This window comes from Corylus avellana, chromosome 5, assembly GCF_965113065.1.
Source record: "Corylus avellana chromosome 5, dhCorAvel1.hap1.2, whole genome shotgun sequence".
In the NCBI taxonomy this organism is placed as follows: domain Eukaryota; kingdom Viridiplantae; phylum Streptophyta; class Magnoliopsida; order Fagales; family Betulaceae; genus Corylus; species Corylus avellana.
In genome coordinates, this window is record NC_142494.1 from 11506069 (window position 1) to 11578157 (window position 72089).

The 72089-nt window shown below is 39.6% G+C and overlaps 1 protein-coding gene across 1 annotated transcript; it reads left to right on the forward strand.

The window, feature by feature from the left end:
• The first annotated feature begins 9779 nt into the window (after positions 1–9779).
• LOC132180455 (26S proteasome non-ATPase regulatory subunit 2 homolog A) lies at positions 9780–28120 on the forward strand. The gene is made up of 25 exons (XM_059593284.2): positions 9780–10152; positions 10423–10523; positions 11719–11839; positions 11917–11976; positions 12290–12357; positions 12548–12590; positions 13025–13090; positions 13181–13219; positions 13344–13426; positions 13990–14104; positions 15139–15213; positions 15811–15969; positions 23883–23990; positions 24066–24170; positions 24252–24392; positions 24479–24583; positions 24885–25106; positions 25343–25456; positions 25566–25781; positions 26326–26385; positions 26498–26611; positions 26697–26782; positions 26936–27044; positions 27172–27350; positions 27655–28120. Exons 1-25 carry the CDS (start codon positions 10063–10065, stop codon positions 27728–27730), a joined length of 2655 nt encoding a protein of 884 aa, XP_059449267.1. The 5' UTR covers positions 9780–10062; the 3' UTR covers positions 27731–28120.
• Positions 28121–72089: the final 43969 nt, after the last annotated feature.

Genomic DNA, 72089 nt, shown 5'->3' on the forward strand with positions numbered 1-72089 from the left:
GTGCTAATGTGCTTGTGTGATCAGATCAAACATGTGATTTTTCAACTGTCCTCAACAAGTAACCAAACTAACAGATTTACTCATCAGATCATGTGTTCAAAATGCTAAGCTCACTGATGAATTCAAGACACCATTCTTTTAGATCAACTTAAAATTTTCGAGCAAACATGAACATGCATAAACTTTTTTTTTTCTTCTTTTATTTTTTTTTTTATTTTTAATTTTAATGAACAAACAAACACACAAACAAATAACTTGAAATTGAGACAAAGTGTATGAACAATCATGTGTGCCCATACCCCCAAACTTCAATGACACATTTTCCCCAATGTGTCTAAGTAAAGGAAAGAATGTACCCGGGAGATGGTCGATATGATCTTGGAAAGCATGGCTCATAGTACACCCCCAAACTTGAAATGAAGCACACTTGTCCCTACAAAATAAGAAGACACACAAACAAGTAAAAAGAACAAAATTTAAAGATAAATAAAAAGATTAACTAAAAACATATTTAAACAAAACAAAATAAAAGGATAAACTATGGGGTGCCTCCCCTGAGCGCTAAGTTTAACGTCTTCAGCCAGACTGTGGTCCCTGCTTATTGTTGTCCAGAAGTAGATGCTCCAGATGGTGGTGCAGCATTTTGGACGGATTGGAGTGCCAAATCTTCATCTCTTGGTACTAACTTGACTTCAAAATATGGCTTGACTCTGTGCCCATTGACTTTGAATGACTGGTCGGTCTTGGGGTTGTGAACTTCCAAGGCTCCATGAGGAAATACTTGTGTAACAATGCAGGGCCCAGACCATCCTGACTTAAGCTTTCCAGGGAAGAGTTTCAATCTTGAACTATAGACCAAAACCTTCTGTCCTACTTGAAACTCCTTCCCGACTAGTTGTTTGTCATGGTATGCTTTGGTTCTGTCCTTGTAGAGCTTGGCATTCTCTTATGTATCACGCCTCAGTTCCTCCAATTCATTTAGTTGGAGCTTCCTCTTGTCACCAGCTTGCTTCATATCGAAGTTAAACTTCTTGATGGCCTAATACGCTTTGTGTTCCAATTCCACTAGTAGATGACATGCTTTCCCAAAAACCAAACGATATGGAGACATACTGATAGGTGTCTTGTAAGCAGTCCTATAAGCCCATAGTGCATCATTTAAGCGTAGTGACCAATCCTTCCTATTGGGGTTCACTGTCATTTCAAGGATACCTTTGATTTCTCTGTTGCTGATCTCCACTTGGCGACTGGTTTGGGGATGATATGGAGTGCCAACCTTATGAGTGATGACATACTTCTTCATCACAGAGGTAAAGACATAGTTGTTAAAGTGGCTCCCCCCATCACTAATGATTGCCCTAAGTGTTCCAAATCTAGCAAAGATGTTTTCCTGCAAAAACTTCACAACCACTTTGTGATCATTAGTCCTTGAGGGGACAGCCTCGACCCATTTAGACACATAATCCACACCCACAAGAATATATAAATAACCAAATGAATTAGGAAATGGTCCCATGAAGTCAATACCCCAAACATCGAAGAGCTCTACAACTTGAATATTTCGCAGTGGCATTTGATTTTTGGATGAGATGTTACCTGTCCTTTGGCATCTATCACAAGAGCTGCAAAACAAGAAAGCATCTTTAAACATATTAGGCCAATAAAACCCATATTGTAATACCTTAAGCGCTGTTCTCTTGTCCCCAAAGTGTCCACCACAAGCAAACTGATGACAGTGCTGCAAAATACTTAAGTGCTCATCGTCTGGGACACACCTTCTAATGATTTGATCAAGGCAGAATTTGAACAAATAGGGGTCATCCCAATGGTATTGTCTAGATATAGATATTAACCTCTTCCTTTCTTGGCTAGACATACTTGGAGGAAACACCTTGGCAGTGATATAATTCACTATATCTGCATACCATGGGAGTTGGATATCAACTGCAAACAACTGCTCATCTGAAAAATTTTCATTCAATGGGAGCTCATCTCCTTCCTCCTTGTGGAGTAGTCTGGATAAGTGATCCGCCACCACATTCTCACTGCCCTTCTTGTCTCTAATCTCAAGGTCAAACTCTTGTAGTAATAATACCCATCTGATCAATCTGGGTTTGGCATCTTTCTTGGCAAACAAATATCTCAACGCAACATGATTAGTGAATACAATAACCTTAGAACCAATTAGGTGCGACCTAAACTTCTCCAAAGCGAATATGATAGCTAATAATTCTTTCTCAGTAGTGGAATAATTTAGCTGGGCATCATTCAATATTCTAGAAGCATAATTAATGGTATGAGGTACTTTCTTGATTCTTTGACCCAAGACAGCTCCCACAGCGAAGTCACTGGCATCACACATGAGCTCAAAGGGTAGACTCCAATCAGGTGCCTGCATTATTGGTGCAGATGTGAGTAGCATTTTCAGTGTGTTGAAGGCAGTTATGTTTTCTTTAGTCCATTCAAACTTGGCCTCCTTCCCTAGAAATGCACAGAGGGGTTTAGAGATCTTGAAAAAAATCCTTGATGAACCTTCTATAGAATCCGGCATGTCCAAGAAAACTCCTCACCCCCTTTACTGTCAGAGGTGGGGGAAGTTTGGAGATGATATCTATCTTGGCCTTATCCACCTCAATGCCCTTGCATGAAATAGCATGACCCAATATAATGCCTTGCTGAACCATGAAATGACATTTTTCCCAATTGAGCACTAGGTTGCATTCTTCACACCTCTTGAGCATGTTCTTCAAATGGTGGAGGCATTCATCAAAACTAGACACAAAAACACTAAAGTCATCCATAAACACCTCAATGGTTTTCTCCACCATGTCTAAAAAAATGCTCATCATGCATCTCTGGAATGTGGCTGGGGCATTGCATAAGCCAAATGGCATCCTTCTGTAGGCAAATGTGCCAAAAGGACATGTGAAGGTGATCTTCTCCTGATCCTCTCGTGCTATTGCAATCTGATTATAGCCACTGTACCCATCCAAGAAACAATAGTGGCTATGGCCAGCTAACCTCTCTAGCATTTGGTCAATGAAGGGTAATGGAAAATGATATTTTCTGGTTACCTTGTTCAGTCTTTTGTAATCGACGCATACCCTCCACCCAGTGGTTACTCTTGTGGGTATCAGCTCATCATCTTCATTCTTCACCACTATGATCCCACTATTTTTTGGCACTACTTGGACTGGATTGACCCATTTGCTGTCTGAGATGGGATAGATGATGCCCACATCCAGTAGTTTTAATACCTCTGCCACTAACTTCTTCATGTGTGGGTTAAGTCTTCTTTATGCATCCCTAGTTGGCTTGGCTTCATCTTCAAGAAAGATTTGATGCATACATTTGGCTGGACTTATTCCCTTGATGTCAGCAATGGTCCACCCCAAAGTAGTTTTATGCTCTCTAAGCACTCTCAACAGCTTTTCTTCTTCGTCACAACTCAGATTTGCTGCAATTATGACTGGTAGTGTCTTGTTTGCTCCTAAGTAGGCATATGTCAGGTGGTCTGGCAATTGCTTCAATTCCAGCTTGGGTGCCTGGACAATAGAAGGAACAATAAAGGTATTAGTAGGCTCAAGCATCTCGAAGGGAGGAGTATACTTACGTGAGTATTTTGGAGAGGCCTCAAGGTGATGCACTGTTTCAATGATGTCATTGGTAACATCTTCAGGGTTTGGCTTAATGTCCTGCCTTGTGAAACTATGGGTGAGGGTGGCCTCCAATGGATCTTTATGTTAGCCCTGCAAAACTGGCTCACTAACACCTTGGATCATCTAAACATCAAAATATTCTAAATCTCCTTGAGGTAATTTCAATGCATCGAATATTTTGAACTCTATTGTCTCACCATTTACCTTTATGCTCACAATACCCTTTTTCACACCTATTGTAGTATCAACAGTTCTCATAAAGGGTTTTCCTAAGATAATAGGTAAAGGTGATAGCATAGGAGATTCTTCTACATTCAATACAATGAAATCAGCAGGTAGAATAAATGTACCTACCTTTACTAAAACATCCTCAAGTATACCTCTTGGTCTTTTGATGCTTATGTCTGTCAATTGCAAGGTGATAGAGGTTGGTTGAAGCTCCCCCAATCCCAACTTTTCATATACAATGTAAGGCATCAAATTCACCCCTGCTCCTTGATATAGTAGTGCCTTTTCAAAAGAATGGTCTCCTATCCTACAAGGAATGGTAAAACTACTTGGATCTGTTAGCTTTGGTGGTAATTTTCTTAACAAGATTGCACTTACCTCTTCTGTTAAGGCCACTGTCACATACTCCTGAAACTTCCTTTTGTTAGTGCAACAATCCTTTAAGAATTTAACATATGAAGGAGTCTATTTAATTGCATCTAATAAAGGAATGTTGATTTCTACTTTCCTCAAGGTCTCAACGATATCCGTGAGATTATTTCACCAAATGGGAAGAGGTTGAAGCCTTAGTAAATATTACAGCTAAGGCAGTAGAACGGTTTTTATAGAAGAACGTCATATGCCGGTATGGCATTCCCCATGCATTCATCACGGATAATGGCAAGCAGTTCGATTGCGACTCATTCCGAGACTGGTGTGCCCAGCTTTGGGTAAGGAACTATTACTCATCTCCAGGGCATCCTCAGGCTAATGGGCAAGTAGAGGCCACCAACAAAACGATTTTTAAAATCCTGAAGACAAAACTTGATGATCGCAAAGGAGATTGGCCGGAAGATCTTCCAAAAGTTTTGTGGGCATACCGGACAACCAAAAGAACTCCAACCGAGGAGACACCATTTGCCTTGGCATTCGGAACCGAGGCAGTCATTCCAGCCGAAGTAGGCTCGGGCAGCTATCGTGTAGAAACCTTCTAGCCCGAGACCAACAACAAGGGTTGACAGCTACACCTGTACTTGTTACAAGAGAAGCGGGATCCAGCCCAAGTGACTATGTCAGCATACCAGGCAAGAGTGACTCAGTATTTTAACAGGAAGGTCAAACCTCGAAGTTTCAAAGTTGGGGATATGGTCTAACGTAGAATCACACTGGCAACCAAGGACCTAGCTGAGGGAAAACTGGCTCCTAATTGGGAAGGACCCTATAGGGTAATTGAGTGCAAAAGGGCAGGAGCGTACCATTTGGAGGATTCCAGAGGTAAGGCTCTTCCGAGACCTTGGAATGTTGAGCACCTCAAAAAGTACTATGTCTAAAATGCTGTAATATGTGGTTCCTTTTTCATCTCAATATTTTCATTTCAATGAATAAAGTATCTCGGAGTTAAACATTATACAAAGTTCATAAGTACAATTAAAAGGTTTTATGAGTCTCAGAAAATACAGCTGAAAAGGCTTTCCTGAGCCCTAAAGAGATGCAACCGAAAGAAGCTCTCTCTTAACTTAACATAGCCCAGAGATCAAAAAACCTAAGGAACTCCCCGAGACCTAACTCGGGGTAGCATAACTATGGTTAAGTCTGAGGTTAAGTTAGAAAACTTAAGAAATTCCCCGAGACCTAACTCGAAGAAGCATAACTATGGTTAAGTCTAAAACCTAAAAGCCTTCCCGAGACCGAACTTGGAGAAACATAATTGTGGGTTCTTTCAAACTACCTTAACCAACAAGCAAACGTCAGAAGGTTATTATTCCGAGACCTGATGTTAGACTTATGTTATTCTTCCAAAATGTTAAACGCAAAAAATATACACAGAAACTCATTTCATTAAGAGAATTGAGATATACACAAAAAAAATCCTTAAAAGGTTTTACATCATCCTTCTTTGGAGGCAAAAGTAGGAGCAACATCAGGGGCCTTGGCAAATGTGGACTCAGCAGTATCAGCCTCGACAGATTGTACATTATCAGGGGCAGTCTCGGTACTATGGCGTTGTTGATCTGAGAAGGGGTCATAGAAAAATTCTTTTATCCCTGCTGCATCAGGCATTTATTCTTGGCCCAGGTTAACCAGCTGCGCCATAGCTGCATCTGAACAAGGGATGTCCTCGATCTTCACCTTGTCAAGATCTATTATTCGTGTCGAATCCTTAGCCCATGCTCGAAAGGTTTCGAAGCCCAGAATAAGCACGTCGGCCCAGGCAGAGTTTCGAACCCATGAAGCAAAGGATAACTGACGGAGATAATTGGCAGCTTGGGTTCTTGCTTGCTTCAACTGAGCCCTCACCTGGACGTGCTTGCCTTTGAAGAATTTGAGTTTCTCCTCGGCAACCACCTTGGCTTCATTCGCCTTCACCACTAAGGCTTTCTGATCCAAGATCTCATCCTAAGCCGATTTCAGCTGATCCGAGACCCCCGTTTGCATTTCTTCTAGCTAGTTCAGGTCTTCTTTTATGATAGAATTGTCCTCCTGAAGTCAGTTTACTTAAGTTCGAAGACCTTCAATCTCAGCCAACAGCTCTGTGACCTTAGACTTAGCCCTTGCCAGAGCCGTAGCAGCCTCAGAAGTCTCGGCTTGCATTATTGACTGTTGTTGACCCGAGAGCAGCAGCTCTTCATCTTGCTTAGCCACTATCTCTTTTAGCCTGGCATTTTCAACTTCCAGGTTAGTAACCTTGTCTTTGAGACTACTTGTCTTAGTGGCCGAGTCCTTGGCCACCTTTCGGAAGTAGTAGTACAAGATAAGCGACTTCATGATGCTCTGCAACAAGAATTTCATCAGCATGTATATATAAAGATAGAAGAGGAGAAATATATTATACTTACAAAAAGTTGGAAGAAAATCATCTACTCAGTCATGCTTTGAGCAGATGTGTCACATTCCATTGTAAGGCTCTCATGTGGAATCAAATCCACCAATGCTAGGAAAGGGTTGCCCTTCAGATCGCCGCTGAACTTTGCAAGGGGCCTGCCGACAGTCTAATCCACCCAATGAGGCCTTATTGGTGAGACGGAAGAAGACGAGCTCTCGGTAGCAGACGCTTTCTCGGCAGCCGAGGTCCTCTTGGCAGCAGCAGCCTTCTTGGCACGTGTGGGTGTCGGCGGCCGAGCCTTAGCAGGTTTTGAAGCACGGGCTTCCAGTTCCTCCTCAACAATAGGGGATAGAGGTCGAGCTTCCTTGGCAGCTACAGTACGCCCCTTGGTCCTTTCACGCACCATCCCTACGGAACTATCTGAGTGTTCTTCTAACTCTATCTCATCCAAGATGTGTTGGATATTTGAGCCTAAGGGTTGGAGTGATATAGACTCGATGGGGATTGTAGTCCCGGCCACAGCTCCAGCCGAGGCCAAGGGAGTAGCATTTAACAGCCGCACTGGGACGGGCTCGTTTGCAAGGAAGGCCTCAACCTCAACCACGGGTTTCACCACAGGTTCAGGACCAATCTTTCACCTAGCAGCCAAGAAGCTGGCATATTGATCCTGCAACTTTCCTTCTGCCACTTTTATCAGTTTCCTCTTTTTCAGTTGAGGGGTTTCAGGCTCGTCGGGCTCATCTACCAAGTGCAAAGCCTTGGCTGCCCAAGGAGGAGTGTTGAGTTTTTTAGCCCTAACATCCATTTTTCGAGGCCTCGTAGTTTGGAATTGTGGAACAGCAGGTTGGACCGCTCCCCCACTTATCTTTAGAGCCCCACCTATACGAAGTGGGAGATTCTTCTGTTTAGGCGGCTCGACTATTTTACCCTTTCCTTTATCGAGCCTGGACTTCCGGGGGTAGCTCCTCGAGTGTTAGCTGCTAGGGGGTCTGAAGCGACAAACCTCGAGTGTTAGCTGCTAGGGGGTCTGAAGCGACAAACTTGAGGTCCCAAACGATCATAGAAGCAAGCCTCTTTTTTGCTCCACCGGCACCTCCTTCTTGAGTGTCGAGGCCTCTCCCTTCCGAGGCCATACTAATTAATCTGGAATAGTTCAGTAGACTTTCGTGTTTCTGAGTCCACGCTAAAACATCGTTGACACAGCGCTGCTCATCCTCTGTGAGGATTGGCTCTTTAGACGCATTCCCTGCAGGAACGCATGTTTCCTGAGGCACTCTCGAACCTTTGGCAACTTTAGTAGGATGGAACTCCCACTGACCTGTAGCGAAAAAGTATTTACTTTTCCACGCGTGGTTGCTGGAATACTTGCTGTCTATATGGATGAATTTCCCCCATCGTGACTGGAAGTTGTATAAGCCTTCACACTTCGGGTTCTTTTAGTTCTGATATACCCATAAAAATTCTCAGGTAGAGAGATAATGCCCCGGTCCGAGCGCCATAGGCCAAAGCAACATGCAGGCGTAGATGAGCCTCCATGCGTTGGGCACAACTTGATGCGGGGCCAGGTTCACATGACTCAGCAATTCTCGCGAAACATAGTCTCGTACAGACAAACTTCATGCGCATTAGAACGCACTATAGCGCCCACTTGTTCATTTTCAAACCGAAGCTTCACCGACTTGGGAATAAAACACTCCTCCAGGATTCTGGCTTCATCAGCCCTAGTTAACTCCGGTCGCCAGCAGGTTGGATAAGTGTTGTTGCCGAGGCCATCGGAGCGTGATCCCTCGTCGCCAGACATGATGATGTAAGAAAAAGAGGAAAGGGAGAAAATTCTTGGAGAACGGAGGAAAAATAGAAAGCTCAAGCTTTGACCACGAGATAGAGAGAGTAAAGGGAAAAAGGGAAGTCACTGCCTTTTAAAGACTCGCCTCGGCAATACGCGCATTAAATGCACCGAGAGGAGCACGCCTTTGCAGATGACATGTGGAGGTACTCGAGTACCTGGCTCAATGAACCGACGGGGTCTCAAGAATACCAACAGACTCCACTTCAAATTTGAAATTCAATTTTCCCGCCAAAATTTGAAAATTGAACTGCCCAAAATTTGAAATTCAAATTTCAAAAATTTCCCCGCCTCAGTCATCTGAGACGGGACCCAGAAGATAATATGTCATCTCGGATGTTTCCATATAGGGGACAGCCTCGGAAGATAGACCTATTCCTTCAGACATGAAATTTCCTTAGTTCTAAAAACATGGAAATTGGGGGTAACTGTTGGGTCATAGATCAACCCATTAAATACCCAGTAATCCTCGGGTCCAGTCTAATCATGGAAAGGCCCAAGCCTTGTAAGGATTCGGGCAACCACGTCCGAGACCTACATATTCGAGACCCTTATGACCGATACCCCTGGGATCCGAGACCCTTAAGTCGAGACCCATGGGATCCGAGACCGTTAAGTCCGAGACTAACTCAAGACACACAGGTCTCGGCAACAAGGATAACTTGGATATCTTGAAAGATACATCCATTAATAGATAAGTGATCTTGTTTATTCAAAAGCTGCCATATCTATCTAAAATGCAAATCATATATCGCAACCACCAAATCCTATGATCTTAATCCCCTAAGATCTCGATGATGATGATCACCCAAATCCCTTATCAGTAACTGCATCGCAGAAACTCAGGGAAAAGTGGTTCATTGGTGAAGGGACTTCCACTACTTCACGACGCCTATAAAAGACAAATGATCTCATCATATGGGGGTAAATGCAATTTTGGCATTTACGTCTTCCTTTGTTACTTATACTATTTTTCATTCTGACTTAGGCATCAGAGTGTCCCCGCCGGCTTACCCCGGTCTCTTCGATACTTCTCTTCTTCTTTGTTGTGCAGTCAAACCATTTGCATGCTGGTCAACTCAGACTCGGCAGGCATGCCATGTCACCGGTAGGAAAACTGTGCTTCAACACCTTTAAAGAGAATAGCTTATCCGAGAACGAGAATAGGAACTCCCACGAATAGTGCAACCAAACGGCACTTTTCTTCCGCTAAAAGAAAACCGAACTCCCACGAATAGTGCAACCAAACAGCACTTTTCTTCCGCTAAAAGAAAACCCAACATACAAGTCACCAATTCACAACCCAAACAAGCTGCCAAGCTCCTTATTTAGCCGCCGTCAGCTGGAGCTTCACCGCACGCCGTTCAGTCCGTCACCCGCACTCTCCTGGAGCAATACTGCAGCACCGCACCACTCAACCACCGAAGTAGCGTCGATCTCCACCGCAGAAGGAAGAAAGAACCCCTTGCTAAACACACAATCACCTACTTGCGCGCTCTCTTACGGTGGGCTTTGTTGTAGTAAACATGGCGCCGGATCCAAATGCAAGTAGTAGCGGCACGGTTCCGTCCAAGGACCCCAAGAAGAAGAAGGACGAGAAAAAGGAAGAAGATCTGGTGGGTTTGGTTTTGTGGATTCAGCTATTTTGTGCTTCCTAGGGTTTCTGTGCAATATTTGGAGAAAAAGCGAAATAGAAACTTTAGCTATGCGCGAGGCTTGGTTTTGTTTGAAAGTTATAGTTGTCTTGTGCTCTCTTTTGGGGTCTTTGATTTTCTAGAGCATCAAAGATTTTATTTTATTTTTTTCTGGATATTTTGACCCTTTTTTGCTTAGTAACTGAAGAAATGGATAAAAAATGAATTGGTGGGTCAATTTGTGTATTGCAGTCGGATGAGGATTTGGCGTTGAAGCAGCAGTTGGAGTTGTATGTGGAAAGGGTTCAGGATCCTGATCCTGGGCTGCAGAAGGTTGCGCTTGAGAGCATGAGGTAGTTCCTCTTATCCTTCACTTTCTGGTTATTTATTGGATCATTCCTCTTTCCTGGTTAGGATTAACTTTCTGTAACTTTACTCGGTTAGGGTTAAAATTATTGATTTTTTTTTGTACCCGGTTTGTTGTAATTGTGTCATGTTTATTCTCTTTCTGTTTCTATGACTCATGCTTGGTAGTGTGTTTGATTTTGTTGATATTTCATCACTTGTTTTGGTTCTTGAAAGGAGTTCACCTTTTGGGCTTTTATGTATACTCAAAATGCTGATAGGAGAATAATAGTTCGTTGTATGAGAGCATGTTAAATGAAGGTAGGTTGATTAAGTTGGTTATTTTTTGGATGTGAGAAATGTAATTCTCGATGGTAGAAGTGTTGACATAGCTTTTGTTCTGTGGTGAAAAATCATTAAGGGTCAAATGTCGTTTCAAATTTTATACAACATTTTAATTATGAAAGCAGAGAATATAATGAGATAAACGATTAAAAAAAATGAGGGACTTGGTGAATTACCTTTATTTAAGCTAAAAATATATTTTTTTGATAAGTAATAACTAGTCTTATTAAAAGCGTAAGGCGCCCCCAAGGTACACAGGAAGTATACAAAAGAACTGTGGCATTTGTATCTTTGGACTGTGGCATTTAAGCTAAAAATATAAAAGCATAAGAACGCCGGATATCTAATTTCAGGAGGATATAAGAATTTAAAGGCTAATATTCCCTCACATGTGGAAGACAAGAACCAAAATTGAGCCTTTCCACCTTATGATTCTATGTATTTTTGGTAAATATGCAATGACAAATAGAATTGTATCTGTGTATTTTTGGTAAATATGCAATGACAAATAGAATTGTATCTGTGAGGTCCTTGTCTTCCAAGAAGGCTACAGAGAGAATTGCAGTCGACTATGAGTATGAAACTGTAGGTAGAATGTAGCCCTCTTTTGACAATTTTAGGGAATTTTTCTTCTATCCTAAAAAAGAAAATTCGTGCATGTAACTGGTAGATCAAGAAGGCCCTCTTCAGATGGATATGGTCTAAGTATCAGTGAGATTTTTTTAGTTGTTTCCCTTGTTAGCAGCCCTCTGGATACTAGATGCTTCTGACAGGATATATGGAATTTGTAAGTAGCAATGATTGCATGAAACAATGTCTTATAGTGTGGCTTAACAGAATGTAAATTTTATCTTGTAGGCAGGAAATTCGAACCTCTACTAGCTCTATGACCTCGGTCCCAAAGCCATTGAAGTTTCTTCGTCCACACTATGGAACTTTGAAAGCATATTATGAAACAATGCAGGATTCAGATTTGAAGGTATCACTTGTTTGGTTGGACACTATCCATAAAGTATCATTTTGTAGCTTTTCTAATTAACTTTCTTGCAAATGCAGAAGTACTTAGCAGATATACTGTCAGTTTTGGCGCTCACTATGTCTGCGGAGGGTGAACGGGTATGCATAGTTGTTTTAGGGGTTAAGTTTAATATATTATTTTTGGTGATTGATTCAGTTGATTGTGCATGGATTCCTTCATTTGTGTTGCATCTTCCTTGTGGTTACATATTTTTTGTGATATTCAAAATATGTGCTGATTCATGTATCTTGTGTATACATCCGCATGCATAAAACATTGGAGTAGCAAGTATACTAGATATTTGGTGGTCAATTTTTCCCTGAGATTTCTGTGCATAAATAAGTTAATCTAAGTTCCTTTATGTCATTTATAGTAACATATCTATTTTTTATTTTTCTCCAACTCTTTCAGGAGAGCCTAAAGTACAGATTGTTGGGTTCAGAGGGTGATATTGGCTCATGGGGCCATGAATATGTGAGGTGAGCATAATCTGATTAAAAAAGTATGGTCAGCATAGGGTTTTTCGGTGGAAAGTAGTAAAGTTTTAGTTGGATCTGGTCAGTTTTTCAGTTAAGGTTTAGGTTCTAGAAGTTTTTCTAAGTAGTGATTGAAGTTCAATATATGTAATTAAATGTTATCCTTACTAGCAATGGATTTGCTCATAATCAGGAACTTAGCTGGAGAAATTGCACAGGAGTATGCAAAGCGACAGGTTAGAAATCAATCTTATTGAATGCTATGATAATTTTCTCCTCGAAAAACTGGTTTGGGTACTGGAATGGTTCTATAAATCTTCTCTTATAATTAATAAGGGCTTCATGTGCATTTGGAGCTTAAAGCATTAAAACTAGGTTTCATATGCACCTGGAAAAACAGATTAGAGTGATTGATCTTTCTTGTATAGTATCATGTACTGCAATATGCATGTTTCCAAGACTTCAATGGTATGTATAATGCTGTAGGGTGTTATTACATCTTTGATGGTCATTGTACTTATTTTTTCCCCAGTATCTGTTATTAGTAGTGGGGCATGCATCGATAAATAATGTTCTTAAGAATTTTATGTCCTATGGGGTTCCATAGTTGGTTTCTTAAGTTTTATCTCATGTATAATTACATTTTATATCTTTCCATATGCTGCAACAGAGCGAAGAAGCTCCAATTGATGATCTTATGGAGCTTGTTCAACAAATAGTTGCTTTTCATATGAAGGTATGATTCATTAACAAGTTACAGCATTTCTGTAGGAAACATGTGCTAGGATTGTTTTCAGTTTCTAATCAGTTTTTATTTGCATTGCAGCACAATGCTGAACCTGAAGCTGTTGATCTTTTAATGGAGGTACTAAGCAGTATTGCTCTTCTTAACTTCTTCCTTAGTTGTGCCTAAATCCACTCCCTTTTTCTTAACAACTATTTTTGGTGTAAAGCCAAGCTTGAAATATGTAATATCTGATGAATGCCAGGTTGAGGACCTTGATCTTTTAATTGAGCATGTGGACAGTACGAATTTCAAAAGGACGTGTCTCTACCTGACCAGTTCAGCAAGGTAAGTTGGATTACTAGAATTTTCTGGAGATCGTGCTCCTATGGATTCATCATTTAACGCTACAGAAGCACAAATTGAAAAAGGAAAGGATTGAGAGTTGTTTTTCCTTGCCCCATTAGAACGGGGTGGAGGATGTGGTTGTGGGTAAACCACATCACATGCCTGTATAAGTTATCAATCATATTGCATATTGCCCCATTTGTAGTCAACATACAAGGAAATTTATTTATTTATTTTTAGTAATAGGTGTAGGATATGATCTTACTACCTAAACAATTGACATTCAGCATGTGCTTGCTCTTGTTCAAGAACTTGGAACATCCTACTTTGTAAAATTTTTGAACTTTTTGCTGCTCATTAAAGATCGAGAATGAACAAGTTTTAATTAGTTACTAAAGAGGACTTATCATTAATTTTCTATTATACATCAACCGGTGCATCAACACTCTAATAGATAATCATGTATGCTCAATAAATGATAACCTTTTGCCTCAGTGGTTGTTTTTATTGATCTCTCTCTCTCTCTCTGCCATGGTGATATTTCAAATTGTGACACTATGCAGATACCTCCCTGGCCCTGATGATATGTTGGTCCTGGATATTGCCTACATGATTTATTTAAAATTTGAGGAGTATCCAAATGCGCTTCAGATCGCCCTATTTCTGGATAACATGCAGGTTTGTACCTTGTTAAGAATCCAATGTGCTTCTTTTAATACATCCTTTCCTGACTATGCAATTGTAAACTATGTTTCTACGTGTGAGTGCCTTGGGAGAATTAGGTTTCATTGTGGATTGGAATTTCACAGCTCCACATTACTAGCAATTGCTATTACATACTTGCAATATTGGATTAGCTTTGCAATCGAGTCGAGTATTGAATGTTCAAGTTTGGTTTGTTTAATTTTGTATTTATTTTATTTACGGCATATGTGGTACGATGATATAGCTTTTTGACACACGTGACACGATTTCTTTGGTCTTAGTTGTGTAATATGCATACCTGTGTCACGAGGCCAAAACTTGAAGGGGTATGGGACAATGTCCTTTAAAATCATATCACCAACCTTATATTGTAATACACTTTTTTTTTTCTTCGTGAAACAAACTATTTATATTATATTTTATAACCTTATTTAGAATCTTAAACAATCCAGTATCAAGTCTATATGTATGTTTTATATTATATATACATTCACTATACATGCACGCATACTTATACACAATCATAAAAAATACACACATTCACACATACATACATATCTATATATGAAAACTGACAATCATAAAAATTTAAGCTATATTTATCTCATTATCACATTAGCAAGAGAATTCTCTTTTGTCCTTTTAGATACTTGAGATATCCTCAATACAAATTTTAAAGAATTATTACAAAAAATAATAAAAATGAAGTTATATGAGGATAAAAATGAAGTTATATGAGTTTATCCTCAATACCGTCGAGTTGAGTTTATATGAGTTCAACTCCTTTAATAAATGAGCCTTAATTATGCTTTTAATGATATTTCAGTTACTTATTAAAAAAAAAGCCTAAACAAAATTTATTAAATGTACTAAACTCAAGTCAAGTTCATACAAGTCGATCTCGAATTGTTTTTGAACAGCTTGGTTCATTTATAGCCCTAATAAATGATGAGATCCTTAGAATAATTATATAGTTTGTTCTAATAATTCAAAGTATCTGTTGGCAGTACGTGAAGCAGGTATTTACATCGTGTGATGATCTGCTACGAAAGAAGCAATTTTGTTACATCCTTGCTCGACATGTAAGTCTTGAATTTTTCCAATTTTGACACTTTTTAGTTTACACTGTTGACAAAAGTGTTTTTCTGAATGAGCTTATCTGTTAGAGTTTGTGTTGCATTTAGTATTCTTTATGAAACAAGCTATATAGTTTGATCTTTTACTGTTGCTAAGTTTATATAGGAGGGAATTTCCAATGTGTTTCAGGCAATGGTGTCCATGTTGTTGGTTTTGAGTAATTTTCTGTTAAAACAAAATTTGGCCTGAATGTCACGAGATATTATCATAAAATAATAGAACTAATGTTTTTTGTGTAGAGTCAAGACTATTGGTCCTTCATCAACACTTTCAGTTGGTGTGTTTTCTGATTTTTGTTTGGGCGTTTGGTGGGGAGTATGGTAATGTCTTGTAGTTCAACATTATTTTAGATATGGAAAGGATTTAACTCTAGGTAGACAATTAAATGAGAGGGAAAGTGGTAAGAAACCCATGAGCAAGACATGGGATTAGATGCTTAGCATGTCCTCAATTTGTTTGAAAGACATCACAGGAGTTACTATTCATATATGCGGCTTTTTGATACTTGGTACTTGTTATCTAAGTGTTGTTCTTTGATGCAGGGTATTACATTTGAGCTGGATGATGAGATGGCTGCAGATGATGATGACAGAGAGGCATTGCAGGAGATAATAAACAACAGCAGGTTAAGTGAAGGTTATCTTACACTTGCTCGAGATATTGAGGTCATGGAACCCAAATCTCCTGAAGATATCTATAAGGTTTGAACTTTTGTTCTGGATAATCTATAATGCTCGATAAGATATGACCCTTAATGTCTGCAAAGCTTTTAGTTCTGTTATTTGGCCTTGGTATGTTTACTAATTTTGTAGGCAACTGCTCTCACAATGTTTATTATTTGTATTGTTCTAAGGAGGAATTTGATCAAGTGAGATCATTAAGCTTTTCTACTCGCATGTGATTTCCACTTTTTATTTATGGTTTTTCTTTGTGACTTCTGCTAAAGTGCTCGTGACTTGCTAAGAGATCTTGTGGAAAGTTGGAAACTATTGCTGAAAATTCTGTCTCTAGTTGCCGTTGTTCTAATTGAAGTTTTGCCATAAATGGTGCTAATTAATTAAAGAAATTGTATATTGTGACGGCTGCTAATCTATGGACCTTACAGGTCTTCTATTTTATTGGTTTAGCGTGGAGTACCTCTTATATGCTGTAGAGACAACCATATCTCTGCTTCTGGGGTATGAAGGAAGTTAGTGGGTAGCCACTATGATTTCTGTGTTAGGAGACCTTGGTGAAAAAGCAGTGTCATTGACTAGTTTTTCTATGTATGCAGTGATTTATTTCTGCCAATTATGACTGTTGAATGCATTATGGCACAGTCTAGGTGTCACAGCCGTGACATGGCTGTCATGGTGGCAGCTTGGGTTTGCCAAACACCCTTGCTGACCACCATGCCCTGGCATGAGGGAGGCATGCTTTGGGCTAAGATGAAGGTTGGATTTGTTCCAGCCCTGCTGATTGTTTGGTTGGGCGATGGCCCATGCATTGTCAAGGTGCTTGGGCATGCTACTGATGGCCCAAGAGCTGCTGTGGGGCGCATGGGTGCTGGGATGGCTTGTGTGAGTGGGCTGGGCGTGGCCCAGGCCCTTTGTATGCTTGTCTGCCTGACCATGGTGCTGTATGCTGCTGAGAGGGGCCACATGGCGCCCAAGATGTCCTTGAGAAATGCTGGAGAAGTGCCTGCAGGCAGTGGCCACGTGGTGGCACTGCCCTGTCCAAGTTATGGTGCTGTTTGACTAAGGCATGGTGTGGCTTGCTGCACCAGCCACATGGCGCCCCTGCCTTGCCTTGCTGGAGAGAACCTGCTATGCCATGGTTCAATGATGGCCTTGCAGTGGAGCTGGGATGCTAGAACAAGCTTGAGTGTGGCAGTGGGTTTGTGTGGGGCGCTGGCCAAGCCCATTGCCTGATGATGGCCTGCTACAGTGGGCAGCATGGTGTTCTACCATGCTTGCAAGTGTGCCTGCAAGGGCTGCCTTGGGGCAGCAAGCAAAGCAAGGGCAGTGGGCGAATTCAAATGGACCAGGGAGCACGATCCAGGTGGCAGGTTGCTGCTGGAAGTGACCTTGTTGCACCATGCTGTGGGCTGCAGCCAGGTGGCAGCCCACAGCAGCAAAGCTCTCCCTCCTGGTGGCTATAAGAGGGCTGCTGGGGCTCTCATTCTAGGGAGCTGGAAGCTACATTGTGAAGGAGTCTTGTGAGGGAGCTGCTGTGAGGAAACATGAGTGCATGTGATTTCCTATTGTAAGCCTTGGTGGCTGAGTTCATATTGTGGCTAAGGGTTCCATTGTGTTGTAAGGGCCCTGGTCATTGTCTTTGTACATTCGGTTTGGTTGAGTGTGAAAGTTGGGAGGTGTTGCTCCTGTAAAATTCTGTTGTGTTGTGATTACCCTTCCCTAACCTCTGTTGGTGTGTTGGCTGCCTTGGCACTGCTTGGTGCTTTGCTAAGGGCCATCACGTGGCTTGTTTGGTGCGAAAAATTTGCCCCGTGACAATTGGTATCAGAGCACGGTTGGGGTCATGGCAGGTGGCTCTACACAAGACTTGCGGGAAAGAGTAGCCAGGCTGGAAGCCTTGCTAGGGGTTCCTGCGGAGGAGTCCTCCTCCACTACTATTATGGAGCAGTTGGCTGCTGCTCAGAAGTCTATCTCAGACTTGCAGTCGTCCCTTGATGCCCATAGTGCAAATGCCTTGCAACGGTTGGAAGAAAGAGCTGAGGAGCAAGCTGACCTTGCAGCTCACCGGTTTGAAGGTATGGGTGAAGAGATCGAGTCCATGCAAGATGATATCAAAGGGTTTTCAGCCCGCTTTGATGCTGAGTTAGACATTCTCAAAAGGGCTATCCGTGGCTTACCTACTGGTGGGGAGGCCACGGCCAAGCTGAAGGTTCCAGAACCTAAGCCCTTTGGGGGTGCCAGAAGTGCTAAGGAGTTGGAAAACTTCCTATGGGATATGGAGCAGTATTTTCGGGCTGCTCGTATTCCAGAAACAGAACGTGTCACCATCACCACCATGTATTTGGATGGCGATGCCAAGCTATGGTGGCGTACCAGGGAAGATGATGATTCTGGTAGGCCAAAGATCACAAACTGGGAAGCACTTCGAAAGGAGCTGAGAGATCAGTTTCTTCCTTGCAACACTGCATGGGTTGCAAGGGACTCCCTCAAGAAGTTGAAGCACACAACCTCAGTAAGGGAGTACGTGAAACAGTTTAGTTCTTTGATGCTGGATATCAAAGACATGTCGGAGGCCGACAAACTATACAATTTCACATCAGGATTACAAGTGTGGGCTCAACTTGAGCTAAGAAGGCAGGGGGTGCGTGACCTCCCATCTGCCATGGCTGCTGCCGATGCCTTGGTTGATTTTCGACAGAGCAAAGAAGATGGGGAGAAACCTAGACCTAAGTCGAAAGACAAGGGTAAGAAGAAGGTGGGCAATGAGAAGCCCAAGTTCAAGGGGAAAACCGACAAGAGCAAGGGCAGGGTTGTTGACAAACCGCAGCCCAACAAGAACAATCTTGGTTGCTTTATATGCAATGGTCCCCATAGGGCAAGGGATTGCCCAAAGAAGGAGAAGCTGAATGCTCTAGTCACAGAGGAAGGTCCAGAAGCTGGGGGTGGGGAATTTCAAGCTCGAATGAACCCCCTCCAGATGCGGTTGAATGCTCTAAAGGCAGAACCATCTACTGTGCTAATGTATGTTCCTGTGGAGGCCAACTCCTCAAAGTCCACGGCCATGCTAGACACAGGGGCTACACACAACTTCGTGGCAGCACGCATGATAACTAGGTTGGGGCTAAAGCTGAGCAAGTGCCCAAGCAAGCTGAAGGCAGTGAACTCAGAAGCCCAGCCAGTGGTGGGTATTGCTCATACAGTCTCCTTGAAGGTTGGAGAGTGGACAGGAGAGGTAAACTTTCTTGTGGTTCCCTTGGATGATTTTGATATTATTCTTGGAAATGAGTTCTTTGTGCTGGCTGAGGCAGCACCCATGCCCTTTTTGAGGGGAATGTTGATCATGGACAAGGCACACCCTTGCTATGTGAGGGCCATTAAGGAGGCACCACCTCCCCATGGCAGTAGTAAGGATGGTGCCCTCTCAGCCATGCAACTCAAACATGGCCTGAGAAGAGGAGATGTTACTTACTTGGCTGCTTTGAGAGAAGTCAAGGAGGAGTCGTGTGTGGATGCACCAGAACAGGTGCTGAGTTTGTTGGAAGAGTTTGAGGATGTCATGCCTCCTGAGTTGCCCAAAACTCTTCCTCCTAGACGAAATGTTGACCATAGAATTGAGTTGCTGCCTGGTTCAACACCACCTGCTCGTGCACCATACAGAATGTCGCCAAAAGAGTTGGCAGAATTGCAGAGGCAGCTTACTGAGTTGCTGGAAACAGGTTTCATCCAGCCCTCCAAAGCTCCCTATGGTGCCCCAGTGCTCTTCCAAAAGAAGAAGGATGGATCGCTTCGAATGTGTGTGGATTATAGGGCTTTGAACAAGGTTACAGTGAAGAACAAATACCCTGTGCCCCTTATCCAAGACCTCTTCGATCGATTGAGCAGGGCATCCTACTACACCAAGCTGGACTTGCGTTCTGGTTATTGGCAAGTGAGAATCGCAGAGGGGGATGAGCTCAAGACAACCTGTGTAACTCGGTATGGCTCTTTTGAATTTCTTGTGATGCCTTTTGGCCTCACCAATGCCCCTGCTACCTTTTGCAACCTTATGAATGATGTCTTTTATGATTACATAGATAAATTTGTGGTTGTCTATCTTGATGACATTGTGGTATACAGTGAGTCTTTTGTTAATCATTTAAGCCATCTAAGGTTGGTTCTAACTCGGTTGAGGGAGAACTCTCTTTATGTAAAGAAAGAGAAGTGTGAGTTTGCTCGCAGGGAGATTCTGTTCCTAGGCCACAAAATCAGTGCAGGGAAGATATTAATGGATGAAGGCAAGGTGAAGGCCATCCAAGACTGGTCACCACCCAAGACAGTGTCGGGATTGCGCTCGTTCCTTGGGCTGGCCAACTATTACAGAAAGTTCATTGCTGCCTATTCAAAGAAGGCAGCTCCCCTCACTGACCTGCTGAAGAAAGATAGGCAGTGGCGTTGGACAGATCAATGCCAGGCCGCCTTCGACAAGTTGAAAGCTGCTGTTGCAAGTGAACCTGTCCTGCACCTGCCTGACTTTGAACTACCATTCGAAGTACACACTGATGCCTCAGATAGAGCCATTGGGGGTGTGTTGGTGCAAGAAGGGCATCCAGTTGCCTATGAGAGCAGAAAGTTGAAGGAGGCTGAGCAGAGGTATTCTGCCCATGAGAAAGAAATGCTGGCTGTTGTTCATTGTTTGCTAGTATGGAGAGTATACTTGCTGGGAACCAAGTTTGTGGTTCGCACCGACAATGCTGCCAACACCTTCTTTCAAACTCAAAAGAAGTTGTCAGCAAAGCAGGCTCGATGGCAGGAGTTTTTACAAGAGTATGACTTTGTGTGGGTACACAAACCTGGCAAACACAACCAGGTTGCTGATGCATTGAGCCGCAAGCATGCTGATGAGGTAGTTGCTGCTTTATCCAGAGTTGAGTCCAACTTCTTGGACAGAATCAAGGAGGCAGCAAAGACTGATAATGCTTATCTGAAGCTAGCAGAATCAGTCAAGCAAGGTATCGTTCGTCGGTATTGGCTGGAAGATGGCTTGTTGTATGCCAAAGGCCATCGATTATATGTCCCTGCTGGTGCCATACGACGTGAGCTATTGAGGGAGTCTCATGACTCCAAATGGGCTGGACATCCTGGGAGGGAAAGGATGTTTGCTCTTCTGTCCAGAGCTTATTACTGGCCTCGCCTAGGGGAAGAAGTGGAGCTGTATGTGAAGACTTGTCTGGTGTGCCAACAGGACAAGGGGGAGCAGAGGAGGGAAGCTGGCCTGCTGCAACCTCTCCCTGTTCCAGACAGGCCTTGGGCCTCAGTTTCCATGGATTTCGTTGGGGGTTTCCCTGCTGTGGAAGGGATGAATGCTGTGATGGTGGTTGTGGACAGATTCTCAAAGTATGCAGTCTTTATTGCAGTGCCAGGAAGTTGCCCTGCTGAGTTGGCTGCCAAGCTATTCTTTGCCCAAGTAGTGAAGATCTTTGGGCTGCCTGAAGACATTGTGAGTGATAGAGATCCCAGGTTTACTGGGCGGTTTTGGACTGCCTTGTTCAACATGATGGGGTCAGAATTGAAGTTCTCTACTGGCTATCACCCTCAAACAGATGGGCAGACAGAAAGGGTCAATGCTTTGCTTGAAGACTACTTGAGGCATTATGCTTCAACAAACCAGAAAAATTGGTTGGAATTGTTGGAAGTTGCCCAGTTTGCATACAACTTGAACAAGTCCTCTGCAACTGGGATGAGTCCATCTGAGCTGGTTTTTGGCCATCAACCCTTGGCCCCTCATGAAGTTGCAGCACAGAAAACAGGAGGAAGATGTCCTGCTGCCTTCAGATTTGTTAGAGAAAGGCAAGAGTTGCTGGAACATGCCAAGGACAGTTTGGCCAAAGCTCAGAAACGTATGAAGAAGTTTGCCGATGAGAAGCGGCGACACTTGGAGTTTTCTGTTGGGGACAAGGTGATGCTGAAGCTACCCCACAAAATTCTGAGGAAATTTCGAAGGGGAGTGATCCACAAGGGGCTGATGCCCAAGTATGATGGTCCCTTTGAAGTGGTAAAAAGAGTAGGCAATGTTGCCTATCGATTGAAGCTGCCTGAAAGATTGAAGGTGCATCCCACCTTCCATGTGAGTCTCCTCAAGCCATACCATGAAGATGTTGAGGAGCCAAGCCGTGGTAAACCAAGAAGAGCACCACCCAATGTTCAGAAGGAGTTTGAACAGAAAGTGGAGAAAATTTTGGACCACAAGAGGGAGGGCCAACACAAGAAGAATTGGAGAACATTTTATCTGGTTCAGTGGAGAGGCTCACCCATCTCAGAGGCAACATGGGAAAGGGACACCACCCTATGGCAGTTTGAGGACAAGGTCCTGGAGTATCTAGCCACCCAGTCGACGAGGGCGTCGACTTCATCTGGTGGGGGTGGTTTGTCACAGCCGTGACATGGCTGTCATGGTGGCAGCTTGGGTTTGCCAAACACCCTTGCTGACCACCATGCCCTGGCATGAGGGAGGCATGCTTTGGGCTAAGATGAAGGTTGGATTTGTTCCAGCCCTGCTGATTGTTTGGTTGGGCGATGGCCCATGCATTGTCAAGGTGCTTGGGCATGCTACTGATGGCCCAAGAGCTGCTGTGGGGCGCATGGGTGCTGGGATGGCTTGTGTGAGTGGGCTGGGCGTGGCCCAGGCCCTTTGTATGCTTGTCTGCCTGACCATGGTGCTGTATGCTGCTGAGAGGGGCCACATGGCGCCCAAGATGTCCTTGAGAAATGCTGGAGAAGTGCCTGCAGGCAGTGGCCACGTGGTGGCACTGCCCTGTCCAAGTTATGGTGCTGTTTGACTAAGGCATGGTGTGGCTTGCTGCACCAGCCACATGGCGCCCCTGCCTTGCCTTGCTGGAGAGAACCTGCTATGCCATGGTTCAATGATGGCCTTGCAGTGGAGCTGGGATGCTAGAACAAGCTTGAGTGTGGCAGTGGGTTTGTGTGGGGCGCTGGCCAAGCCCATTGCCTGATGATGGCCTGCTACAGTGGGCAGCATGGTGTTCTACCATGCTTGCAAGTGTGCCTGCAAGGGCTGCCTTGGGGCAGCAAGCAAAGCAAGGGCAGTGGGCGAATTCAAATGGACCAGGGAGCACGATCCAGGTGGCAGGTTGCTGCTGGAAGTGACCTTGTTGCACCATGCTGTGGGCTGCAGCCAGGTGGCAGCCCACAGCAGCAAAGCTCTCCCTCCTGGTGGCTATAAGAGGGCTGCTGGGGCTCTCATTCTAGGGAGCTGGAAGCTACATTGTGAAGGAGTCTTGTGAGGGAGCTGCTGTGAGGAAACATGAGTGCATGTGATTTCCTATTGTAAGCCTTGGTGGCTGAGTTCATATTGTGGCTAAGGGTTCCATTGTGTTGTAAGGGCCCTGGTCATTGTCTTTGTACATTCGGTTTGGTTGAGTGTGAAAGTTGGGAGGTGTTGCTCCTGTAAAATTCTGTTGTGTTGTGATTACCCTTCCCTAACCTCTGTTGGTGTGTTGGCTGCCTTGGCACTGCTTGGTGCTTTGCTAAGGGCCATCACGTGGCTTGTTTGGTGCGAAAAATTTGCCCCGTGACACTAGGACTGGTTGCTGCAAATGTATTGATTGTTATGTTAGTCTTGTTCATTTTTGTGCATGGCATATGTATTTTATATTTTAATAATTCATTTCATATTGGTATATGTTTATGTCTGTGTTGATGCATTATGGCTGTGTTGATGTCATGGGAGTGCTGGTAGTGTATAGGACTAATTAGGTTAAAGTCATGAGCATTTGCACTGTTTGGTCAACATGCATGAGATTTTATGAATTAAAGTTTCTATTTCAGGTGCAGAAGTTACCCAAAAGAAAAGAGAGAAAAATGTTATAGGTGCTCCTTTATGTTTAAAAGTGAATGTATGTATCAATTTGACTAGTTTGCATTTTCTTGTGTTTTGTTAGGCACACTTGCTTGATGGCCGGGCTAGTGCTGGTGCAAGTGTTGACTCAGCTAGACAAAACCTCGCTGCCACCTTTGTTAATGCCTTTGTAAATGCTGGCTTTGGTCAGGTAATATTTGCTCTATGAGTGAGAAATAGTGTATTGCTGTGAGTTTTCTTGATATGAATTCTTATATTGCTGCAGGATAAGTTGATGACAGTCCCATCAGACAATACCAGTGGTGGTTCTTCTTCTAATTGGCTTTTCAAAAATAAAGAACACGGGAAGACTAGTGCTGCAGCAAGTCTTGTATGCATGCATTTACTGCCTGGTTTCTCTCTTATTTATTGAACCTGTATGTTGGATTCTCATTGCCTTTTGTCATAACAGAGTATGATTTTACTGTGGGATGTTGATGCTGGGCTTGCCCAAATTGACAAATACTTCCACCTAAGTGACAGCCATATCATTGCTGGTGCATTATTAGGAGTTGGGATTGTGAATTGTGGTATCAAGAATGATTGTGACCCTGTGAGTTTGATTAACTATTCTTCTTTGCATGGAACAGCATATGAGCTTGAATTGTATCTCGATTCTTACTTGACTTCCTTTCTTAGGCACTAGCACTTCTGGGTGATTATGTAGATAAAGATGATTCATCCATCAGAATTGGTGCAATAATGGGCCTTGGAATTTCTTATGCTGGTTCCCAAAACGAGCAGGTGAAGTAGCTTGCTTTATGTCAATAGTTCTTTTTGGACGCAGCAATCATGCTTTGGTAATGGATGTTTGGATACCTCCTTTATTGTCCTTCACCCAATAGTCACACCTGTGAAATCTTTTACTGATCCAACAAGATGTGTGCTCTATATCTCTTGTGGTTACTGAAAGGTTGACAACTTGAGATAATCTATATTTGGTTGGAAGCTGTTTGTAAATTGTGAAGTTTGGGCCAGAAAGTGTTGTTTTTATTTGATTTTTAATGTCTTTCAAATGAAAGCTAACTTATTTATACTTTGTTAGATACGAAGTAAATTGGCTCCTATACTGAATGAGGCTAAAGCTCCCCTTGACGTAATTGCATTCACTGCAATCTCTTTGGGCTTGGTATATGTGGGTTCCTGCAATGAAGAGGTTGCTCAGGCAATTATATTTGCATTGATGGATCGAAGTGAGTCAGAGTTAGGGGAGCCCCTTACTCGCCTTTTGCCTCTTGGCCTTGGTCTTCTATACCTCGGAAAGCAGGTAAATTGATACTCAATTGAGACTTTTATTAGTTCATTCTTAGTATTCTAGTTTATCGAAGACCGATGGTTTCTCCTTTCACCTCCATATATTTTATCAATATCTTTTTTAATTGCATGGTAGATATCTGGCCTGGCTTTACTAAGTTGGCCAAAGATGCCATACAATGTGAGGATATTTACCATTACAGTTCTATCATTGTGATCATTTTTCAATCTGTCTTTGGTGTTCAACAGGAAAGTGTGGAGGCAACGGCTGAAGTCTCTAAGACCTTCAATGAAAAAATTAGAAAATACTGTGACATGACATTACTCTCTTGTGCCTATGCTGGAACAGGGAATGTTCTCAAGGTATTCTGTCAAGGCTAAATAATCACACCATTTATAAACTTTTCCGTAAATAATTATATAATATATAACTTCTTTTGCATGCACAAAGTAGCTGATCTTTTTTCCACAGGTTCAAAACCTTCTGGGTCACTGTTCACAACATCTTGACAAGGGTGAAACCCACCAGGGTCCTGCTGTACTTGGAATTGCTATGGTGGCAATGGCTGAAGAATTGGGGCTTGAGATGGCAATTCGTTCATTAGAGCATCTTTTACAGTATGGCGAACAGAACATTCGTCAAGCCGTTCCTTTGGCTCTTGCTCTCCTTTGCATATCAAACCCCAAGGTATTTATCCTTTTAGCTCTGGCTGATCCTTTGGTTAGGTCGATTCAATCCTTCTATAAAGCTGAGGTTTTTCCTTTTTGCTTTGGAAAGGAGTGACTTGAAAAGGCTCTTGTATACTTCATGTGTACTTGGTTTGTGCCCCTTTGTGTTTTATTGAAATTTGATTACTTTATTAAGAAAAGAGAGAGCTTGCTCATCAGCCTTACTTAGCTGGGCTGACTTTAAATGGCTATTTGGAATGCTTCTAAGGGTTGGATAAGTAATTTAATAGAACACATTCAGTCAAATTGTAAATCACTTGACTCATAGATTTCCTTTAAAGCAAATCTTTTATCTTCATTTCTTTTTGCTTTTTGGTTGTAAGCTGTCTCTTCATCAACTTGAAGGAAATTATATAACTTTGATCTGTGCTAATAAGTTGTTTAAATCTCTTTCAAATGCTTACGTTAAGTCTAATTAGTTATGAGTCAAGTTGGTGCTGAGGATAGTCTTTTTCTATAAGTTTGCTTTGCTTACCAGTTTGTTGATTGGCTCTTCTGGTCAGGTAAATGTTATGGACACATTAAGCAGGCTTAGCCATGATACAGATTCAGAAGTAGCAATGGTAAGATATTAGAATTAGTTAAGAAAATAGTTGAAAGAATTTCATCTCAGTTGGTTTCATTCTTTCTTCTTCTGATACCATTTAAGGCTAAAATGTATATTGGATGCTACAGGCTGCTGTTATTTCCTTAGGTTTGATTGGTGCGGGTACCAACAATGCTCGAATAGCTGGCATGCTTCGCAATCTTTCAAGCTATTACTACAAAGATGCCAGCCTTCTTTTCTGTGTAATGTTTCTAATGAATTTGGTTTGCTCTTCTGTACTGTATTGATGGAATTGAGAATGACCGAGTTTCTTTGTCACTTTTGCAGGTTCGAATTGCTCAAGGTCTTGTACATTTGGGGAAGGGCTTATTAACTCTTAATCCGTATCATTCTGAACGGTTCTTGCTATCCCCGTAAGTAATCCTTCTGCAGGGAAACCTTGCAACCTCACCTCATTCCTTTAAAACACATTATCTTTACTGCTTCTAGAGGCAGCTGAAGAGTGGCTTTCTGAGTATAGCCTTTTGTTCTATTTCGTGTCTAAACAATTTCTTCTCATCTGACAGGACAGCACTTGCTGGATTAGTAACCATGCTGCATGCATGCCTTGACATGAAAGCCATAATCTTGGGGAAATACCATTATATTCTCTACTTCCTTGTTTTGGCGATGCAGGTTGGTTCTAGTTTGGTTCTCTTTTTTGACCTCTTCAATTTGTTTGGTAGCCTTTATTTTTTTGTTGCCCTTTCAGGTAATTTTATTAACTTTTCTGATGGTCGATTATTTGGCAATGTTATGACAGCCTAGAATGTTGTTGACTGTGGATGAGAATCTCAAACCCCTTTCTGTACCTGTTCGGGTGGGTCAAGCAGTCGATGTCGTTGGCCAGGCTGGTCGTCCCAAGACCATCACTGGTTTCCAGACACACTCGACCCCTGTTCTTTTGGCTGCTGGTGATAGGGCAGAACTGGCTACTGAGAAGTAAGTACTCCCTTCAAAGTGGCCTTCCGATTTCCACATGTAGAAGAAATAGGGTAAAGATATTCACCACGCCTGGCGTGCATCAACAGTGATGCACGCCAGGCACAAAATTTTTTTTTTTATTATTTTTTTATTATTTTATTATTTTAATTTTTTTGAAAAAAAAAAAAAAAAAATTTTGTGCCTGGCGTGCTTCACTGTTGAAGCACGCCAGGCGTGCTCCCAATCACGACTCGAAGAAATAAGGTGGTTCAATAACCTCTGCTATTTAAATTGTATGCTAACAGTTACGCTTTTTATGTAGATACATTCCTCTGTCTCCCATTCTTGAAGGCTTTGTCATCTTGAAAGAGAACCCAGAGTACAGAGAAGAACATTAGAGCTGTATTAGAAGTGCACGAGAACTGAGATGACAATCGGTTGACGTGCGAGGGACTTGGAACCAGATCATCCGAAAAAACTGATGATGATTTGCTAGCATTTGTTGAATTGCATCCTATGTTCTACTCATAGAAAACTAGTCTTCTAGAACTAGCAAATTCATATTTATACATAAAATTATTATTTTACCGATATTTTGGAACATTGTTTTTTTTTCCAGAATCAAGTTTTTTTCAGAATGGTTATGGGCATGATGCTGTCTTCAATCTAATGCCATCATGAAAGCTTCTCATTATGATCTGTTTCTGTAAGCTCTTTTTATTTTCAGATCATTTAATTGTAAAAACTATTGTACTATGTTTCATGAAGTAGTGGAGTTGACCTGTTTAGTTCTGTCTCCTTCGGTTGAGGTTGAAACTCACTCATTTGGAAACAAGAGAAAACTAGTGTTTCTACAGATGAAAGACAGAGAGTACCCATGTATCAAATTTGCACAGATTTATTCAGCAGCAGGGGGCAAGAGCTCAAACGAGAATTGTTGCCAGACTATACATAGGGGTCAATTTAATGGCAATTTTAATCCGGTGCTATTCTGTTGGGACCAACCCATTTGGGTAATATTAAAATGCTCTTTCGAGACTAGGGGTGAAAATTTGTGTTTGTGTGTTGGGTTTGTATCATGTTGAGGGATTGGTATAACATTATACAGGTTAACTTTAATTTGACTTATTTAATTAAAATGATCATACTTTTTAACCCTACTTTGCTAATTTTGTGTTGGGTTGTGTTAAAGTTGTTTGTCTTAAATGTCGATTGTTGGGTTGAGCAAAAATATAAGATTATATAGGTCAATTTTAACCCTATTCATTTAATTAAACAAATGAGATGTATTTCTAAACCCTAATTCACTAGTTTCATGTTGGTTATTAAAGATAATACTTATCATGAGACTACATCAGCTAGTAAAGACCAAAGTAAAAGGTCATAAACCCTAATTTTACTCATTTTGTAAACTGGTCGAACGTTAGAGGCTTTTGGCCAAACGCTCGGTCAGTATGCAGGGAATGTTCGACCAGTGCACATAATGAGTAAAATTAGGGATTATGACCCTTTTTAGCTAGGTTGCTTCTCGAATAGGACCTTATGTGTTTATAATAGGTTTTCTACTACAGCGTATAGAGATAAGCTACGTCTCGTTATAGTAGGGGTTCGAAATGTCTGAAAAATCGAGCAAGCGTATGAGGTAAGTAAATACTTACGACTATTTTTTTTAAAAATGTGTGATATGCCAGGTGACTAAGCACACGTATGTTATGAACATATTTACTTTTTACGCAATTTGGTAATTGCCTTAATAACTGATTAATGAGATGCATTGTATGACATGGTACACCGGTACGTGCAGTATAATGGTCGTCGGCTTACTATGTATAATTGATTCTATGGCCAAATGTGTGTTATATGAGGTATGGATTCAATGATTGTTTCGTGATTGGTATAGCCATGTTTTACTGATGGGTCACATTATTAGTAGTGTGGGCCACTTGATGTCAAACTCGGTCGGGCTACTAGTTATAGATGGTAGCATACAATAAAAGGGGCATCGGTATTATATCACAGTTCCCTCGGGATAGTGCCAACTGTGCTAAGAAGGGGCAATATCTCGGGTAGATAATACATGATAGTTATGACCTATTAAAACATTAGTTTTCTGCATTAAAACTTATAGGCGATTGTCGCTGGGATTACACTTACACAACTTAGAAAACAAAACTATATTTTGTTGTGTACTATAGAAGCAACACCTCATTTGCTTGCTACAACGAAATACATGTTTATTTATGCCTATAACAAGAGCTCATATCATACCCAACTATGAAATTTACTTACTAAGCCTTAGACTTACGCAGTGCTTGTGGCTTGTCAGGTTATCTATTTTAAGAGGACTTCTAGAGAAAGGAAGCCTGGAGACCTTTATGCTTATACCATGTTTGATTAGAATAACTGTACTTTTGGTAGTAACTCTCTGCTTGTGATTGTTGATAAAATATGCATGCCTGGTGACTTAGTTTAGATAACTTGGATATGTCATTTTCACCTTCTGTTACAACTACTCCGAGTGTACTCGATGGGCAACACCTTCAGACAATATCCAGTTCACTGAAATGGAGGGATTGCCAATAACCCTAAAAAAATTGGCCAATACTAGTTTTGGGGGTGTTACATGTCCAAACAGGTAGATGTGATCTTTTTGTTTCAAAAAAATATTAATAATAAAAATAACAACTCGCAATAGAACGAATCTTTGTGGGATAGGGTTATATAGAGGGTGTCGAACCTCAAGGACTACATGGGTGTTGTTATCAAGCCTTTCAAGATTAAATATAAATCCATTTAAAAGATGATTGATTTGTTTTGTTTTTAAACTAAATAGACAAAAGTAAAAGTAAAGATAAATAGTATTAGGTAGGGGGTTGATTTCACCACTAACCGCATAACAATGGTCACATAAATTAATAAGGAAAATTCATATTATGCATGATATATGGCTCGTCTCACTCGAGTAGTCAAGAAATTACCATCATTAAGAAATAAGTATAATCCATCTTCGGTTGGCATAGACTGTCCACCTAAGCACTAAGATGCGTTACGATCCGTCTTCTCTAGGTATGGATTATCTAATTCCTTAATAGGCTAGACACAATCAATGAATAAGCATGACTCATATTCGGTTAGCACAAACTGTCTACCTAAATTATACTAAACTAGGGTGTAGTACAATTCGTCTTCCCAAGGCATGGCCTATCAAATTCTATTGATCATATGTCAATTAAAATCATTGTATAAGAATCATTCATATAATCACAGAAAATATAAATGATTGAATTCAATCAATATAAAAAGCTTTCTAATACAAGAGATGAAATTCATAGTGATTGAATATAAACATTAAAGATCAATTCTCACAGTTATACAATCATCATGCATATAGAAAACCCAAATTAAAATACAATTAAACCATTGTTACTTGGAAATGGCTACATCTACACCCTATTACGAATCAGTTTCTCATCCTGGTGTTGGGATGGCCTCCTGTCATGTTCCTCTTCTCTTCAACTCTCCAAGCCTCCAAGAAGATAATTTTTGTTTAAAACTAAGCACACCTCTCTTCAAGGCTCAGAGGCCTATTTATAGAGTGTAAAACAAACCCTAGAAGCCCTAAGAATCCCAGAAAAACCGTAATTCAATCTCCTAGTCGGATTTGGAGACCTAAAAAAGCTTTCCTTATCAATTTCAGCATCTTCTGGACTTTTCAGCACGAGTACACTGGAGCCTACTTGTGGTGCTGTAACATCCTGATATTTCTCTACTTCAATCTTGTAAATAAATTCGAGTGTTACGCTGAAATAATCTCATACAGCGGAAAAACTGTAATTATGAATACAAGACAATACCATTAAAATATTTTTCTTTATACAAAAATACCCAAAGCTATGCCATACAAGGCATTTATACAAATCTATTCGACAGTCTAAACTCTAGACAAAACTTAACCAACTTGGAATCTCTGTACATCTCAATATGAATCTCTAATCACAACTGTATAATTACCTTGATTTTTCATTCCTGCAAGCACTACAAAAACTGTGAAGTAATGAGTCAATTGATTTCCAACAACATAAATAATTGTTGAATCATATATATCAAAAAGCCAAACAAGTTACAAAACCACAAGAATCCGTATTATTGGATATCAATATCACACTCAGTAAGTAAGAATACTTACAGTGGGTTGCAGGAATGAATCATCAAAGGTAATTATTTGTCGAAACTCATTGTCTCTCTCTCTCCCAAACTCTCTTTCTCACCTTCTCTCTCAATCTCCTTTCTCTGATTTTATCTCAATCTCTCTATGTGGTTATAAAGGAAAATAAAGATAAAAAAAATATTTAAAGTGGGTAGGGAGATGTACGTGTGTGAGAGGAGGAAGGTTAAAAGAGAGACAAAATAGGAAGTCGGTTGGATTTCACTCCAATTTATTAAAAACAAATCTAATAAAATCCTAACTTCCATTAATAACTTGAATCCAACAAATATCACTCAAAACACATTAAATCAATCATCAATTATTATAATCATACTCCAAAATATATTAATAAATCTTCAATTATGATATCTCTTAAATCACCCAATTAAAATCAAAATATAATCTCTCATATAAAATCAAACCTCATGATGTAATAACCTCAAATCAATTTTCATTCCCATAATATTCATATGATCTAATAAATTCCTCAAGAATAAATATCATTACCTAATGTGAATAATATATCATCAAATAAATATTTCTACCTCAACAATAAATATCATTACCTAATATGAATAATATATCATAAAATAAATATTTCTACCTCAACAATAAATATCATCAAATAAATATCTCTAAAATAAGACTTTAAAAAATATGAGAATCTACAATCTTCCCTCCTTAAAGGAATTTCGTCCAAAAATTAGAGTTCATAAATTGTCACCTATCTTCAAATTAAGCGACCCAATTTAAAAACAAACCATACTTAAACCATAACTTACCCAAGTTACCATATAACTTTAAACATTCAAAGCATTCTTGGGCACCAGTGTCACCAATGGCAATCCTCAGGGAATTTCTTCATTCTCGGCCATTAACTTTTGGCCCTTATAAATCTTGTGGCGTCTTAACTGACGACCCTCATAATATAACCCACTTTTGGCATCACCAACGCATGTCCACTAGCGACCCTCATAGGCTTGTGCACGTTTCCACCATCTCAAGCTGGGTAATGCTTTGATACCATTTGTAACATCCCGATATTTCTCTTCTTTCGTGCAAGCCAAGTATCCTGTAACCCACTGTAAGTATTCTTACTTACTAAGTATGATATTGATATCTACACTACAAGCGACCAAATTACTGAGAAGTGGGTGTTCAGGATACTTGGTGTAACGACCTAGATTTTAAAACTCTTATTTAAATAATATTAAATAGATTAAAAATATAATCGATAAATTAGAACAATGATATGTGGATTAATGATATTAAATAACTATTTAGTGTTAAAGGTATATTACATTGATTTTTGACCTCTTATGTATATTACTTCAATTCTAAAAATTTAGCTTCACTAATATGTTTATGGGCATAATCAAACCCAATCTAGTGAATAAATTATTTATATTGGTGTTTAGCGAAGTCATAAATTAATTTGAAGCTTTTCAGTTTTTTAGCCTAAAAAACAGTGTCTTAATTTTCATACTGTCTAAATGAGATTAAAACTGCTAAAGAAAGATACCAAGGCTAGCCACCTTTGTTGAAAGCTTAAAGTCTTCTAGTAATGATGGTTATAGTAAATATCATGATTATAATGATTTAATAAGACAAGTGGCCAAGTGGGAATGCAAATAGTTAAAGCCTAAGTTGAATTGGAAACTTTGTATAGGCCAAAAATAGACTCAAACGAACTCGGATGAAGTTGAACCAAAAATATAAAATGTTTGTCTCGGAGTCCTCTATCTACTCTCAAAATTTCATGTCAATCGGAGTAGGTTTGGACATTGAAAAATGGATCGGAATACACATTTTGGACGAAAATACTATTTGGTATAGAGCATGAAATATGGACTAGGTTCATTCTTTTGGTTAAATCCATCTCAACCCTTAGATCAAAGGTTTAAAAATAAATCCTAACCATTCATTCTCTTATAAATAGAGCCTAAGCTATAGTCACTTTCACTTTCACTTAAGTTTTTACAATCTTAGAACAAGTAAAATTGTTTGCTCCTCCTTTCATTTTACTTCTTAGTTCTAGTCAAATACCATATAGCCTAGATCTTTCTTGTAGTGTTCAAGCGTTTTTCTAAAACTAGCTACCTAGAGAAGATTTGGTGGAGTTTTACTTCTAAAGGATTATTGGGTAAGTGTTTCTTGTATAAATATCATGATTTATTGCTTTTATTACTTGTCCTCATTTAATTGTTTAAAGACCCAATAAGCGTATAATGTAAAATAAAGTAATGGATACAAGTGAATTAATAATAAAGAGTTAGTGGACAAAATCAATTAAGGACTTATAATATTATCTATATATTATTTACTTTACGGTATTTACATTCAGTCATTTCTTTTATGTCATTTAAATTTCTGTTCATATTTCTGGCAGTAAGGACCATTTGATCTCATCCCCGAAATATGCATTATTTACATTCAGTTATTTCATTTATGTCATTTAAATTTCTGTTCATATTTCTGGCGGTAAGGACCATTTGATCTCATCCCCGAAATATGCATTATTTACATTCAGTTATTTCTTTTATGTCATTTAAATTTCTGTTCATATTTCTCGCGGTAAGGACCATTTGATCTCATCCCCGAAATATGCATTATTTACATTCAGTTATTTCTTTTATGTCATTTAAATTTTAATTCATATTTTTGGCGGTTATCCCCAGAATATGAATTCAGTATTTACATTCAGTCATTTCTTTTATTGTCATTTAAATTTTGATTCATACTTTGGTAGGTACGGACCATTGGTCTCATCTCCAAAATATGCGTCATGTTTTATGTATATTATTTATAATACTTGTTTGTATTTAGTGATACTGGCCATTAGCCTCATCACCAAAAATGAATTCAGGCATAAAGCTAGTTATAAGTAATTATCTTAGATTAATATAATAAAATGAGTAAGTAAAGATGAAGTGACGGATAATAAATAAATATAAAAGATGAGGGTCTTTAAACAATGATATTGTTGGAGAATGAACTAAGTATTGTTTGTATGTATGTATTATATACAGAAGTGGAGCAGAATACTACACTAAGGAGAGTAAGTATGGATATACTTACTGAGTACTAGCTTTGTTTTATTGTTATAGGAATCCTTATTTTGTCTTATTGATATAATTTTGCAATACAACTGCTGCATAATGTGTCTAATAAAATGGGCTGATAAGATAGCCACCTTAAGAATAAGCTGGGTGGATTGCCGCGAGGAACTGTCGGTATCTCAGTGGATGGGGGTATATAACCGTCCAAAAGGCCTAATATATAACTAAGCTGGGGCGGTGTAGTTGCCAGCACCAAACAGGTAAACCTCTAAAGTGTGAGGGACATAACGGACGTAAGCGGGCTGAGAGCTCATGAGAAGAGGTATGAAGAAAGATTATCATAAAACACAAACTAATCTGTCATTACGCTGCATTCACAACTCATTCATTATTATATATTTTAGTCTTTAATCTTATTTGTTCAAACTAGTCTTTTTAGTCTATATATCTAGGAAAATAGATTACTCACTTGTTTGCCTATGTAAATATGATAACGTCATCTTTACATAGATCTTGATGCAGGGATAGAAAGTGAGGACGATGGTCCTTTTACTGGTTTTGATGGTTGATAGACCATCTGCTGCAGGATTTATGCTTACTCTATAGAGCAAGTCTCATTTATGTTAATCGCTTTTATTATGTATGGTGATGTGTGTAAACTTAATAGATATTACTATGTTAATTTAGGTGCCGTCTGTGGCATATATTTGGTACACCTAGTGTGTACATATGTTGTAATGAAAACCATGTTTCTATTTTATTTAATAATATATCACCTCGAGGTATTTCAGTCAGCTCAACTGTGTTGTGTAAGTTATTCCTAGGTCATAGAAAAAGAAAAAAATATACATACTCCGCTGTAAGATTGTATTTTCTAAAGTTGCAGCGTCACGACTTCGATATTTGCTAGTTCAAATATCGGGACGTGACACTTGGCTTGTGTGAAAGAAGAGAAATATCGGGATGTTTTGTTGTGCAAATATCTACCTAAATTAATAGGCAAATAATTGTATGTTTTACCCGCTGCACAAGGTCAACTGATAAGGCTAAAATATTCATATTTTCAGCCCTTAACTTGCATGTTTTAATCATTTGGTTTTGGTTAATTAGGCTATTTTACTTCCTTTTTGTATTTTCTTTATTTTTTAGGCTTTTGGAAGAAAAGAAAGCGTTTCTGGAAGAATTACAAGCTTAAAGGGCAAACTGGGAAGACCTAGAAGATATGGTTGAGCTTAGCCAATCATGGTTAAGTTTAATCAAATAGAGGAAATGATCAATTCGGAATTTCTTACATTGAAGACAAATCGGATTGGATGCAAAATTGGATTCTGAACATGTCTCGGAATTTCAACCATAACTTTCAGCTCAGATATCCGATTAAGGTGATTCAAGCGGCAATGGAAAGCTAACTCAAAATAATACAATTCGTTGTGAACTAGTATTTCCTCAATTCGGAGCGTCGCAAGGTCAAAATTGCGTCGCAAGTTAAGACAACAGTTCTGGGCAATCCTACTCCGATTTGGACTTAGGTTTTCTTATCCTAATTGGACTTGGACTTAAAACTCCGAATTTCCTAGGATTACTAGGGCTTCTAGGACTCTCCTAAGCTCTATAAATAGACCCCTAAGCCTCACAATTCAATTCATTCTAAAATCCTTAGAAGAGGCACAACTTGGGGAGAGGAATTTGGAGGCTACTTCTAGGAGCGGTTTTCGGTTCTTTCTTTCCCTTTTCTTTTGTCTTTTATTTTAATTATCTGTAACTAACTCTTAAGGAGGGCTAGATTGAAGCCATAATTATGTTTATTTAATATTTCAATATTGGCGCCTTTGTGATAATCATATTGTGTTGCTTAACTTGATTAATTCCTATTTTCATGAATTCCTTATATGTATGTGACTGGCCATTATATGCATGTGGTATGGACTAGTTAGTTAAATCAATTTGGATGACCGAGTCCTGGGTTTAACATAAGTAGCAAAAGAATCCACACCGCGGTTCTTGGGTTAATCAACATGGGGAACCAGAAGCATACACCTATGCCCTAGGCCTCATGTGTTTGTCGATTTTCATAGAACATATGCTTTTCTAAAGAACAACTTAGTATATACCATGCTAAATCCTTTAGGAAAGAAAAGAGTTAGAGTATACACCCATGCCTAACTCGTTGCTTAGGGAAATCAATAGCTTAAGGAGTATACACCCATGCCCTTAGGTTGGCAAACATTAGGTATTCATAATATGATTGGATCATTGGCATATTGTTATATTAATTGAGCATAATTAGTGGTGGATATCAAAACCCTGCCTTTACCTTTATTTTATCTTTATATCTTTTTATTTCTTTTTCACAATATCAATTCAGTGACAAATTGATGTTTTTAATTAATTCTAAACAAAATCACAATCTCCGTGGGTACGACCTCGTACTTGCTGCACTATACTATTGTTTTGATCTTGTGCACTTGTGAGTTAAAACGTACAATTATTTACCTATTAATTTAGGTAGATTTTTGTACAACAAGTTTTTGGCGCCGTTGCTGGGGATTGTTTGATTTTGTTTGGAATTTTTTTTTCTGTTGATTTATTTTTGGTTTAAATTTTTCTGTTTTTCTAGTTTCTCCCGCAGTTTCTGTTTTGCCTCTGGAGGTGCGATCGATCGCCCAACCAGGGCGATCGAGCGCACCAGTACGATCGAGCACACCTCATGGTGCGATTGATCGCACATCCAGAGAGCAGCACAGTTATTGCACTAATTATAGATCTAATTTTTTTTTTCTTTTGTGTCTTGCAGGGTTATTCGAGTCTGCATATTAGTAAGTTTTTAATTTTGTTTTAATTTTGTTTTTAATTTTAACTTCTTTTTGTTATTTTATTTCACATATGTGGGGAGGCATTCCGACACCCCATGGACCGTGTTCTTTATGCCACGACCCTTATCACCATGTTAGAGAATGTCCTTCAATAAGACAAATTCCTAACAAAATTTTTGGGCATAAGAACACATCGATCTTTAGACCGGGGAACGACAACTATCTTGATTCCCGCAACCCAACCTGGAGCCAACAGTCAAATTTCCCGTGGCAAGCTGAAGCTCTTGAAAATCATGCATATTCCTCTCAATCAGATTCACCACTACAAGATCAGATGGCTGCCATAGAGAAGAAATTGGACATGATTGTCAAGGCCATGACTGTCCAAAAAATCTCACATCTGCAACGGGACACACCATACTAGAAAAGCAACCCTCAACAAGCAGTCCAACCAGCTCAAGAGCCAGAGAAGGATGACCTGAAGGATCTTATACGACAATTTGTGACTTCACAACAACAATTCACGGCTGATCAAAAACAATTCAATACACAGACTGATCAAGCCATTCAAAGACTAGAAGTGCAAATGGGGCAATTGGCCGAGGAGCTGAGTACATTTCGCATCAATAGGCCTTACCAATACCAAGAAGAAGAATGTCAAGGGCAGATGATAGAACACCCCAATGAACAATACATGGAGGAAGAGTGCACCTACTATCATGAGCAAGCCGTCACATTGAGGAGTGAAGAGGTGACTGAAAATCAAGTGGAAGAGGGGAAAGAGGAGCACACTGAAATTCCACAGGAGCCACATCAGGAAAAAGAAGAGAGCGCTAAGATTTTTTCACCATTAGCTCTCATTCCTGAAACACCAAGAGGCCAAGAGAGAAGTCTGTTAGAGCTACCACATGAGAAAATTGAGGACATCAAGATAGAGAAGCTTCCTGAGTTTTCTTCCTATTTTATTCCAATACATGATTCCCCACCAGATGAGCAATTGTTTGAGAAAACTCAGAGTGGTCTTCCCCAATCTAGAAACTCTCAGAAGCACCGTGTGGCAAAAAAGATTCATTCCCTTTGGTGCAAGAGAAGGAAAGATTGGTGCTTCAAGTTTAAAGTGCCACAGTCTGGCTGAAGACGTTAAACTTAACGCTCATGGGAGGCACCCCATAGCATATCCTTTTGTTTGTTTGTTTGTTTGTTTGTTTTTTCCTTTGTGTTTTATTTTACTTTGGTGTTTTAGTATTTTAAGTCTTTTGTCATGTTTTTACATTCTGTTATTGCGATTGATCGCAACCTACGTGCGATCAAGCGCAGGTCTCCACTTGTGTTTTATTGCATTTTGTTAATGCGATCGAGCGCACCATGAGTACGATCGAGCACAGTAACTGACTTTTGGCTGTTGTACATTTTGTTAGTGCAATCAAACACATCTTGTGTGCGCTTGAGCGCACATCACCCACGCACAGCCTTGCGCAAGTGCGATCGAGCGCACTTGGGCAGCATTCCATAGTTATCTTTTAATTTTGTTTTGTTTAGAGTGTTTTAAGTTAATTTTTTTATTTTTTTATTTATTTTTAGTTTTGTTTCTTTTTACTTGTTTGTGTGTTTTCTTATTTTGCAGGGACAAGTGTGCCTCACTTCAAGTTTGGGGGTGTGCTATGAGCCATGCTTTCCAAAGACGATGTCAACCATCTCCCGGGTACACTCTTTCCTTTATTTAGACACATTGGGGACAATGTGTCATTTAAGTTTAGGGGTATGGGAGACACTTTACACACACTTTGTCCTAGTTTTATTTTATTTTTATTTGTGAAAAAAATCAAAAAGAAAAAAATATATGCATGTTCATGTTTGTCTTAAAATTTTGGTTGATCTTAAAAAAATTGTGATTTGATTTCATTGGTGAGCTTAAAATTTTGAACACATGATCTAATAATTGAGTTTTTCAGTTTGATTACTTGCTTAGGACAGTTGAGAATTCACATGTTTGATCTGATCTTACACAAGCACATTAGTAGATAATTTGTGAGGTATGACATGAAGTCTGATGTGTGTGTTTCTATGTCTTAAGTGAAACTGGATGATTTATTAGATGGATACCTTGGCATATATATATATGTGAAAAAAAAGAGAAAAAAAAAAGAGAAAAAGAAAAAAAATGATCATTGATAAGCTTTTCACTGAGTAACTGGACTTCTTGTCTCAAAGCATTGAGTGTTCACGTCAAAAGGTGAAGGATTTTGATTTGGTTAATGTCATGGTTAGTTTGGTTTCGTAGCCTTTTTGACTCGAGTGAGTAAGTCCTAAGGGTGTCTCTACAACTAATGCCCTAAAACCATCTGGTTTGGGAGTCATTGACTTAACACTCGTTACATGGGTCAATTAGAAAGCTTAAGGGAATCAAGCATTGCACAACCTGATGAAGAAGAAAAAAAAAAAAAGAAAAAGAGACAAATATGCCATTGTTGTTCATTCTAATAAGGATTTCAGTGAACTTTGAGATATTGAGACATGTCACATTAGAATAATTAGAAGCTTCATATTTATGTGCTAGTTCACTTTACCCTGTTTTCAAACTTGTGATGTCTTAGCATGTCTTTTGTAAGTAATTAAATTTTAAAATTCCAATTCATTGTGAAGATGGAGTTTATCTTTTTACGCTTGCTAATGAATGAGAATCATGGTTTTGAGTGATACCTTAATTTTCGGATAGCATAAACTCTTGCATGATGTTTGTGGGTAACATTTCTAGAAAACCCTCACGAGACTTCACTCGTCCACTAGGGAATTCCTAGGGGTTTAAAAGGCTTGTTGCATATGCTAAATGCAATCGTACATCCCACGAAAGATGGATTTATCTTTTGTTTTCTGTTTTTCCAGTCTTGTTTTTAGTTTTGTATTGCTAAGGGACTAGCAATATGTAAGTTTGGGGGTGTGATAAGTGCTAAAATATTCATATTTTCAGCTCTTAACTTGCATGTTTTAATCCTTTGGTTTTGGTTAATTAGGCTATTTTACTTCCTTTTTGTATTTTCTTTGTTTTTTAGGCTTTTGGAAGAAAAGAAAGCGTTTCTGGAAGAATTACAAGCTTAAAGGGCAAATTGGGAAGACCTAGAAGATATGTTTGAGCTTAGCCAATCATGGTTAAGTTTAATCAAATAGAGGAAATGATCAATTCGGAATTTCTCACAATGAAGACAAATCGGATTGGATGCAAAATTTGATTCTGCACATGTCTCGGTATTTTAACCATAACTTTCAGCTCAGATATCCGATTAAGGTGATTCAAGGGAATTGGAAAGCTAACTCAAAATTCTACAATTCATTGTGAAATAGTATTTCCCCAATTCGGAGCGCTGCAAGGTCAAAATCGCGCCGCAAGTTAAGACCGCAGTTTTGGGCAATCCTACTCCGATTTGGACTTAGGTTTTCTTATCCTAATTGGACTTGGACTTAAAACTCCGAATTTCCTAGGATTATTAGGGCTTCTAGGACTCTCCTAAGCTCTATAAATAGACTCCTAAGCCTCACAATTTAATTCATTCTAAAATCCTTAGAAGAGGCACAACTTGGGGAGAGGAATTTGAAGGCTACTTCTAGGAGCGGTTTTCGGTTCTTTCTTTTCCTTTTCTTTTGTCTTTTATTTTAATTATGTGTAACTAACTCTTAAGGAGGGCTAGATTGAAGCCCTAATTATGTTTATTTAATATTTCAATGTTGGCGCCTTTGTGATAATCATATTGTGTTGCTTAACTTGATTAATTCCTATTTTCATGAATTCCTCATATGTATGTGACTGGCCATTATATGCATGTGGTATGGACTAGTTAGTTAAATCAATTTGGATGACCGAGTCCTGAGTTTAACATAAGTAACAAAAGAATCCACACCGCGGTTCTTGGGTTAATCAACATGGGGAATCGGGAGTATAGACCGATGCCTTAGGCCTTATGTGTTTGTCGATTTCCATAGAACATATGCTTTTCTAAAGAACAACTTAGTATATAACATGCTAAATCCTTTTGGAAAGAAAAGAGTTAGAGTATACACCCATGCCTAACTCATTGCTTAGGGAAATCAATAGCTTAAGGAGTATACACCCATGCCCTTAGGTTGGCAAACATTAGGTATTCATAATATAATTGGATCATTGGCATATTGTTATATTAATTGAGCATAATTAGTGGTGGCTATCAAAGCCTTGCCTTTATCTATATTTTATCTTTATATCTTTTTATTTCTTTTTCACAATATCAATTCAGTGACAAATTGATGTTTTTAATTAATTCTAAGCAAAATCACAATCTTCGTGGGTTCGACCTCGTACTTGCTGCACTACACTATTGTTTTGATCTTGTGCACTTGCGAGTTAAAACGTACAATTATTTACCTATTAATTTAGGTATATTTTTCCACAACATCAACATAGTAGTATATGGTGCAAGTACGGGAGCATTCCCACCAGGATTGCTAAATTTTGCCTAAAATAAATTCCGTAAGTAAAACAAAACAAATATTGATTTTGAGTTGATAATAATAAAAGGTAGGGCTTTGATATCCACCACTAATTATATTTAGATAATATAACAATATGCCAATGCTTTGATCATGTTATGCATACTTAATGTTTGTCAACCTAAGGGTATGGGTGTCTACTCCTTAAGCTATTGATTTCCCTAAGCAACAAATTAGGCATGGGTGTCTGCTCTAATTCTTTTCTTTCTTAAAGGATTTAGCATGGTTGTCTACTAAGTTGTTCTTTAAGAAAGCATGAATTTGTGGAAATCGATAAACACATGAGGCCTAGGGCATGGGTGTCTACTCCCGGTTCCCCATGTTGATTAACCCAAGAATCCGACGTGAATTTCTTTTGTTACTTTTACTAAACCCAGGATTCGGTCATCCAAATTGATTTAACTAACTAGTCCATACCGCATCCATATGTTGATAAGACAAACACATATGAGGAATTCATGAAAGCATGAATTAATCAAGTTAAATATCACAACATGATCATCACAAGGGCGCCAATATTGAATATTAAATAAACATAATTAGGGCTTCAATCTAGCCCTACCAAGTAAATTAGTTACACTTGAGTTTGATGTTAAACATCTTCATAAAATAAAAAGTGAAAGGAAAAGAATAAACCCGAAACCTGAACTTGAAGAGCTCCAATTCTTCTCTTTGGAAATTGTGTGTCTATTCTAGAGGTTTAAGGGTCTATTTATAAGCCTTAGGAGTATTCTAGAAACCCTAAAAATCGTAGGGTTTGAGCCCTAGTTCGCACAAAGCTACAAAACCCTAAAATCACACATTCCATGTCAAGGCTGGTGGTTGGCTTGCTCCTCACGCACGGGTGTGCTCGATCGAAGCCCGTGTACGATCGATCGTAGGTTTACGATCGATCCTTCGTGTTGGCGCTCGATCGTAGGTGCGATCAAGGCTGCCTTTGGTGCACACGAGCGCATGCCTTGCGCTCGTGGTCTTCGCCTGTAGTGCGCTCGATCATAGCTCCACTACGATCGATTGCACTACCAGAGCCTGTATTCTTTCTCAAAATAACTCTTTAAGCTCGAAACTTTCGAGATTGCTTCCTTTTCTTCCAAAGGCCTACAAAAACAAAGAAAACACATAAAAGAGCTAAAATTGACATAAATTGATCAAAATTAAGGAATTAACAAATGTAAGTTAAGGGATAAAATATGAATATTTTGGCACTTAACACACCCCCAAACTTACATATTGCTAGTTCCTTAGCAATACGAAACTTAAAAACTAAATCGAAAAGCAGAAAACAAAAAGATAAATCCATCTTTCGTGGGATGTATGATTGCATTTAGCATATGTAACAAGCCTTTTAAAACCCTAGGAATTCTCTAGAGGACGAGTGGAGTCTCGTGAGGATTTTCTAGAAATGTTACCCACAAACATCATGCACAGTTCATGTTATCCCAAAAATTAAAATATCACTCAAGATCATGATTTTCATTCATTAGCAAGCTTAAAAAGATAAACTCCATCTTCACTATGAATTGAAATCTCAATGTTTAATTACTTACTAAGGACATGCTAAAACATCACAAGTTTGAAAATAGTGTAAAGTGAACCTAGCACATAAATATGAAGCTTCCAATTACTTCCAATGTGCAGTGTCTCAATATCTCAAAATTAACTGAAATCCTTATTAGAATGAATAGCTATGGCATATATTTCTTCTTCTTTCTTTTTTTTGGTCAGGTTGTGCAATGTTTAGTTCCCTTAAGCTTTGTAATTGACCCATGTAACGAGTGTTAAGTCAATGACTCCCAAATCAGGTGATTTTAGGGCATTAGGTGTAAAACACCCCTAAGGACTTACTAACTTGAGTAAAAAAGGCTACGAAGCCAAACTAACCATGATATTAATCAAATCAAAATTCTTCACCTTTTGACGTGAACACTTAATGCTTTGAGGCAAGAGGTCCAGTTACTTAGTGAAAAGTTTATCAATGATTTTTTTTTAATTAATTTATTTATTTTTATCACATATATATATGCCAAAGTATCTATCTAATAAGTCATCCAGTTTCACCCAAGACATAAAAACACACACATCAGACTTTCGTGTCATACCCTACAAATTATGTGCTAATGTGCTTGTGTGTGATCAGATTAAACATGTGAATTCTCAATTGTCCTAAGCAAGTAACCAAATTTAACAAATTCTATCATTAGATCGTGTTTTCAAAATTTTAAGCTCACTAATGAAATCAAACCATAATTCTTTCAGATTAACCAAAATTTTAAGGCAACATTAACATGCAATTTTTTTTTTTTTTTTTTTTTTTTTTTTTTTTTTTTTTTAACAACACAACAAACAAAGCTAACAACATAAAACTGGGACAAAGTGTGTGTAAGGTGTTCCCATACCCCCAAACTTAAATGACACATTGTCCCCAATGTGTCGAAAACAAGGAAAGAATTTACCCGGGATATGGACAAAATGGTCTAGAAAGCATGGCTCATAGCACACCCTCAAACTTGAAACGAAGCACACATGTCCCTGTAAAATAAGAAAACACGAAAACAAGTAAAATGAAACAAAACAAAACTAAAGATAAATAAAAAGATTAAGTGAAAGACACTAAAACAAAATAACAAGATAAATTATGGGGTGCCTCCCATGAGTGCTAAGTTTAATGTCTTCAGCCAGACGATGATCCCCTCTCAGTGCTATCCCAAAGAAGATGCTCTTGATGGTGGTGGCAATCGGCGTAAAATGGACCACATCAGCTCTTCTAAGGCAGCAAATCTCTGATTTGTCGCAATTCTATCCTCCCGAGCCTCCTGTCGTTGATTTGCGAGCTCTTGCCCGAAGTCCTGCCACTTCTTCACTAATGGAACGATATTGCGCTACAAGCAAGGTGACAGTCGCCTCCTCTTTTGCAGCTTCCTGCTTAGCTGGAGGTTCATCTTCTGCCATCGGCTTTGCCTTGAACTCCTCCGCTTTAGCTGCTGGTGCTTGAGGCACCCTAGGCATATGGGAACAGATTTGGTTCCATTGGTGAATGCCAAACTTGGGGGTCGTGGTGACTGGCTCATCTGTTGAGGTGCCCTTGATGTCCTTTTTCTGGAGGATGTAAGTGATTAAGTACGAAAAAAGTAGCCTCCATGAGTGGGTGTACTCAGCTCCCTCAACATGCACCCCATTCCAGAACTTGTGAATTTGATTCCAGATGATTGCAGGAATGGAACACCAAGCACCTTTATGAAAGGCGTAAAGTGTTTGCAAGAATTGATCATGCCTTTGAGTCTTGAGCCCCAAGGGAAAGGCATTGCAGTTCAGAATAGAGTCCACAAGCCAAAGTTGTGGAGGTAGCTTGGACTTGCTGCCGGCATTATGATGTGTCTTGGCATATTGCCCTTGACACTTGTCCTCAATGATTTCTGCCATGTATAATCTGGGAGGTTGCTCTGCAAGCTGCGCTCCTTCGGGGGGGTGCTCATCATTGCATTGTAGAGCCGTGGCAATGTCAGATGAAGTCACCTCAATGGCTTGGTCATGAACTGTGGAGGACATAGCAGCCGGCGTGTTGCAATCGTGAGATAGATTGGCATAGAATTCGGTCACCAATTTTTTGTATACAGTGGAGGTGACCTGCTTGAATAGCTTCTTTAGCACCCTGGTGCTTGAATTCGGCAATCGCCCATCTGGTAGCTTTAAGATGTTGAAATCCTCTCTAATGGCAAAAGTGGTCTCAAACAGCAGTTGACGCTCCTCACAAGTGGGTGGGGAGGAAATAGATTGGGTATCAGAGCCCCGAGAGGATGAAGTTCGAGCTTTCGGCATGGTGAGCCTGGTTCAGGAATTTTGTCGAACACTTGGTGTGTAGTGGTATGACCAAGGTTTCAAAATCATAGCAACAACTACCCAAACCCCTTGCAAAACAAGGAAAATCCAACCACAGAGGCAAATGTGGGTGGAGAAACACCCACAAATTGCAAAAATTTTGAAAAAAAAAAAAAGGAGATTGGGAAAAAGCGGAGTTGAGGTGGACATAGGGGAAGGGGGGAATGGGTTTGAGTGTTGTGTGGTGGTAAGTGGTGGTTGGAGAGGAGAACGTTGTCATGGAGGTGCGGTGGGGGTGATATAATGCCGGTGGAAATGAGTGGTGGTGTACGGTACAGATTGGGTGTATGCAGATTGGGCAGTGATTGCTGGTTTGGGAGTGTACGCTGCAGGGAAAAGGAGTGGGGGGAGATGGGGAAAGTGACCTAAAATAGGTCACATGAACTGCTGCCCGAGTGCGCTCAATCGCGCACAAGGTGCGCTCGATTGCACTCATGCAGCTCTGTGCGTGTGTGGTGGTAATGCGCTCGAACACAGTACTAGAGATTAAAAACACAAAAATTTAGTTTTTTTTTTTTTTTTTTTTTTTTTTTTTTTTTTTGAAATTGCAGAATGAACAGCAACTTACTGAAATTAAAAAAAAAAAAAAAAGACACAAAATATAAGTAAGAACACTAAAAGTATTACGGAAAATGAGGAAAAAAAATTGTGACACAGTGGAAAGGAAATCAAGGAATAGAATTTTGTATCGTATGCAGTGGCCTCAGTACCACTGATCTAAGTAGATGCGCTCGAGCTCTTGGACTGCTCAAACGCTTCCACTAGTACCTTCAGTGCTACTCTTTTGGGGAGATGCACTTGAACTCCACTGACTGTGGCTCAAGTGCACTTGGTGGTGCTGCATATTGGATAGAATGGAGTGCCAAATCTTGTGATGCCAAATCTTGATCTATTGGTGCAAAGTTCATTTCAATGTATGGCTTCACTTTGTGTCCATTCACTTTGAATGACTGATTTGTTTGTGGGCTGTGAACCTCCAGAGCTCCATGAGGGAATACTTGGGTAACAATACAAGGTCCAGACCACCTTGACTTAAGCTTACCAGGGAAAAGTTTCAATCTTGAATTATAAATCAATACCTTCTGTCCTACATGAAACTCTTTCCTGACTAGTTGCTTGTCATGGTATGCTTTGGTTCTTTCCTTGTAGAGCTTGGCGTTCTCATATGCATCACGTCTCAATTCCTCTAGTTCATTTAGTTGGTGCTTCCTCTTGTCACTAGCTAGTTTCATATCAAAGTTAAACTTCTTGATGGCCCAATACGCTATGTGCTCCAACTCTACTGGTAGATGACATGCTTTCCCTAAGAGCAATCGATATGAAGACATACCAATAGGCGTCTTGTAGGCAGTCCTATAGGTCCATAGTGCATCATTCAAGCGCAGAGACCAATCCTTCCTACTGGGATTTACTGTCCGTTCTAGGATGCCTTTGATCTCTCTATTGCTGATCTCCACTTGACCACTGGTTTGGGGATGGTATGGAGTGCCAACCTTATGTGTGATGCCATACTTCTTTATCAAAGAAGCAAAGGCATAGTTGTTGAAGTGGCTACCTCCATCACTAATGATTGCCCTTGGCGGTCCAAACCGAGCAAAGATGTTTCTTGCAAAAACTTCACAACCACTTTGTGATCATTAGTCTTTGAGGGGACAGCCTTGACCCATTTAGACACATAATCCACACCCACAAGAATATAAAAATAACCAGATGAGTTAGGAAATGGACCCATGAAGTCGATGCCCCATACATCGAAGAGCTCTACTACTAGAATATTTTTCAATGGCATCTGATTTTTGGACGAGATGTTACCTGTCCTCTGGCATCTATCACAAGAGCTGTAAAACAAAAAGGCATCTTTAAACACATTAGGCCAATAGAAACCGGATTGTAATACATTAAGAGCTGCTCTCTTGACCCCAAAGTGTCCTCCACAAGCAAACTGATGACAATGCTACAAAATGCTCAAATGTTCTTCTTCTGAAAAGATAGGGGTCATCCCAATGGTATTGTCTAGATATAGTCATCAACCTATTCCTTTCTTGACTAGACATACTTGGAGGAAAAACCTTGGTAGTTATGTAATTCACGATATCAGCATACCATGGAAGTTGGACCTCAACTACAAACAACTGCTCATTTGAAAAATTTTCATTCAATGGAAACTCATCTCCTTCTTCCTCATGGAGTAGTCTAGACAGGTGATCTACCACCACATTCTCATTGCCATTCTTGTCTCTAATCTCAAGGTCAAACACTTGCAGTAATAATACCCATGTGATCAATCTAGGCTTTGCATCTTTCTTAGCAAACAAATATCTCAAAGCAGCATGATCAGTGAATACAATAACCTTAGAACCAATTAGGTATGATCTAAACTTCTCCAAAGCAAATATGACAGCTAATAATTCTTTCTTAGTGGTAGAATAATTTAGCTGGGCATCATTCAATGTTCTAGAAGCATAATAAATGGCATGAGGTACCTTATTGATTCTTTGACCCAAGACAACTCCCAAGGCAAAGTCATTGGCATCATACATGAGCTCAAATGGTAGACTCCAATTAGGTGCCATCATTATTGGTCCAGATGTGAGCAGATTTTTCAGTGTGTTGAACGCAGTCATGCATTCTTCAGTCCATTCAAACTTGGCCTCCTTGCCTAGCAATGCACAGAGGGGTCTAGAGATCTTGGAGAAATCCTTGATGAACCTTTTATAGAACCCGACATGTCCAAGAAAACTTCTCATCCCCTTCACTAATATAGGTGGGGGAAGCTTGGAGATGATGTCAATCTTGGCCTTATCTACCTCAATGCCCTTGCTGGATATAGAATGACCCAACACAATGCCTTGTTGAACCATGAGTGGCATTTTTCCCAATTGAGCACTAGGTTGCATTCTTCACATCTCTTGAGGACACTCTTCAGATGATTGAGGCATTCAACGAAACTAGATCCAAAAACACTGAAATCATCCATAAATACCTACCATATCTGAGAAAATGCTCATCATGCATCTTTGGAAGGTGGTTGGTGCATTGCATAATCCAAATGGCATCCTTCTGTAGGTAAATGTGCTAAAAGGACATGTGAAGGTCGTCTTCTCTTGGTCCTCTGGTGCTATAGCAATTTGGTTGTAGCCATTGTACCCATCCAAGAAGCAGTAGTAGCTATGGCCAGCTAACTTCTCTAACATTTGATCAATGAAGGGTAGGGGAAAAGGTCTTTCCTTGTTACCTTGTTCAGTTTTCTGTAATCAATGCATACCCTCCAACCAATGGTTATTCTAGTAGGTATCAACTCATCATCTTCATTCTTCACCACTGTGATCCCACTTTTTTTTGGAACTACTTGGACTAGACTGACCCATTTACTGTTTGAGATGGGGCAGATAATGCCCATATCCAACAGTTTTAATACCTTGGCCTTGACTACCTCCTTCATGTGTGGGTTGAGTCTTCTCTGTGCATCTGTGGTTGGCTTTGCTTCGTCTTCAAGGAAGATTTAATGCATGCACTTGGCTGGACTTATCCCCTTGATGTCAGCAATGGTCCATCCTAAAGCAGTTTTATGCTCTCTATGAACTCTCAACAGCTTTTCTTCTTCCTCACAACTCAGATTTGTAGCAATTATGACCGGTAGTGTCTTGTTTTCTCCTAAGTAAGCATATATCAGCTGTTCTGGCAATTGTTTCAATTCCAATCTTGGAGCCTGGACAACAGAAGGGACAAGAGTAGTATTAGTAGGCTCAACGATCTCAAAGGGAGGAGGGTATTGACTTGAATGCTTTGGAGAGGCCTCAAGAAGGTGCATGGTTTCAATGATGTCATTAGTAATATCTTCAGATTCTGGCTCAATGTCCTGCCTTGCGAAACTATGGGTGAGGGTGGCCTCCAACGATTCAATGTGATGGACCTGAAATACTTCCTCATAAACACCATGAATCATATAGACATTAAAGCATTCCAGATCATCTTGAGGTAATTTTAATGCATCAAATATTCTAAATTCTACCTTCTCACCATTTACCTTCATACTTACAGTACCCTTTTCACACAAATTTTTGTATCAGTAGTCCTCATAAAGGGCCTTCCTAAAATGATGGGTAATGGAAACGGCATAAGAGATTCTTCTATATCCAATACAATAAAATCAGCAAGTAAAATAAATTCTCCTACCTTTACCAAGACGTCCTCAAGTATATCTCTTGGTCTTTTGATTCTTCTGTCTGCCAATTGCAAGGTGATAGAGGTTGGTTGAAGCTCCCCCAAACCTAGTGTCTCAGATATAGTGTATGATAGCAAATTGACCCCTGCACCTAGATCCAGCAATGCATGCTCAAAAAGATGGTCTCCTATCCTACAAGGAATGGTAAAACTACTTGGATCTTTTAGCTTTCGTGGTAGTTTTCTTAACAACACTTCACTTACCTCCTCTGTTAAGTCCATTGTCTCATGCTCCTAAAACTTCCTTTCATTAGTGCAACAATCCTTTAAAAATTTAGCATATGAGGGAATTTGTTTAATTGTATTTAATAAAGGAATGTTAATCTCTACTTTCCTCAAGGTCTCAAAAATATCAAGAAGTTTTACTTTCTTTGGCTTTACTAACCTTTGAAGGAAGGGTGGTGCATTCACCTTCTCCATTTTACTTACCTTGGATGTTGAGGCTTCATCTGGAGCTGCTTGAGCTATCTCATCAGTTCCTATGACCTTGCCATTTCTGAGAATTGTGACTGCTTTCAATTGCTGGTGACCCACTGGATTGGGTATTGTTTGGGATGAAAATTCACCCTGCTTTCTTTCACTCAACTCCTTCTCCATTTGCCCCATTTTTACTTCCAGTCTTTGGATAGCTTGCTCGGTCCTTTGAATGGACTGGTCATGCTTGGCATTGTTTTGTTGTTGTGCAATCACAAATTGGTGTACAATACTCTCTAGGTCATTCTTCTTAGGCTCCTGAACTGGATGGACTGCTTGTTGGGGACCCCTTTGCTGCCCTTGAGGATTTAGAGCATTCCAATTGTTACTCCACCCTAAAATCACACTTTCCATATAAAGGCTGGCGGCTGGGTTGCTCCTCACGCACGAGTGGGCTCGATCGCAGGGGGCTTGATTGCAGGTGCGATCGAGGATGCCTCTGGTGCCCATGAGTGCACGCCTTGCGCTCGTGGTCTTCACCTGTAGTGCACTCGATCGCACTACTAGAGCTTGTATTCTTTCTCAAAATAACCCTTTAAGCCCGAAACGTCTAAGATTGCTTCCTTTTCTTACAATGGCCTACAAAAACAAAGAAAACATATAAAAGAGCTAAAATGACATACATTGATCAAAATTAAGGAATTAACAAATGTAAGTTAAGGGTTAAAATATGAATATTTTAGCACTTAACACAGGTGCACTCGAGCCCACCTACGCACGTGGGCTGAGGTGCGCTCGATGCCACTTGTGGTGCACTCGAGTGTGCTCTTATCTTGCGGGATGATTTTGGCATAGCAAACGTATGAATTAGGAAATTTGTATTTCACAATGATTTGTAGTATTTTGAGTTTCCACTACCACTGGTCACCTCAATCCGATACTTGAGCAGAAAATTATGGTGAAAATACTGAGGCGTATGCTAGATCTTCTCAAAGTGTGCTTTAAGCCCAAAATTAATGGTATTTCTTGTATCTTTATTAAATACCCGAAAACACTAAAACAATACAAAATCAATCAAATAAAAATGCTATGGAATTAACATATGCAAATTATGGGGCTTGAATGTGTAACATTTGGCGTTTATTACACCCTCAAACTTACATATTGCTAGTCCCTTAGCAATACAAAACAAGAAATAAAATGAAAACAACTAACTAAATCATTCTTTGATTGGATGTACGATTGCATTTAGCATATATAACACACCTTTTAAACCCCTAGGCATCCCTAGAGGACGAGTGAAGTCTCGTAAGAGTTTAATAGGAATGGTACCTACAAACATTGTCAGTATTATGTTGTCTAGAAGAATGAAGCATCCCAGAAATAATGGTTCTCATTCATTGGCAAGCTTAAAGAAATAAACTCCATCTTCAAAATTCTAAGAAATCACAAGTCAAATCACTTACAAATGGTAGTTTGAGATACAACAAATTACAATTAGTGCAAAGTGAACTAACACATAATAATAAGACTTCAAAGTGATTACAATATAAATGAATCAACATCTCAAAATTTATTGAACTTCCTATCAGATGAAACAACCAAGGCGTACATTTTTTTTTTTTTTTTGCAGGCTGTACAATGTTTAGTTCCCTTTAGCTTTCTAATTGACCCATGTATCAAGTGTTGAGCCAATGACTCTCATACCAAATGGTTTTAGGGAAGTAGGTGTAAAGACACCCCTAAGGATTTACTAACTCGAGTCAAAAAGGCTACCAAGCTAAGCTAGCCATGCTATTAATCAAACCAAACTTCTTACTTTTTGACGCGAACACTCACTGCATAATGAGGCAAGATGCCTGGTTACTCAATGGGAAACTCAAACTTGACCAACTTTTTTTTATTTTATTTTATTTTATTTTTTTTTACAAACATATGCCAAGATTATTCATCCAATAAGTCACCCAACTGCATTCAGGATATTGAAAACAAACATGATTGGTCACAAATTTCATACCTCACAAACATGTGTTAGTGTGCTCAAGGTAAATCTAAATTGAAACAAGAAGCATCTCATGTTGCCAAAAGTATGTAACAAGACTCAAAATTTCTAAGTCAAATGATCATGTGTTCATAACTTTAAGCTCACAAATGAAATTTAAATCAAAATCAAAGCTCTACCACATGCTTAAGAATGACATAAAAACAATATTGGACAGTGTTTTGTCTTTTGTTCTTCCATACCCCCAAACTTGAATCATACATTGTCCCCAATGTATGTATAGAACTAAAAAAATAAGAACAAGAGGATGGGAATACCTGAATGAGCAGATGTGGGGCATATTATATCCTCAAACTTGAGTGCAAAAACACATGTCCTGAAAAAGAAACTGATACTCCAACCAAGAAAATAGTCAAGTGCAGTGCATTGTTGCTAAAATATAATCAGACTGTAAAAGAAAAGAACAACAATGGAGAAAATAAACTTGGATGGAGATCATGCACCCTGATGGAGTGAGGTTCAAGTGCACAGGGCTTGCACTTGAACCTATGAAGCTGACTCATGTAATCAAAATATATGTGATCCGCCAAGTCAACGGAATCCACATCCTTTACCTATAGAAAGGTAATTCATAATGTCCGCAGATTGAGGTAAATCACATTGTGAGTATTTTCAAACAATTTCGCATTTGGAAGGGAATCATGAACTGGTATAAAATGAGGAGAATACTTAGGGAATTTTTCTACCTCGGTGATCTCTTTTTGCTCTTCTAGACTACTCTCCTAGCCTCTTGGTAAGTCATAAGCAATAATGACCAGGATATTGTCATCTGTCCGTAAAGATGAAGATTTCAGATTACTTGGAATCGGGGCTCGGGGCTCATATGGCGTCTCGAGAATAAGAGTGGATCATGAAGGAGCCTCAGTGCTCACTTCCTTTCCTTTTGCCCGATGCAGATCCCGTGTAGCCTCAATTTGCTCCCCCTTCCTCTCTTCCACGTGATTTTCGACCACTTCTCCACTCCTCAATGTGGTGATAGTTTGCTCATGATAAGAAGTACTCTCATCCACCATGTAGTGTCCATCAGGATTGGCCATCGGTTGACTTGGAAGGGTATTGACTATTTGTTCGACGTGAGCTTCTATCTTGGCAAGGATTGAGAGTGAGAATGCATCACTTGATTGTTGGCATCTAGTCTGCCAAGAACAACTAACACATTTTCTTCAAAGTCAGAATTCCTCGGAGGAGGTGGCTCGGCGTGATACTACTGTTGTGGAGTTGATTGATATTGAGGGAATAATAGGATTGATCATTGAACTGCGGATATGCCTGATGGTGCAGTTCCTAATCATTGGCCTCTAGTTTGCTAAGAACAACTAACACCTTTTCTTCAAAGACAGAATTCCTCATAGGAGGTGGCTTGGCCTGATACTGCTGTTGTGGAGCTGATTAATATTGAGGGGAACAATAGGATTGATCATTGAACTGCAAATATGCCTGATGGTACAATTCATGAAATTGTGGAGCATAATTTCCAAGAGTTTGAGCTTGCTACGAGAGATTATAATGGTTGCTCTATGCCTAGTTATAGGAATCAAAATAAAGGTCATTCCCCGGTCTAGAGAACGGTGTGTTCATATTCTTATAAGAGTAGTTAGAAAACTGTCTAGTGGTAGGACAATCTCTATCACGGTGATAAGGACTATAGCAATATGAACATGGTCCATGGGGTGCTGGAATGCCTCCCCACATAAACTAAACTAACAAAAATAAAATAAAATAACAAAAGGAAAATAAAAACAAGATAAATAAAAAAAAATAAAAAACTCACAAATGGCCCGAAAACTGTAGCACATGTGTGCTGAATTTTAGAGCTGGAATTAGGCACTACGCTGAAGGTGTGCTCGATCGTATTGGAGGGTGCGCTCGAGGACACTGTCGACAGGAGAGGGGTGCAGGGGTGCTGTGCTCGTGCGTAGCTTGCTAGCAGGGTGCATAGGTGCATTCGATCGCACTGGAGGGTGTGCTCGAGTGCACTGCTGATGCTGGGCTCCTAGTAGCTGCGAATTACGAATTAGTTGCTCATCCGGGTGCTGGGATGGCCTCCTGCCATGTTCCTCTTCTTTTCAACTCTCCAAGCCTCCAAGAAGATAATTTCTATCTAAAACTAAGCACACCTTTCTTCATGGCTTATAGGCCTATTTATAGAGTGTAAAACAAACCCTAGAAGCCCTAGGAATCCTAGAAAAATAGTAATTCAGTCTCCCAGTTGAATTGGGAGACCTAAAAAAGGTTTCCTTATCAATTTCAGCATCTTCCGGACTTTTCAGCATGAGTGCGCTCGAGCCCACTTATGGTGCACTCAAGCCTACCTACCCACGTGGGCGGAGGTGCGCTTGATCTCACTTGTGGTGCGCTCGAGTGCACTTACGCACATGGGCTAATTTGTGCTCTTATCTTGTGGGATTATTTTGGCATAGCAAATTTCAGAAATAGGAAATTTATATTTCACAATCATTTGTATTATTTTGAGTTAGCTTTCCATTGCCACTAGTTTTACCACAGTTCGATACTCGAGCCGAAAGTTATGGCCAAAATACTAAGAGGTGTGCTAGGTCATCTCAAAGTGTGCTTTAAGCCAAAAATCAATGGCATTTCTTGCATCTTTATTAAACATCTGAAAAACACTAAAACAACATAAAATCAAACAAATAACAATTCTAAGGAATTAACATATGCGGGTTTTAAGGGCTTGAATGTGCAACATTCGGTGCTTATCACGGGTCAACCTTGTTAGATACAATATCATACAAATATCTAATATCTAATATAGTTGATGTGACAACGTTTAGTAGCTTTTGAATCAATCTTTGCTGAAAAAAAAAAAATCAATAGCTATTGGACCTTGCAACATTAGCATTGTGAGATATTTATGAGATGTTTGTGTGGTAGGTCTTTTATTTTTTCCTTTTCGTTTCAAATAAATAATTCAAAAGACATTTTTTAGTACAACTTTTTGCTCTGTATTCAAGAAGATTTTGACAAACATAGCTGACTTTGTGGTGATAAGTGATGTGGTCTTTTTGTGTCCAAAAATATCAATAATAAAAATAACCACTCACAATAAAATGAATCCTTGTGGGATAGGACTATAAAGAGGGTGTCGAACCTCAAGGACTGCGTGGGTGTTGTTATCAAGCTTTTTAGGATTAAATATAACTCAATTTAAAAAATGATTGATTTGTTTTGTTTTTAAACTAAAAGTAAAGATAAATAGTATGAGAGATAGAATAGGGAGTTGATTTCACCACTAACTGCATATCAATGGTCAATCATAAATTATTAAGGGAAATTCATATTATGCATGATATCGGGTTTGTCTAACCCGAGTAGTCAAGAAATTACAATAATTAACAAATAAGTATAATCCATCTTTTGTCCACCTAACCACTAAGATGCGGTATGATCCGTCTTCCTTAAGTATGGATTATCTAATTCCTTAATAGGCTACACACAAGCAATGAATAAGCATAATCCAACTTCATTTGGCACGAACTGTCTACCTAAATTACACTAAACTAGGGTGTAGCACAATCCGTCTTCTCTAGGCATGACCTATCAAATCCTATTGATCATGTATTAGTTAAAACCGTTGTATAACAATCATTCATATAATCACAGAAAATATGAAGGATTGAGTTCAATCAATATAAAAAGCTTTCTAAGATAAGAGAAGAATTTCATAATGATTGAATATAAAAATTAAGATCAATTGTCACAGCTGTACAACCATCATGAATATAGAAAAAACTCAAATTAAAATAAAATTAAACCATTGTTAGTTGGAAAGGGCTACATCAACACCATACTATGAATTAGTTGCTCATCCTGGTGATGGGATGGGCTACTGCCATATTCCTCTTCTCTTCAACTCTCAAAGCCTCCAAGAAGATAATTTCTGTCTAAAACTAAGAACACCTATATTCAAGACTTAGAGGCCTATTTATGGGGTGTAAAAAAAACCCTAGAAGCCCAAGGAATCCCATAAAAATTGTACTTCAGTCTCCTAGTCAAATTAGGAAGCAATCTTAGTACAAATCGGAATAAGATTCATCCATATTTACGTTCTTTTATTCCCGGACAATTTTGGCATAGCAAACGTCCGAATTAGGAAAATCCTATTTCAATGATTTGTAGTATTTTAAGTTATCCTTCTAATTCCACTGGTTTCACTTCAATCTGATACTTGAGCAGAAAGTTATGATCAAAATACTGAGACATGTGTAGAATCCAAATTTGAATCCAATCCGATTTTAACTCAAATTACAGAAATTCCAATTTAATCTGTTCTTTGATTTGATTAAGCTTAACAACATCTTCTAGGTCTTCTCAAAGTGCGTTTTAAGCCCAAAATAAATGGTATTTCTTGTATCTTTATTAAGCATCTGAAAACACTAAAATAACACAAAATCAAACAAATAACAATGCTATGGAATTAATATATGCGAGTTAAGGGGTTTGAATGTGCAACATTTGACGCTTATCAATAAGCAAACCTAGCTATAATACCATTTGATGTGAGTCAACTAGTAACAAAACATAGGAAAAGACATATGGGCTACTTCGAGGGAGTTGTGTAATGCCCCAAGAAATAATGAACTAGTTATAATCTCTCGGTATGCATCCTTGTCGAATTTCCCTGAGAAATAGGACCAAGGAATCTTGACCCTACATCAGAAAACCTACAGTAAGATACTTTTCTAATACATCAAGATAACCATTCCAATAATCATCATAAATATAATATTAGAGAAACTAAGAAAGCATTGAAAGTTAAAAATAAACATAGCTGACTTTGTGGTGATAAGTAAACTTGGCTGTAATACCACTTGATGTAAATCATCAAGTAACAAAACATAGGAAAAGACATATGGGCTACTTCGAGGGAGTTGTGTAATGCCCCTAGAAATAATTAACTAATAATAATCTCTTGGCATGCTTCCTTGTTGAATTTCCCTAAGAAATAAGACCAAGGAATCTTGACCCCACATTAGAAAACCTACAGTAAGATACTTTTCTAATACATCAAGATAACCATTCCAATAATCATCATAAATATAACATTAGAGCAACTAAGAAAGCATCAAACGTTAAAGATAAACATCCAAGTTACGGTCTCAGATCGACGAATCTAAATCAAATTATTACAGACTAAGTTTCAAATGAGCAAATCGATTGAATCATCAAAGGGTTACTGATGCGGTCTTTTTAATGCCAAAATAATATGAATAATAAAATACCACTCACAATAGGATGAATCCTTGTAGGATAAGGCTATAGAGAGGGTGTCGAACCTCAAAGACTGCATGGATGTTGCTATCAAGTTTATGAAGATTAAAAGTAACTTAGTTTAAAAGATGATTAATTTGTTTTGTAATTAAAGTGCATAAAATAAACGCAAAGGAGAATGTGAAATATGAGAGAGAGAGAGAGTAGGGTATTGACTTCACCACTATCCGTACATCAATGGCTAACCATATTTAATCCAAGAAATTCACTCTATGCATGTTATAAATAAACAAGAAAGTACTTTATTAAAGCATTAGTATAATTCATCTTCGGTTGGCACGGACTGTCCACCTAACCATTAAGATGCAGTACGACCCGTCTTCCCTAAGTATGAATTATCTAATTCTATAATAAGTTTCATACAATCAATGGAATAGCATAACCCATCTACGGTTAGCACAAAATGTCTACATAAATTACACTAAACTAGGGTGTAGTACGATCCGTCTTCCCTAGGTATGACGTATCTAATCCTATTGATCATATGTCAATTAAAAACCGTTGTATAACCATCATCCCCGTAATCACAGAAAATAAGAATTATTTGAGTTCAATAAAAGTAAGACTTTCTAAGATAAGATAAGAATTTTACTAATATTGATTTTGGAATTTAAGAACAATTTCATTTATATATTAAGAACAAAATCAAACTGTAGCAATTCTCATAGTTATACAACCAACATGCATAAACTGAAAATCTATAAATTAAAATACAATCAAACCATTGTACTTAGATAGGATTACATCAATACCTCACGAAGGGTTTTTAGCTGCTTATGACTCTGCTAAGCTCCAATGAATTTTTGCTCTACGTAGTATTGTGTCTTTCTACAATGTTAAGAGGCCTATTTATAGGGATTAGGAAAACCCTAAAAACCCTAGAAAAATAGTGGGTCAATCTCCCAGTCCAAGTGGGAGACTAAAAAGCTAATCCAAGCTGTAAAAGGACTCCTGCTGCATTCTGGAAACCGTGTGCGCTGGAGCCCATGGGACATGCGCTCGAGCTTAGGCTGATATGAACTCGAGTGCAAGTGCACTCGAGGCCAAATGCAGTGTGCTCGATCCTAGGCTTTCAAGATGCTCCCAAAGTGTGCTTTTATCCCAATTTTCAATGGAATTCTTGCATCTCTCATTTAAAGCCCTGAAACACAAAAACAAAACAAAATCAAACAAATAACAACACTAAGGAATTAACATATGCGAGTTAAGGGGTTTGAATGTGCAACATTCAGTGCTTATCACACCCCCAAATTTACATACTGCTCGTCCCTTAGCAATACAAAACATAAAATAAACTGCAAAACAACAAGATAAATCCTTCTTTTGTGGGATGTACAAATTGCATTTAGCATATGCAACAAGCCTTTTAGACCCCTAGGCATCCCTAGAGGATGAGTGAAGTCTCGTGAGAGTTTAACAGGAATGATACCCACAAACATTTTTACAACCGTGTTGTCCCCAAGAATGCATCATTATAAAAATTATGGTTCTTAGTCATTAGCAAGCTTAACACAACAAACTCTATCTTCACAATTTTTCAGGGAATTAAAAATCAAGCTACTAAACATGGCATTATGAGATATCACAAGATTCAACGAGTGTAAAGTGAACTTAACACAAACACATACTCATAGGGCTTCAAAAACGAATCTCAATCATGCATGAATCAATACTCAAAATTCGTTAGACTTCCTATCGGATGAAATAACCAAGCCTTTTTTTTAGGCTATGCAATGCTTAGCTCCCTTAAGCTTTCTAATTGACCCATGTATCAAGCGTTAAGCCAATGACTCCCAAACCAGATGGTTTTAGGGCATTAGGTGTAAAGACACCCCTAGGACTTACTAACTCGAGTCAAAAAGGCTACGAAGCTAAGCTAACCATGTTATTAATCAAACCAACTTCTCTCACGTTTTGACGCAAACACTCATTACTTAATGAGGCAAGAGGTCCGGTTACTTGGTGGAAAGTTCAAAGTGATCAATATTTATTTATTTATTTTTAAATTTTATGCCAAGGTTATTCATCCAATAAGTTACCCAACTGCATCCAAGATAATGACAACAGACATAACTGATCACAATTTCATACCCCACAAACTATGTGCTAGTGTGCTTGTGAGAATCAAATTGAAACAAGTAATATCTCATGCTGTCAAAGAAAGTAGCACAACTCCAGTTCCCTACTCAAGTGATCATGTGTTCATCATGTTAAGCGCACCAATGAATTTCAAACCACAAATTAAAATAAATTGCATGCTTAGGACATAACATGTGTACCCAGACCCCCAAACTTGAAAAAAACAATATCTTCAGTATGTAGATAGAGAAAATAAAGCAATGTAGTGGATAGGAGTACCTGACTAGTCACTGCGGTGTAGAAGAAGATGCCGCTGGAGCAGGTGGCAATCGTGCTAAAATGGATCGCAACAGTTCTTCTTGCCTGTCTAAACATTGGTCTACCAAGAACTTGTCCTCCCGGGCTTCTCTTCTCTGTTCAGCTAGCTCACACTAGAGGAATGACAACTCATCACAAAGGAAATGATACTCTGAGCGGCCCATAGTAATGGTCTCCTCCACCTCCTCCTCCACCTCTGTTGCAGGCTCATCCATGTCTATTGGTACTGCATCACCCTCGAGTACCTCTACATCTGCTACTCGTACCCGATGTCTACATGGCATGTGAGAAAAGCTTTGGTTCCACTGGAGTAGGCCGAATTGAGGGTGAGCAGTGATAGGCCGATCCCCGGGCATGCCCTCGATGCCGCTCATTTGAAGTAGATGGGTGATGAGAAATGGGAAAGGAAGTCCCCATAAAGCGGAACCCGTAATGCATCGCGCTATCGCCCCATCCCATAACTTGTGCATCTGGCCCTTGATTAGCCTAGGAATTGAGTACCAAAAGCCTCTACGAAAGGCATAGAGGGCTACTAGAAATTGACCTCGTCTTTGAGGTTTCTGTCCCAATGGACACGCATTACGCTGCAAAATGTAGTCCAGTAGCCAGAGTCATGTGGGCATCTAGGCCTTACTGGTGCAATTATGTCGGTCATTGGTGTAATGGCCTTTGCACATATCATCCACAATCTGTGGAAGAGTGAGCTCGGAGGGAAAATTTGTGTACTGAGGAGTGCCATCTCGAGTCACAATAGTCAATGGGCACTCATGGGAGCATTGAAGGGTGGCGGCGATGTCGACACTAGTCAGCTCAATGTCGACGCCAGCCACTGATGAAGAGAGGATGCCCAGCCGAGTAGAATCATAGGTGAGATTTTGGTAGAACTCCCACACCAAGCTCTCGTAGGCGGTGGGGTTGACTGGCTGGAATAATGCTGTTAGGCCACGGCACTTGAATTCCTTTATCGCCGACTTGGTGGCTTCAAGAGATTTGAATTTGGCTTTGACTGTAAATGTGGTCTCTAGGATGAGCTCTCACGGCTAGGGTGATGTGGCCTGGGTTTCAGCGGTGGTGGCTTTGGCTTGGGAGGACTGAGAAGAAGAAGCTCGAGCCTTAGGCATTAGGCAAGCTGGTTCAGAACTTTTGTTGAGCACTCAGTGTGCAGCTCCGATAACAGGGAGTGCAAAACAATTGTAGCTCGCCACCCAACCCCCTGCAAAACAAAGAAAACCAACACAGAGAATCAAGAGCACAATCTGTACCCACAGATTGTGCTTTTCAAACAAAATAATTGGGGGAAAGGGGGAAAATGGGAAGCTAGGTGAGGGGAGAAAAATGTAGGCGGAAAATGGGGAAAAATGGTGGAGGTGCAAGGGAAGGAGTGCGGTGGAGTGCAAAACAATCGTAGCTCGCCACCCAACCCCCTACAAAACAGAGAAAACCAACACAGAGAATCAAGAGCACAATCTGTACCCACAGATTGTGCGTTTCAAACAAAATAATTGGGGGAAAGGGGGAAAATGGGAAGCTGGGTGAGGGGAGAAAAATGTGGGTGGAAAATGGGGAAAAAGGGTGGGGGTTCATGGTGAAGATTCAAGGGAAGGAGTGTAGTGGCGTAGAGGCGGTGATTGGCGGGGCAGAGTGGCTGGTGAGAGTGCTTGGTGGTGTTGTGAGTGCTGAGTGGTGGTTTGGGGAGGTCACAGTGCTAGGAGAAAATGGGGGAGATCGGGGAAATGTGACCTGAAATAGGTCAAGTGAGGGTTCTAGACGAGTGTGCTCGATCGCACTCATGTAGGGGAGTGTCATGGGTGCAGGTCGCGCGCGCGTACAGGTTCTGGTGCGTTCGAGTACACAGCATGGTGCACTCGAGCGTACTTGTGCAGGGCTACTAAGCAGCTGTTGGGCAGCTGTGCTCGATCCTACCTGGGGTAGGCTCGAGCGTAAGCCCATGTCTAGGATTGAGCGCACTGTAGGTGCGCTCAAGCCCAGGAGTCTATTGTAAAAAGTAGACGGGATCCGTCAAATTGACGGATTCCACGTCTTTAGTTGGCTCAAGGTTCTAGATGTTTGAGTGCATAGGGCCTACATGCGAACCTATGAAGGTGACTCATTTAGTTAAAATATATGGGATCCGCCAAGCCAACGGAATCCTCATCCTTGATGCGCTCAGTGCTCTCTGACCCATAAGTTTAAATTTGAAGCACCAATCTTTTCTTCTTTTTGACCAAACAAAATGAATTTTACCTACAGAAAGATAATTCCAAATGTTCGCACATCGATGTAGATCACTCTGAGTATTCTCAAACAGTTTCTCATACGGAAAGGAATCATGAACTGGAGTGAAATGAGGAGAATACTCAGGGAGTTTTTCTACCTAGATTGTGTTTTTGCTGGTCTAGTAGCCCTAACAAACTGTTATCTTGGCCTATTGGTAATTTGGGAATAGGAGTTGATGTTGAATGATGAGTGCCAAATATTGCATATTTGGACCCCTTAATTTGAATTTGCTAAGCCTTTAGCTTTATTATATTAAGATGTTTTGGTTAGTTTTGGTGTTTTAGTGATTTACAGGTTGTTAAGAGAAAAATACAGCTTTAAGGTGATATTTGCAACTCATTCCATCAATTCTGGGGCTTAAGACACTTCATGGAGTATTGGCAGCAAATTGGGATCGAGCGATAATTTGCACCCGATGAGTCCCACTAAAAATGTCATATCTAGAGTTGTATAACTCAGATTGAAGCGATCTTGATGTCATTAGAAAGCTAACTCAAATATCTACAAAGTCATGTTTCATAAGAGTAGGCTAATTCCAACTGGAAGTGCACTTGAGCGTATGTTTAGTGCGATCGAGCACACTTGGGCCCTGCGCGGCAGATGACATGTTGCACGAGCGCGATTGAGCGCGATCAAGTGCACTTGGCCAACCTGGCAGTGCTAAAACCCTAAAATTATCTTATAAATATCACTCTTTTCAATTGTAAAAGTACGGAGACGCGCCGGGGGCGCCGTTCTTGGTCTTTTTTCGTGTTTTCTGGGTTTTTGTAGCTTGGAACTCGAATTCTTTAGTAAGTTTTAAATTTATTGAAGTAATTTAGTTTCTTTATGATTTCTTTTGTCATGAGAGGCTAAATCTTCAACTAAGGTTGAAGATGAAGCCTCGCCATTGATTAGTTTTATATTTTTATGTTTTGTTCGTACAAATCCATCATTTAATGTAATGTATGTTCATTTCAATTCAATTGTGTGACAAAATTCTGATTGATTGTTGTATATAAATCGTGAAAACGTTGGATATTCGTTGTGTTTCATCCAACGGATACATCGAATGATTTGATTGAGACTTATATCCATTGTAATTTATGGATACAGTGGATGATTTGATCTCAGTTGGATATTCGTTGTGATTTGTAACAGAGATTGATTCATCGAATGATTCAATTGGTTTATAAAAAACAATAGAACATATATAGGGTTTAATTGTTTGTCAGATGCATGATTGAAAACATGAGAATGTATGCTTTGATTTGGTGAGGTGAAATTCTAAAACCTTAGCCATTTATCTTTTGATTATTTTTATTTTATTTAGCTTATGTTTGTTTATTTTCAAAATCAAAATCATTCGGAACTAGGTAAAGATATAATTGATTTAGATAGAAATTAAATTTCACAAACACAATTCCTTGTGGATCGACATCGCACTTGCACATACACTATATTGCACACGACTCGTGCGCTTGCGAGTACAATTAAATTTGTACATCATTGAAGAGGCCTCAATGTTCACTTCCTTTCCTTTTTCTCGGTGTAGATCCTTTGGAACCTCAATTTGCTCCTCCTTTCTCTCTTCCACGTGATTTTCAACCACTTCTTCACTCCTCAGTGTGGTGATAGCTTGCTCATGATAGGAAGTACTCTCATCCTCCATGTAGTGTCCATTAGGATTGGCCACCAACTGACTTTGAAGCTCTTCTTCTTCTTCTCTATTAAGGATATCAGCTATTTCTTTTAGTTGAGCCTCTATCCTGGAATTGGATTGAGAGTGAGAGTTCTCCATCTCCTGTAGAGAGTTTGCCATCTAATTAGACTCGCTCATAAGATTCAACATCTTATCTTTAAAATCAAAAACTGACAAAAGAGATGGCTCCTCATGGTATTGTTGTGTTGGAGGCCAATAAATGGGAGATGGCTCCTCTTTGTGAGCTTCTATCTTGGCGATGGATTGAGAGTACAGTAGTTGATTATTGGCCTCCCATCTGCTGAGAATAGCTAACGCATTTTCTTCAAAGTCAGAACTCCATTATGCTGATTAATATTAAGGGGAATCTAATTGATCATTGAACTGTAGATATGATTGATGGTGCAGTTCATGAAATTGTGGAGCATGATTTTTAGGAGTTTGAGCTTGCCATGACAAATGAGACCAGTGACTCCATGCCGGGTTATAGGAATTAGAATAGAGGTCATTCCCCGGTCTAGAGAACGGTGTGCTCATATGCTCATAAGGATATTTAGAAAATTGTCCCGCGCTAGGACAATCTCTAACATGGTTATAACGATTATAGCAATATGAACATGGTCCATGGGGTGTTGGAATGTCTCCCCACATGACTAAAATAACAAAAAGAAAATAAAATAACAAAAGGAAAATAAAAACAAAAATAAAAATAAAAATAAAAATAAAATCTCACAAACGGCCTGAAGTTACAGCCTAGGAGTGCTGGAATGCGGTTGTTGTCCGGATGTACACTCGAGCACCCTAGATTGTGCGCTTGAAGTTACAGCCTAGGAGTGCTGGAATGCGGTTGTTGTCCGGATGTACACTCGAGCACCCTAGATTGTGCGCTCGATCACATTGGTGCACTCAATCCCCTGGAATGGGCATTTGAGTGCATCGCCGCAGAACAAAACAGAACGGCAAAACAAAAACTTGAAACAAATTATATAAAATTTATGGAATTTAAACTAAAGGAAAAACTTCTAAACAAAATTCAACACAATCCCCGACAACAGAGCCAAAAACTTATTGTGCACTTATCCACCTAAATTAATAGGCAAATAATTGTACGTTTTACTCACAAGTGCACAAGATCAAAATGATAGTAGAGAAAGCAAGTACGAGATCATTCCCACAAGGATTGCTATAATTATGCATACCAGTAATTCCCTAAATGATTAATTGAATTAAACAGGATAAAAGATTTAATTTAAGTAGTAAGAATGAAAGGGTAGGATTTTGATATCCACTGCTAATTATACTCGAGTACGATAAATAATATGCCAATGTTCTGATCATATCAAGATACCCAATGTTTGCCAACCTAAGGGCATGGTATTTACTCCATAAGCTATTGATCTCCCTAAGCAACGAATTAGGCATGGTATCTACTCTAATTCTTTTCTTTCTCAAAGGATTTAGCATTGTATCTACTAAGTTGTTCTTCAAGAAAGCATAAATCTATAGAAATCGACAACTACATGAAGCCTAGGGCATGGTATTTGTTGGGTCATGGATCAGCTATTAAGGCCCAATGGGTCCCAAACCCGATCTCAGCAAGTCAACACACCTGACAAGGCCTCGGACAACTTAGCCCGAGGAGGCCTCGGACACCGAGGAGCTCTCGGACACCTAGTCCAAGACTCAACTCCTCGGGAGCAAAATAGTCAAGAGTCAAGGGTAGACCAGTCATTTCACAAAAGAGGATATCTACATATTCAACTTAAAATAAGTGATCTTATCCCACATTTGAAAAAGCTCTATACAACATAGATAGCTATCAACGTACAAATTATCTCCATAACAAACGGGATAGGTAATCATTCAAATTCAAAAGGTTATCTAATTCAAACAAAACCCTTATCGCTTATCCCGAGATCTGAGATTACTAAGATCACAAAGTGGTGAAGAAACCCTACCCATCTCAAATACTTGCGAAACAAATATTGAGGGATAGGAAATCCGAGATGTGCGGGAAACAAACTCTACTCCATGCTTATAAATACAAGTCTCAACTTAGATCAAAGGTATGCGCAATCCTGACTCAAAAACTTTGATTGTTTATACACTCTTTCCTCAAATTCTAACTTAGGCATCGGAACTTCCTCGGCTGGACACCACTGGGGACTCTAATCCTGTTGTTCTTTCGGTGTGTAGCCTGACATATCCTCGAAGTTCTCAACACCTCCTGCAAGGTGTGCCACATCACCACCTCGAAAAACTGTGTATCAACTGTATCTACTCACAGTTCTCCATGTTGATTAATCTAAGAACATGTGTGTTAAGTGCCAAAATATTCATATTTTAGCCTTTAAACTTATATGTGTTAATTCCTTAGTGTTGTTAGTTTATGCCAATTTTATTCCTTTTTTGTATTTTCTGTGTCTTTGTAGGCCTTTGGAAGAAAAGGAAGAAAACCTGGAAGTATTGAGCTTAAAGAGCAAATTTGAGAAATGCTGGAGGCTCTGGTAGTGTGATTGATCGCAGGGGACCTGCAATCGAGCGCACTACAAGCGGAATGACTAGACAAGCGCAAGGCGTGCACTCGTGTGCACACAAGGAGACTCGATCGTAGACTTGCGATCGAGCACACACAGGCTGCGATTGATCACACCTGTGCGCTGGAGAACAGTGAGTTGTCGCCAAAATGCCCTTTCCTTCCGTATTAGGGTATTCCAAGTCCTACTTGTAATAGGACTAAACCCTACAAATTTTCTAGGTTTACTAGTGTTTCAAGGACTTCTAATGGCCTATAAATAGACCTCTTAGCTTCTAGGAAGGAGTGTGGAGAAAGAGGCACAAGATCTGGAAAGGAACTGAAAGCTAGATTAAGAGGAGTTTGTGTTTTTCTTCTCTTCCACCTTTTATTTTAATTATGTAGTTTATATTTTAATCGAGCCCTAACTAAAGTATTAGCTACACATAATTTGGATGGAAATCATCCTCATAAAAAGAAAATAAAGAGGAAAAGAAGAAAAACCAATTAATCCTTCTAGCCTCCAAATCTTCTCCCAAAGCTTGTGTTTGCTTCTCTCTCTCTCTCACTCTCTCTCTCTCCCTCTCCCTCTCTCCTTCTGGATGAATATAGGGTCTATTTATAGAGTTTGGAACAACCCTAGACGTTCTTATGTAGCATAACAACTCAAAAATTGAGTTGGAGTTGGATTCTAGACTTTGAAACCATGCAAAACCATGTCAAACCGTGTCCTCTGTTACCAAATGCATGACTATGCTCGATCCTAGGAGGGCGCTCGATCGCATTACTACGATCGATCCCTTTGGCTGGGGTGCTTGGGCACATCGCTGCACTCGAGCTTAGCTGCTTGTGCTCTCGAGCCTAGTCTTGCTTGCGCTCGATCCCAGGTCTCCAACTTTTCCCGAAAACATCTTTTAAGTGTAGAACTTGCCGAAAAAGCTTGTTTTTCTTCAAAATCCTAAAAATGCAAGAAAACACAAAAATAACACAAAACATCAACTGATAACAAGACTAAGAGATCAAGATATGTGAAGTAAGAGGCTAGAATGTGTAACATTCAGCACTTATCTGAGGCATCATGGGAGGCGGAGCAGGACATGTAGAATCGCTACCCGCATTTGTTTGAAACTTGATTGTGTATGACACTTTTCTTAAAAGATTATACTTGCACAGTATACCTATTTCTGTTTTGGATAACAGAATAGTCGACTAAGAAAGAGTGTCCTTTCCACTATAGGGTTATGGTGCCAATACTAGTCGATCCGGACTGTATGTGGAACTACTCTTTCTCTGAGTTGCTTGATTTAGGTGTCCAGATTGACGAGGACTGGTACTATGTGGGCAATATCTAGTATGATACTCTGGATGACTTACTAGGTGACTTTTAGCAGCTGTTTGAGGACGAAGTAGTCCCAGTTGGTGAGTGGGAGGAGATAGCCCAAGAGCCTACTGAGCACGATACCGACAACACTACGGATGGAAGGTAATATTCTACTCCTTTTTAAGTGTTGGTCTTTTGGTATTTTATCCCAAAATTTCGAGGATGAAATTTTTATAAGGAGGGGAGAATGTAGTGATCCATATACTTAACTAAGCTTAGGTAGCTTAGTTAGAGGGTTAATTTGGGTTCTGGGTCACTAGGAACAATTGGGAAGGCATTTTGGGAAATTTGGACTTTCTGACCGGATGTACGCATGGGGGACCACTCGAACATACGCATGCAAATAGTATGCGGACGTATGCATGGAGGACTACGTGAACATACGCCTGCAAATAGTACGCAGATGTACGCATGGGGGACCACCCGGACGTACGTTGACTTTTGGTTGACCACTAGTTAATGCCTGTACATATGATGCAGGCTTTGGTTCACTAGGTAAATAGTACGTGGACGTACGCCCTAATAGTACCGTACCTACGCTACTTTTCAAAACAGCTCTGCAACGCTCACAGCTTTTTCCCTCCTATAAATACCCCACCCTTACACGACTCGTACCCCTTGATGCGAACCTCAATCAACGCGCTTTTGAGACCCAACAAACAATATTGGAATACGGACCCAAGAAAGCTAAAATTCAGATTTTTTTTTGGATAGAAAACCTTGACCCAACATTTATAAATGAAATGCAAATCAAAGGTATAAAGTAACAACCCTCGACCCAATGATTATAATTGAATCACGAACCGAAGGTATAAAGTTTGAACGCCACAAGGAAGAATCCTTGATAAGTTCAAAAGTTCTTTGAATAACCAATAGAAGAAGCAAACCTCACTTTTTTCTAATTTTCATTCATGATGTCCTCATTACAATGAGTGCATGCTATTTATAAAGCATGGCTGAAAATAAGACTACATGCTTGCTATGGAAAGGAAATTAAATTGGTTCCAACTTGGAAAGTAGATAGAACAAAAAAGGACTAAATAATAGAAACCTAAAATTAAGGCTAATTAGGTCTGAAATTAGCAACTCCTCCATGCCAAAAATAGACTGAAATTGGCTAGGAAATCACGTCCAAGGAAGGTCTTGAAATAGGTAAGTCAATCAGCCAATTAATTGGTATGTAATTGGAAAGTCAATCAGCCAATTAATTGGTATGTAATTGGCAAGTCAATCAGCCATAATCAATCATTAATCCACGCCATTGCTAAGGAAATTATGTCCAATTAAGCAAGATCAGCTCCATCAATAGCTTGGATTAAATTTACTATGCCTTCATCTTCCTTTGGGCCAAGCTTGGAATGCCCCATTTTAGAACCAGCCTAAATCTCTTGAATCAACCCATTAAGTGCTTCTTTGATCTTCTTGGATCAACCCATTAAGTGTTTTTGGTGAGTTGAGAGTTCTTGGAGAAGGAGAGGTGATTCTTGGACGTTTTGCTTCAAGGAGGTAATATTCTAAGCTTAGCTTGTTCCTTACTTAGTTGTTATGTTCTACTTTTCATAGATAGCTTAGTTAGTAGTTTTGAGCTTCTAGTTAAGTTGTTTCTCTTTAATCTTTATTTAAGTTGGTTTAGCGTTTCACCTTTGTTGAACAGATTATCTTATGCATGGAGGTATCACTGAAATAGGAGGTCCTAGAGATCTGTTTTGGTAGCTTTGGAACCAGTTTGGAAGGATAGGAGGACATTTGGAACAAATGAGGTTCTACTTGAACCTTCTGGGCGGACGTACTATAACGACCCCGATGGGCAAATCAATTAACTAGTAATTGATCCCAAGGTTTGTCTCCTAGCCCTATCCCTCACGGGACAAGACTCAGGGATTTCAACCTTTCATAGACGAGAGACCTCAGCGGAAGACTTTCTAAACTATAGGAATAAAGAGCATTACATACCCAATTACACATTCATGCACCATAGTAATCAAAATACCTCATAATATAAAGATAATCATCAAATGTACAGGTCATCAAACCATCATCAAATAAGGTTACAACCCATAATATAATTGTCTTGACAAAAGATCAACTGATCAAATCCTAAGTTTAAGCAAAGCTAAAGAGATAACAATCTCGATCATGTCTGCTCTGATGGTTCCCCCATCAGTTCACACAGAATGCAACCAAACTGGATCTATGTCCTCAAAAATGACTCGAATTAGATCCTCCGCAATCACCCACGTCTGCTCCAAAGGCATCTTCGTCTAAGCTAGCTAAACCGCGCAATTATTCGTAATGGAGGGGGAAAAACATAAAATAGAGGGGTAAGTCTAAAGACTTAGTGAATGTTAATGCATATAATGCCCATGCCAGTTTTTATAACTAGTTTTTATAAAGTATGCAATAGTTCCATCATGACAGTTTTTCATAGGTGTGATATAGATATATGATATATGCATATGATATAAAGTAACAGTCATAACTCAACAGTATGGTCTACCCGAGATATTACCCCTTCTCAACAGGGTTGGGGCTGTCCCGAGGGACCTGTACGCTACCATACATAACACTAGCGGTATGAGCGAGTCCGACCTTGGGTAGCCCACACCACTAATGATGTCCATCCTACAATGACCGCCCATTAAGGCTGAGCCGATCACAAAACAACCATTGGATCCAAGACCCATATAACAACACACATATTTGACCATAAAGTTAACATATATAGTAAGCCCATGGCCATTATACCGCACGTACCAGTGTACCATGTCATATGATGCAATTTATCTTGTCTGTATTTTACATGCATGCTTTTGCAAGTTTCACTTTGTTAACATATTCAGCACAACGTTTTTCTAAAAAATGCTAGAGTTCATGTGCAACAAGTGTAAATCGTGAGAATTGCAAATATTTATGTTTTGGTACACAAAATAGACGTACAGTCATGGAAAATAACAACGAGCATTATGTGAGTTAAAACTCACCTGGGTCAATTAATTTCTCTGAATATTCCTCCGAACGGTCTAGGTTCCCCAAATCTGTGAAAAACCTTCTATTAGACCTAATTCCACTAAAACAACTCTATATCAAGAAAACTGGAGCTATCGGACGGCCAACCAAAATAGCATTCCCTGTAATGCTTCTGACCGTACGTTCGCCCAGAAGGTTTCAAGTAGAACCTTATTTTGCCCATTCATCCTCCTATCCTCCCAAACCAATTTCTAAGGCTATCAAAAGGCTTTCTAAGACTACCTATCTCAAAATAACGTCTTCATGCAATACAAAACATGCTAAATCAAGATAAACTACCAAACCGCCAAGATTAAAACATAACCTAGCTAGAAACTCAAAACCAATAACTGAGCTAGCAATTAATCAACATAATAGCTAAGAAACGAGCTAGGCTTAAGGGTATTACCTCCTTGTAGCGAAACTTCAAGAACCTCCTTTATTCTCCACACAAAACACACAAAATCTCACAAAACACAATCTCATAGAGTTCTGGGAGCCTGGGGGCGTAAATCAGCGTGTGAGAGTAAGGGGGCAAGGGGGTATTTATATCAGAGGGCGCTACCAACTCCTCTGAAAGTAGTGGACGTCTGGTACTATTGAGGTGAACATCCGGTACTATTTACCCAGCGGTCCAAAGGCTATAGCGTATGTCTAGGTATTATCTAGAGTTTTACCAAAAAGTAGCGTACGTCCGGTGGTCCCCCATCATACATCCTTGTACTATTTGGAGGCATATGTACAATGGTCCCCCCCACGTACGTCCTTTACTAATGACAAGAGTGTACGTCCGGCAACCCTAGTGTACGTCCGGTCAAAAAGTCCAAAAGACCTAAAGTGCCCTTTCAACTATTCCTAGTGACCCAAAACCCAAATTAACCTTCTAACTAAGCTACCTAAGCTTAGTTAATTATTTTGGTCATTATGTACCGCCAAGAGCCCGAACGTATGGCCAAGTGCCCAGACGTACGGCCAATAGCGTTCCAGGGAACATCATTTTGGCGAGTCATCTAATAGCTCTTATTTTCATGTTCTAGG

Coding starts and splice junctions, on each gene's coding strand:
- LOC132180455 (XM_059593284.2), top strand. CDS start 10,063: ATGGCGCCGGATCCAAATGCAAGTAGTAGCGGCACGGTTCCGTCCAAG. Junction 14,105..15,138: donor TATTTCTGGATAACATGCAG/GTTTGTACCTTG, acceptor ATCTGTTGGCAG/TACGTGAAGCAGGTATTTAC. Junction 25,782..26,325: donor TTTGCATATCAAACCCCAAG/GTATTTATCCTT, acceptor TCTTCTGGTCAG/GTAAATGTTATGGACACATT.